Consider the following 72,089-nt stretch of genomic DNA (forward strand, 5'->3'; position numbering starts at 1 on the left):
TGCGGAATGTGTGTTTGTGCGAGCCTGAAGCCTGCGTAGATTGAAATCACTGCCATCTGTGCGGAACTGGATTGGAATGCCCATGTCGCAGTCCTTAAACGCCACGGACAGAATCATGGAAAAGAAGATGCTGAATAACAATGGGGTGAGCACACAGTCCTGTTTGGTGCCATTGGAGATGCCAAATGGGTCAGACAGCTCGCCATCACCCAGCACCTGACCAACAATGCCATCATGAAATGAACGGACAATGTTCACAAATTTCTCTGGGCATCCAGTCTTACGCAGAATAAGCCAGAGCCTGGTGTGGGAAACTGAGTCAAAGGCTTTGTGAGGTCAATAAAGATCATATAAAGATCACGTGTTGTTCTCGGCACTTCCCCTGAATCTGCCTAGCGGTAAACACCAAGTCCATAGTACCACGGCCTGCACAAAATCCACACTGACTTTCCGGGATGATGTCGCTGTCATAAACGTGTAGTTGAATCCTAATAGTATTGTGGGGGACACTTTAATTGTAATTGAGCATAAATACAGTATTTTTATTTGATCTTATATGTATTTATTTAATTTATGTTTCAGATTACTCCAAATGTGAGCTGATTTTCATTTAAATTTACTGATAGCAAAAGAGGATTGGTTTAATTTATGAAATCAGAAAACAGATAAGAACAACTGACTCAAATTAACCTCTTTGTCGAACAAAACATTTTTAACATTACCTTTAGTGGCTGATATCTTAGACATGATATAAAGGCCTTTTGGACCATGGAAAAGGTTTACACAACTACTTGATATAAATGTATATAGATCTATAAATGGTGTACAAATGGAAGAAACCAAGCACAGTTGTAAGTCTTCACAGGACTTGAAATTAGTGCAAGAGGAAGAAATATAGCCAATACATCAGGAGGTCACAAATAACCCCAGGCTTGCCGCCATGACTATTTGTCAAAGACCACCTGGATGATCCACGACAGCTATTCGAAGAATGCACTATGGACAGATGAGATGAAAGTTAAACTTATGGCATAAATTAGGATTGAAAGGTTGATGAAGACAAAATGCATCACTGCAGGAAAGTATCTCATTCCAGCCATTATATGGTGATGAGGTTATCATTCGGCATCTGGACTGTACAAATGGGCTAAAATTCTTCACAAACTGATCTGCTACGACAATTGTTTTGTACGTTATAGTGGACTACTATACTATAATTCTATCAACACCCTAAATCCATATTTAATTTTTTCGTATTCATTTATTTACTTGGAAAGTGGTATGTCTCATTACCGTGTCTGTCATTATCGTAAACTTCCTTACATATACTTGGATGTTTGAAATTGATTTGAGTGATAACTTCTCTTTTTGGTCAGTGCATCACCAGTTGCATAATGAACCAAAAAGTGCAGTAAAAATTGTACACAAAAAACACTACTGTTTATAAGGCTAACAGACAATTCATACTTCAAGTAGGGATAGCAATTGGAACATTCTGTGCTCACATGCAAAACCAAAACTATGTCCTTAAATGGGTATCTATCCCTCTGACATTATCATATACACATCTCTTTGGATCCCAGATTAACCTTTGAATTCTTTTAAAGTCTGTTTCCTCTGAGAACAGGAAATACAATGAAGACCAGTATTAAACTAATGTGAACTGCTGGGCAAGTGAGCTTTATTAAACACTGTTTACGTGTCAAAAATAAAAGTCTTAAAGTGCAAACCTAAAAGTCAGGGTCATGTGGGATCGAATTGGATCCTTGAGACATTCCTATGAATGAAACCATCATTTCTTCTCATCCCGTAGGCTTTGTTGGATAGGAACGTGGTGCTTATTAATGGCCATGGTTAAGGATGACCACAGAAATCCTGCCAGTGTTAGACGATGTGCTGTGGCTGTGTCCGAGGTCATTCACTAATTCATTGCCGTTTCTGGCAGTTTTAGAGATATAAAGGGGGAATAGATCTGTTGAGAGGCTGACCCATCCATTAAGAAGAAATTGGGGTCAGATATAGCATGAAGCTTATAACCGAAATAAATCTATTTCTTTTTATAGAAAAATGTAAGACTCAATAAACAGCATGAAGTGACAACAAAGAATTTACACTTTCAAAATAGTCCAGGAAAGCCAAACTTTGCCTGGAATTCCACTCTGTAATTTTCCTTTCGGAGTGATGGATTCCCAAATACTATAATGAGCATTTCAGTGCACACTTTTTTTGGGGGGGGGGGGGGGGGGGGGGGCAAATGTGGTCCATTTTAGAGCAAAAAGATCTTTGGAATCTGATCAATAATTATCATTCCGGCAGCAGAGTCTCTCATCTAAGTTTGGATTTTAGAGCTTAAAGTAGTTAACAGTTTTATTATATATTATGACACTACTGGTAGTATATTAGTCTAGTTCCATTCTGTGTAACTGTTTAAAATATATCCCAAAAAATTGTGTGAACTTCAAGTAATAAAAACCCTGAATGAATACTATCGTCGCATGCACTGATGTGGTGCATGGATGTATACAACATGATTACAAACAGCAGGTCCACATTATAAGAAATGTTGACCGGGCTGAAAGGTTAATAAACACAACAGTGAGAAAAAGGACGTCTAAAACAGCTGCTGCTAAAAATATTTTCACGCCAGATCAGATCATGCATGAAAATACAACATCGGATCAGCCTACATAATAAAAAGCTGCTCAAAATAAGATTAGTTTGTAGCCCATTTCATCTCTGAAATATTTATCTAGGAGCCCTTTGCAAGAATGTTTTCCCGGATTTCTGCAAGAACTGCGTGTTTGTTTTACAGTATTACATAAGCTTTAAGCATTACTCTCTAATAAGGATGAAATTACTTACACCTTAGTTGGCCTTAGGACGTCCTGGCAGCTGGCCAAGTTACTGGCACACTGCTGGATCTGAAAACACAAGAAACACATTTCTGAAGGCCAGACATTGCATTCTGTTTAATAGCCTGTCTTGCTTGCACTTATAGTTAATTGCAAATACCTGTAGTATTATATAAAAGTTATGAAGGTCTATAAAGTTTATAAAAAATGTAAAGCTGTCAAATGAAGGCTACAAAGTTTGGAATTTATTGGAAAGTACTGTGGAAATAACTGATCCCATATTTTGAACGCCTACCTTTTGTAGCCAATTATATACTGACATTGTTAAGGATTTATTTTTATTTTCTTCAAGTTTGTGTTTTTACAGTTTTGGGAAAAGATCGTGATATTATTAAGTAATGTTACTAAATCTTGAAAAGGCCATTTTTATGATTACGACTTTGACTTGTCACTTCGGTCATATCGGAGTTTTACTGCCCTCAAGTGTTTATTAGTCAGAACTGCAATTTTTCTTTCACCTTATAAAGAAGCACTTATCTAAAATGTCAAGTAGCCTATTTAAATAAGTAAAAAAATATTTTAAAAAAACTGACAAACGGTTAATGGAACTAGAGGCTATTGCAATTTTCAGTGATTCAATAACATTGCTGTTTCTCAAGGAAAAATGTCAAAGGAAATGAAATAGACTTCTCCATCAGAGGGACAAGAATCATTTCTGGCTATTCATGGAGACACCATGCACACCACGGAAAATCAAGAGCAGTAGTTGCAAACAGTCTGAAATTAGTGTGTTCAGTTCAGTGAGTCTCAGAATCATTTCAGCTAGTCGTTAGGCGTGTCCCCACTCCCCAGCTTAAGATTCCAATATCTAAGATTCACCCATGCTTTTTCAAGGAAAGAAAATATTGTTCATCAAAACTAACTGCAAAACTGTAGGCTAGGCTACTGTAGAACGCCAAAGTGCGCATTAAGATATGATCAAATGTGGTAGGCTAGGCCTATAGCTACTACAACAAATGGTGCAATTTCAAAGTATTATGACTGAATACATTTTTTTTGAATGAGTAAAACTATAAATTTCCATTAGATAAAATATTATGCAAGAAATAATGGGAGGTATTTGTAAGGCAACATTTCCAGTCTTATAACATTAATAATCTTAAATAGGAAAACAATATTTTGTACATGTAGGCCAACATGTAGGCCTAAGTTACGTATTGGCATAAAGTTGGGAAATAACGTTACACCATTATTACAACGGATTTTAACAGTAATTAAACTTACCTCTGAATTTCTGTGATTCTTCATCTTCAGTGACCAGCTTATTTTATCTTTTATCTCCGTCGTCAAGGTCTGAACCGAGAAAGCCATCATGTCATAACCTTCCTTGTTCATGCGGGCTAAAGGTTAAAGGGGTGGTTCGTGGTTGATTATGATATCACTTTTCTAACTTTAGTTAGTGTGTAATGTTGTTGTTTGAGCATAAACAGCATCTGCAAAGTTACAACGCTCAAAGTTCAAAGCAAAGGGAGATATTTTCTTTTAAAGAAATTGCTTTTTAAGGACTACAACAAACGGCTGGTAGGAACTACACGACATTCCTCCCGGGTTAGTGACATCACTAACTCTAAAATGTACATAAACCCCGCCCCCGGGAACGCGATTTATAGATTATCATGATGACAAAATATGCTAATCAATGACTAGAAGATAACTACACATAAGTTACATTAAATTCATCAACTAACCAATCAGAAATGTCCTGTTGCTTCTACGTCACTTTTTCTTGAGTCTCTCCATCATTGTCTGACTCCAGTTTGAACATAAAAGGCTAAAATTTTAGAAATTTTCAGTGCATGTGTGTGTGAGGTAAAAGGACACAAGTTGTTCAGCAGCGTTTTTTTTTTTTTTTTTTTTTGCATTTAAAGGAACAGACACAAAAACGGTGCGTTTTTGCTCACCCTCAAAAAGTGACAATTTCAACATGCTATATAAAAATATCTGTGGGGTATTTTGAGCTAAAACTTCACATACACACTCTGGGGACATCAAAGACTTATTTTACATCTTGTGAAAAGGGCATTATACCACCCCTGGTGGAATCATGAAAGACATTTGTAGGATAACTTATTAGTTCCTTGAGGTGTAAATATGAACCGTTAGGGTACAACCACAGCATTTGTACCCAAAGCGTTCACAAATGGACCCTAACGGTACACTTTTTTCAGACAATGCACAACGATTTGCATGCAGAAAGTACCTCAGACTTTCAAAATGTTATCAATGAGAGTGTGCAAAAGATATTTTACACAAATACACTTGTGTAAGCCTATAATGATTTAGCTGTGGTGGGGACACATTTTGTTGGAAATTGCATACATACATCATTCCCCTGTGTCGCTGTCACGTCATATCTGTACACAAAGAAAAGTATCTCTTTCAGAGTGAAACTAAAAGCTTGTAGTCAGAACGGCTTGTGGCCACTTTTGTTTACCGTTTATGACTGTTATTTTAGTTATACCTTTCAGGGAGTAAGGCTATTTTCTGCATACATTTTTCATAACAAATAATTTCTTACTGCACCTAAAACCTCTACTCTTAACTTTTTCTCCTTTTGTCTTTCATGTGTTGTTTATATGGAATATTATTGTCTTTCATAAACATGTTGTTGTTCACCTTCAGTGTCCAATTTTTCATTACCTACAAGTCACTTGTAACACAGTTATTAATTACTAACTGTTCTCTAACTGTTATCTTTCTTGATATTAAATTAGTTTATCTTGTGTAAGTCTGGTGCTGTGTAGTATTTTAAATTTCTTACAAAGTTTTCACAGTCACTTACATAGAAAATAAAAGAAAATGACAGTAGATGAGCCTTTGTGAGACTATAGCCTTACTGTAGGCCTGATATATTCTTATTCCACAGAGTAAAGTACACTGAAGAACAGTTGCTTGTTACAAGTGTGCAAATGAGACTGTAGGAAAGAAAATGGCAACATATTGTACATACTATAACAGTCACATGCATTCACAGCTAAAACAGATTTCACATGATGGATTGATAGTGCCTCTTAAACCAACCTTTTGAAACAGTACAAAAACATACCATACACAGAGACTGAGCTCACACTTATGTTTCACCTAAATTTTCTTGTGTTTCTTTACTTTCGTTACAAGTTTCCCCTTCTCCTCATTTCTTTCTTTCTTTCTTTCTTTTTTAAATTTTTTCAGCCAACATGGTCAGCTGATCTAAATAAACCCTTTCCTTTCCACCCCAGTCCTCTGTTCGAAGGCGTTTGCACAGGGGATGTTGTCTCAGTGGACGTAGATGTGTTATTATCCGGGGAAGATTGGCGGACAAGAAGCTCCTTAAACACTGAGTGCATCATGTGATGCACTTCCTGCAAGATATGGTAGACAAAAGCACACTTTAGTAGGGGGAGGGAGGAGATCTCATTGGTATTATAACTGGGATTTAAACATCCTGACCTTATCCACTTCTACTCCGAGTTCCTCTCTGCTTCCCCCCTCGTTAGTGGATCGTCTCATTTGAGGGCTGTCAAAGTTATAAATTGACTGATTTAGTCATTATTCCATGACATCATCTGTGACATTAAAATCTCCATAATGCCAAACAAACCAATTACACACTCTAATGTTTTCCGCAGAGCCCCTGGAGAAGTTCCTGTCTGTATATATTGTCCTGTGGGTATTTGTAACGAAACCTTTCCAGAAGTGACATGGCTGGGTCCGACCCCGGCTTTGTCACTTGTGACCTTGAGCCTAGAAAACGAATACAGATAAAATGATTCTCATAGTTTATCTAGTTACTGAATCATTAGTCATCATTATGCAATAAGAATGATGATTCATTCTTTGGTCATCATTATGTAGCAAGAATGAGGTTCACATACGTAGATAATATGCTTGTTTGATTTGCTGTATTTGTATAAACTCTGTACAAGTCACATACTAAACAGAATATAATAACAAAGCTATCCTCCACACATTACAATATGTGAGTGTTTTACCGTGTACTTTGCTCTGTTTTCATCTCTTCCTCTGTCTGCTGTCTACCACAGCTGGATTTCAGAGTTTCCTTCCCTTTCTGATCTTGGCCTCCATCCACACTGAGCAACATAGAGGGAGAGAATTGAGGAGTGTAATGACTCTCTGGACTGTGGTTTGTAGTAACTGATTGTGGCTTTGACTCAATAGTGATTCATGAGACACAAGTCAATTCTTCTAAATGCGTTCAATTTATATAACACCCAATAAAGTTCTACAACTCTAAAAGGCTCTAAAAACTCTAAAAGACATATTTATGTGGGCTTGAATGAAGTATAGAATATTGCAAAGGTTTTTTTTTATTAAAAAGTTATTAATGAGAGAGAATTTATGTCTTATATCTGTCTTTATATCTGTCGGGATGGATATTGGGGATAATTACCCAATAAAGTTATGCAACTCCAACAGGCGGTGACATAAATGGATGTAGAAATCCACTGACCATGGGAAATCAAGTATATAAAGAAGTGAAATCAGTAAGTAGTTTCTTCAGTTGACCATTTGCTTAGCTCCACCCCCTTGGTTACTGTTCTTCACGTCCCACGGGATTGAATTTCAGTATAATGTGCAAATATTTGTGAGGGCTAGAATGAAGTGTAGCATTGCAAAGCATCTTTATCCACATTTTTCTTTAAATTGTTAAAAGCGGCCATGCATTTAGAGATAAAAAAAAACCTACCTTTGCACACTAATATATTTATTTGGGATGAGCCCCTTTGTCCCATTCACCTCCCCTCTCCACCAATCAGAGGAGGCTTTGCTGTATAGGATGAAGCGGTCCCCGTGTTTAAAGGACAGCTCTGCTGAAGAACGGCCTGTGTAGTCAAACAAGGCCACTCCACGCAGCTCTGCACATCAAAAACAAGACAGAGAAATTAGTTTAGTTCTACTCACCCAATGTTGAGAGTAAACTATGTCAAACTTACCGTCTTTTCCTTCTTTTGTTTCGCCATCACCTTCCTCTGTTACAGTCTCACTGTAGGCATAAGAAATATTAAGTCAAGTCAATTTTATTTGTATAGTGCTTTTCATAATACACATTGTTTCAAAGCATATTAATAGAAAATCATGATGTCAATGTTTCTAATATTTTAATATCTTCAATTTATAGTCACATTTAGCGGATTAGAGCTGGGCGATAATCTAGTTTTACATTTTACGATCATGTAAACAATCAAGTAGATAAGATTTGTTATATAGTACATATTGCTTATTGTGATACCGTATGTATGCAGGGTAAAATTGCGGGATATATCCAGCTCTATAGAGCTGTGCCTGGTCCTGCAGATTTGCTTTATCAGGAAGATCAGGCCCTTCCAATCAGAGCATGCTACACAAATTCTTGCCCAAGCTCTTGTTCTATCCAGACTGGACTATTGTAATGCTCTTTTGGCAGGCCTTCCAGCATGTACTGTCAAACCTCTGCAACTGATCCAGAATGCAGCAGCGAGAGTGGTGTTTAACGAGCCGAACAGAGCGTACATCACACCTCTCTTTATCAATTTGCCAATAGCCAATAGCCGCTCGTAGGAACAACCACTGGCTCTGTACCCCTATACCTAAACTCACTACTTAAGACTTATGTGCCCTTCAGAAGCTTGCGTTCTGCAAGTAAAAGAGGCAACATCCCAAAGACGCACAAAATCACTTTAACGGCCCTTTACCTTGACTGTTCCATGCTGTTGGAATGACCTGCCTAACTCAACCCGTCTTTAGCCATTTTCAAGAAGCCTTTTTCGTCTGCACTTGACCAGTTAAATTTAACATTTACTATTCTATTATATTTCCATTCTATCTATTTTTTTTATTTATTTAAAAAAAAGTTGCTACATGTACTGTGCAATACAAACTGGGATTAGTCACAGCACATATTGTTGCTTCCAACAGCTTCTAACTACTAACACTAGTATTATTGAATTTTTAATAATGAAAATGCGTTTGAAATGTTTTGAATTGAAATATTCACAGCTTAAATATTCAACCATGCTGAATTTCAGCCCATAAAAATGCAAGCCCTAAAAATACAATGCATTAAAATGCAAGAATGGAAAATACAAGGTATATTTTTACAAGTAGTGCAATTCAACAGGCTTTTTTTGTTTCAAGAACATTTGGCATTATTTTACATCCATATATATCACTTTACGTGAGTAAACTGTACGTATGTAAATAAAGTTGGATATGCTTATATTTTAAATATCAAGCATGCTTAAAAGATTTTTGCCTTATGCTGTTAGCACATATGTGTTTGTGTGTGTGTGCGCACTAAAGGGATGGAGCTTAATTCTCACCAGTCTTCTTCTTCCAATGCCATGCACTTTTCATACACTGGCCCGGGTAATTCATTCTGGCTAGGGAAGATACTCTCATGTTGGATAATGATACTCTTGACCAGGGCATTGATGCGCTGAAGCTCTGATGCATCACCATTATCTGGCCCCCTCACTAGACTTGGCCCAAAGCACACTGCCAGGTTATAGGGCTGCATCATGTTCTCATCACTGTACTGGGAGACACTTTACACACACACATACAAACATTAAGATGCGTTGATTTCATGACAGAAAAAAGGCCAACACCCAGTGACACCCTGTGATACTCACTGGTGAAGAAATGCAAAAATATATCTCATGACAATGATGAGCGTGGAAGGATATGTGGAGATGACGCACTTCAGCTGTGTTACTTTTTTTGTTTCGTCATCTATTTCTGAAAGAGAGGGAAAGTTAAAGACACCATGAAATTTATTCATTATTCATTGCTGCAATTAAATGCAGAAATGCATTTAAAACGGACAGGTTTCCTTTTGTATCAATTTATTAACTAATAAAATAAATTGTTCACTAAAATAATAATTGACTGCCAATAACCAGAAGCAAATCAATAGTAGCAGCATTTTTATATATATATATATATATATATATATATATATATATATATATATATATATATATACAGTATATATATATATTAAGGACAATATATATTGGACAATATATAGTTTTTTTTAATTGAAAATAAAAAAATGGCCAAAAATATATATAGGAAATATAACTACACTAGCAATGTGTATTTATAATAAATTTTGGCCTTTTTTTAATATATATAAAAATATATTTATATATATATATATATATATATATATAGAGAGAGAGAGAGAGATAATTTCTTTCTTTTCTTTTTTCTTTTTTTAAAGTAATGTACTAATCGTAGTGTAAAGCAATTTTCTGGATTTTTAATTAGGCACTGTTTTAATTAGGAACTATTAAAAGTTCTTAAAAAATGGAACAGCACCATGTAAACTGAAGGCTACTCGCTAACTATAAAATGAGATCTTCAATTTGTCCCTGCCCAAATTTCAACAGGAAACCTTATAACTAGAAAGAAAAGCACATTCAAAACATTTCATTGAATGTTTAAACAGTCATGTCTGAACTCACATACATTATACAAAACAAACAAGCACGTAATAGTGTGGTAAAGTCCTCTTACGCCCGCATTCCATCAGTTGGTCATAACTGTCCTCAGGAAAGAGGGGTTTCTCTAGTCCTCTAAAATAAAGTTTCAGCACTCCAGCCACAGAGTCCATGTCACATCCCCCATCAGCAAGGGGGTCATCGCCTATGAATAATTACGAAAAAATCACAGCCTATTACTAATGCTCAGTGAAAGGAAGGAGAATATCATCACTCAGTGCACATACCTTTCTCAAACGCATCCTTCAATTGATTCACCACCATCTGAGATCCCGGCACTCTGAACAATCCCTCATGATGTAAGCCTTACCAGAGAAAAGGGTGAATGGGTTAGAAAACCAGTGATTAAGATGGAAAGAATTGTAGAAAAAAAAAGAATTATCTACTGATTTACCATTGAGGTTGATGAACCGAATGCAGTTTTCCACCACTGCAGGAATGAGCTGTCCTGATGCCTAATAGGGACGAAACACTGAGTGAGTCAGATGCCTTGAACTGTTCTGAGTAAATCCAGAGCACTTCTGAGAGATTTACTTGGATGTATGATATTAGATCCCCACTGAAGAGCTTCTGGTTGATCTGGGCACCGGGGTTAGTCTTTTTATGACGCACAGATCTTTTGGAGCATGTTCTAATTAAACAGAAATGTTTAATTTAATCAACACTAAAACTAAAAACAGACCATTTTACTTTCACTATAACCAATTAAAATGCAGGAATTTTACCATTTGCCAATTTTGCCATATATATCTTTATAAATTATGTGACATACATATATATATATATATATATATATATATATATACACACACACACATATATATATATTTCCAGCCATTACCTCTTGTAGGATGTCAGTTAAAGAAAGCCTTGTTTCCTTACCTGGAATGAGCTACATCAACACTTTCAGCTGATAACAAAAAAGAACAAAAATCAATGGTCTTCGCTTTACAACAATTTCTGTATAGATAGGAAACATTATTCTACCTTTTTGAATGGCAACCTTTAGCAGGTCATGTTTGGCCTCCAATTTTGATATTAAAGAGCTGCTGCATAGATGGTCTCTGACTTTCTGCAACATCATAAAGTCATAGTAAATAAAAATATTACTATAAAGTCATAGTATTAGAAAAAGTCAGACAAAAACAGTAATGAAGACAAATAGAGTAATAGTAATAATTGTATGAAATAATACATATTTAAATTTCTAAACGTGATAGAAATGTATTATTTAAATTATATTATAGTAAATATATTAAATATTTACCATAATCATATTTTTATAATAATTATAATATTTTATATTTAATATTATAAATATATATATAAAAACAGCATTACAAATATTGAATATATATATATATATATTTACATTTATTTATATATATATATATATATATATATATATATATATATATAATTGAATTATGTTTAATATATTAAATATTCAATAATATTCAATAAGTGTTCAATAATGGATTTCTATTTTAATATATTTAAAATTCTGTGAAAGCAAAGCTGAATTAAAGGAATCACTCCAGTCTTCAGTGTCACATGATCCATCAGAACAGGAATGTTGAAAACAGTTGTGCTGCTACTTTTTTTGTTGAAACCGTGATAATTTTTTATTATCTTTGGTGAACAGAAAGTTCTAAATAACTAAATCATAATTTGTTTTGATTACCGTGAAATAGAAACTCTCAGTGTCCGGAAGGCTGGCTCTGCGCTTCATCTGATAGTTCTTACTGATTGATGTATCACTGTTCCCCTCTGGTGATAACGGGCTGCTGGGAAAGTCTGGGATGGATCCAAAGGTGTCCTCAACAATACCATCCAGCATGGAATTTTGGGCCGACTGAAGTAATTTGCCGGACTGCAATATTTTTTATGTATATTCATGTTTAGATGAACCAGAACCAAAGAGTACTCATAAATACAGAATCTATTCATCCAAATATCACTACATCTATCCTGTCATTTGACAGTAGTGCTACATACATAATAATCATTTGTGTGATTCAGTGGGGTTTGTGTACCTCCTCAACCTCCGTGGTGACTGAAGACAGCCTAGACTGCAGCTGCTGGAAGCGAGTCACCAGCTCGCTCATCATCTCACACTTTGCAGACACCTCAACCACCTGGAAGAGGACACATATAAGCAACTGCACATTTTTACACTTATGTACATAGACGTTTTATCACGCAGTACCTGGTCGCCTTCATAGGGTTGGTACTGAAAGCGCAGGGGCAGGCAAAAGGCTGAGATGTTGGCCTGCATGAGAGTGTCTCTGTCCTGGTTCTGGTTCAGCTCTGAGACAGTTGTGTCCAGCTGCTGCAGCCCGGAGCTCAAGTTCTGCTGGCCCCATTGGCGACTGGTCAGGTAAAAACGGAACACCTTGGATATGGACTGGTGGTAACCCAGATCACAGCACTGAGAGGGCATGCAATGAGAGGTTGAATTATACCTGCTCAGTACAAAAACCTGATCATATAGAGGTAATACAAAGAAACTCACATCTACGAGAGTGGAGAGATCCTGAAGGTAGTATTTGTTCATGCATGCATTTGCTGCAGCCAAGTTGAGCAGGTAGTCATTGCGTGCTTTTGTGCTCTTAAGCTGAATTTCTTGAACTTTACTTTGCCTCTATGCACACATAAAGGTGAAATGTAACCTCAGAAGTTACTGGAACAATAATTTATCCACACACAAACAGGGTTGCACTACTTAACCACAACAACCAAACACTCTGCTTTGCAATCTGCCGCAATCACATGCAAAGAACACTTGCCCCACATCACTGCACAGAGGAAAATGCTGCCCATGTGCATGCAGGCAAAGCACTGTAATATGCGATTGTTTCCTTGATTTTGTACTATATTCAATACAAGTTAAGCTAAAGTCAACATGGCATTACGCTGATTAACACAAAAAAATAATTCAACTCATGCGTTAATTTTCTTTAAAGTCACATTAAAATCGGCGGGGGGGGGGGGGGGGATTTTGCGGGGGATTTTGCAGGGGATTTTGCAGTATTTATTATAAATGATTTATCCATGAACATCATTATTTGTTTTGTTTTTTAAATTCATGTTAAATTCAAGCATTCTTATGTTAAAACTTGTGCATTATTTGATCTGTATAAAGTTCTCCTCATATCTACGATTGGTTAAGGGTTTTAGGCATTATGTTGTAATGGCAACAAAGTTGTTGGGTTGTTGGACATACATTTACAGAGTAAGTAACTTTTATGGTCACTCCCCTTTTAAACCGGTTAGATTACATTGATTCAGTAGTAATTTAGTTACTAAACAAGGGAACTAATTTTTCATTTGTGGCCACAATATCTTCCCCCTCCGTTTTGTTTACAATGTTGGCGCTATACAAATTCGCCACATTCACTTCCATGAAAAGTGCTTCACTGTAACCCAGATTTGTCCATCATTTTTTTAAGAAGGAAGGACAAGTGGAAATTCTTCTTTTTTTTGGGTAATCAACATTATGCCACAAGTGCAGTAGATTGAGTTTAACTTGTATAGAACCTTAAATATATCTTTAATTTTAACCATTTCATTCACAACCATTTTATATTTTGGTATTAAAAAGGAAGTATACTTTCTCTATTTGTCGTTCCATCTTTTTAGAAGCACTTTGTTTTTGCTTTTCCTCCAGTCTGACTGCTTCCTTTAGTTTGCCTTCTGCGGACAGGAACTCAGAATAGTACTGGTAATATGTCTTCAAGGTCTGATTTCCACAAACATAGGAATGAGATTTGCAATCCATTAACTGTAAATGCATGTTTACAATCGATTCTGAAAGAAACGTGGCTTGATGAGAGGAATGAGGGGTTAAACTGACCGTTTGAAGTTCTGTGGTGACCTTCAGAAGTCCATCCTGTAACTGGGTGTAAATGTCCCTGCTCTGAAACATATAAATAATGAAAAAAGAGACATGATTGGTAAATGATTGTCTTAGTAACACTGTATTACAACGTCAGGAGGGTGGCCGGTGACTGTGCTAAAGGTGTTATGTTTCTGTGCACTGTCTGCAAAGTGTCTGTGCAAAGGAAGCCACGTGTACAGTTAGAACGGGGCATGCATGTGTGGGTGTTCATGTCTGCAAATGTGTAAGGATGTAAAAATGTATGTGTGTACCCGTTTGGCCAGGCGTTGGGCATGTTCAACACAGTGTGAAAGCTGCTGAGGCAGAATGTTGATGTAGCTGTCACTCAAGTAACTGTGATCTCTGCTCTCCTGACGTGTTTGTGTCAACAGCACCTGCCAGCAGTTAACCACTGACTGATGGCTGGGCTCCTTCCTGAGAGTGATAGGAACAAAGAGCTATCAAGTTCCTGATACACAGCAATCTATGTATGTACATCAGTTTAGAAACCTTTGCCATTTCAAAATTTGAGGTCAACAAGTTTTTTTAGTTTTTTTAATTAAATTAATGTTTTTGATCAGTAAGGATCAAAAGTAAAGATTTTTACATTGATACAAAGAATTCTCTCTCGAATAAATGCCGTTCTTTTAACCGTACTATTCGTTAAAGAAACCTGAAAAAATGTAAGATGGTTTCCACAAAAATATTAAGCAGTACAACTGTTTTCAACATTGATAAGAAATCTTGTTTAAGTGACAAATCAGCATATTAGAATGATTTCTGAAGGATCATGTGACACTGAACACTGGAGTAATGGTTACTGAAAGTTAAGTTTGCCATCACAGCAATAAATTACATTTTAAAAGATGTTCAAACAGAGTTAAAGAGACACTTTCAATTATAATCTTATTTAACAGTATTACTGTTTTACTGTATTAATGATCAAATAAATGCAGCCTCGGTGAGCATAAAATGATTTTTCACCGAGCCCAAACTTTTGATCGTGTGCGTATGTGTTTTGTGAAAGTTCTTAAACATAAATTGCCCTTACAAGCTTTTTAAGCCATTTTTGGGCCACTGTTTGTACAGAATTCATTTATAAGTTGATAACAATTTTATGTAATAATGGTGATCTGTTCTTTGTATATTCTCACTTCTTGGTTCTAGAGGAGAACCTGTCACACAGCTTGTCCAGTGAGCGGGCGTACTCTCCCTCGATCTCGCCCCGTCTGCGCAAATAATCAATCAGATCTTGAAACACCTGAGTCTTCTGCTCCACCTGACCGTCAAATATCCTCAACTGCTCCGCCAGCTGCAAACGCACCTCTAGAGAAGAGAAAGAGAGAACAATTATATTGGTATAGTTCCTCTTTATCAATCTGTTTCATATGACATTGTGTCAAAAAACAATTAACTATTAACATGTTGATTTCACAAAGATGGGAGGCAATAAGGATTGGTTATCTTTGTCAAATCTGTCTTGTGATGGTGGAAGTACATGCAAAAACTTGCAGCAGATTTCATCTCATTGGAAAGCAGTCAGTTGGGTTCCATTTTCTATTCCTCAGAACGTTTATTGAGTATTTAGTGTTTGAACATCCATTACCTTTAATCTGTGTGTCGTAGTCCGCTGTCACCACTCTGTCCCTCCTCAGCTTGACGTGGGATGACATTGTAGCTCCAACTAGGTGAGATTCTGCTTCGAACATGTCATATAGAAGTAAGTTTGAAGATATACACTTGAAACATATTTTCATTGGCAATGTATGCTTTTAGTTCAATCATGACAACTCTCGGGATAGTTTGTAAAACATTTTCTTAATGTAAATAGAATGTGTTTGGTCTTGGCAGACTAGATCTGCTACGCTGCTGCTGGTGCAGAGGAAGTACGACTTGCTTCTGCTAAATTCTCGGACCGTTAAATTAATGGAAACAACTAGAGAGAGGGAGACCCCTGTTGCAGATCTAGACATGTGGTGCTGAGGCGGCGGAGGCCTAGAATAAGAATTACCATGAGATCTTGGTCATAAAGGGAAATGATAATGGATGTGAAATCGCTGATTAACTGAGAATGTTACATTGAATGAACCAATTAGAACATGAATAGAGTTTCATGACTGAACTATCTATACAACTGAATTTTAATGTGGACAAAAAGGCATTATTCATATTTTCCTTTAATCCATTTAAGCTCCAAGATCAATCACAAAATCAAATCCATATTCAGATATCTTTGGCTTTAAGATAATATGGACTATGATAATCACTCAAATTTAATTGTCCACAATTAACACAAGACAACTTACCTTTGTATACAATAAGTATATAAAGAAGTCCTGAGAATCTATCCAATCAATTCACAATAGGATTCTCAGCATTTATTGTCATAGTAAAATGTCTTGGATAACACCTCTCTTCAAAAACTTGCACTGGTTGCACATAAACTTGCACAAATTGCCGGTCGCATCAAATTTAGGCACTGATATTTTCGCACCGAACAACCACTGGCTCTGCACCCCTATACCTAAACTCACTACTTAAGACTTATGTGCCCTTCAGAAGCTTGCGTTCTGCATGTGGAAAAGGCAACATCCCAAAGACGCACAAAATCACTTTCACGGGCCTTTACCTTGACTGTTCGCTGGTGGAATGACCTGCCTAACTCATTTTCATTTTCAAGAAATGGCTGAAGATGCATCTTTTTCGTCGTAATAATAACACTTACTATTATATAATATCTATAAGAACACCTTGATATGTGTACTGTGCCAGACTAACTGGGACTAGTCACAGCACATGCATATGCTCTATTGTTGATTTGATTGCTTCCATTGTTTTCCTCATTTGTAAGTCATTTGGATAAAAATTGCTAAATGATTCAATTAAATGTATATTCTGATTTAAAACAAACAGACACATTTAGATCTATAATATGCTATATCTAGTCATTTCTACATTTAAGACACTGCACTCATTCATGCTTGTCTGCTCATTGTAATCTCCAGCAAAAGTGTCCTCATTCAGCATGTGACAGGGGTCATTGGCCTGCCATGACCTACAGTACAGTAAATGTCCAGTCAGTGTACTGTTCAGTTTAGTGAACAAATTGCACTTCTAAAGTGTCAAAATGGGGAAGATAGTAGACTTCCTGTGTTAAGAGCAAATCAGACAGCAGCGGTAAACTCTCACCATGAGTCAAGACGACAGCACCCCCCTCCCCTCTCTCCTTCTATCATTCTTCACAGAAACTTCCTCATTTACATCTCTTGAAAATAGCCAAATGTCCACCAAAATATTTCGCTTTCATATCTTCAAATTTAATGTTAAATTTTCTTAACATAAGATGTATCTTTATTTACCCTTGCTGCCTTAGTTTAAAACTGTCTGTCTTTAAGAATACATATTATTTAAAAAATTTGTGGGAGTTACTTTTTAGAAATAAAACGGTTTGTAATATGCATTGCTAAAATTATATTGTCATATATTTTTAACCAAAAGTAATGTATGATAAAAATAACAACTACAAAAGCACAATCAAATGTTACAGAAAAAAGCATCTGTGCAATATCATGTTATTTTATAAGAAAAACCACAACACTTACCTTAGTAATACCTGCTGGTATTCACATTAGCATTCTCAGTATATCCACTTAAACAACTTCCACACAGTTATATTATCACTTGTCCAAACGGAAACACTGATAAACTCTTGTTTCCCTTTCACATAAACACAGTGAGATACAGAGAAAGACCAGACAGTTCTTCTCCTTCCTCACTCGGTCACTGTGTGCTGACAGTGAGTGTACTGAATGCGGAGTAAAACCTCACCTTATTGGCCCCTCCTCTCTAGTGCCTTCTCACTTTCACAAACACTATCTTTTCACTAAGGTTTCAAACAACTATTTTACTGTATTTGACAGGCTTTATTTGGGGTGGCACGTTTCATTTAAAGCTATTTATGCCTGCGTGTTTGGACATCTTAAAGATTAATGTCATTCTGAAAGTAAACGGCAGTTTCCAAGATCTGCCCACACAGGTTGATGATAGCAACTGAGGTTGGTAAGACAAACAAAAAAAGCTGGAAACTACTTGATTCTGATGCCTCTAAAGTGGCTACTATGCCCCTAAAACAAGCATTATGACCTTTCAGTTTTCCTCCTACAGAAGGAGAAGCAGCTTGCATGGGTCAGATTGTCCTTTTTGTTCACTCATGCTGACGGGTTGTTCCTATTTATTTAATCTATCCATAAAGCACAAAAGGAAATAACAGGTATGTTCTGTTTTTGCAACAGATGGAGCCTATTAATAAGTTAATAACACAAGTCTTAGTAATATCTCTAATCACTTTCTTGTTCTCAGAAACAAAGTCACAGCTCATTGCTATCATCTGTGTTTTTTTGGTGTTAGTGTGTGAGGACCTATTCATTTCCTTCCTCTCCTCAATGCCTCATCTATTTATTTTGAGAAACCTAAAAAGTCTGTTAGTTTCAGTTGTATTAGCTTCATTACTGAAACTATAATTTTAATTTCATATTTCTATTTTTCTGATATTTGTTTTATTTCAAAAGATGCACAGTATGTAATCGGGTATTTCTTGAGAACATGGTGAGACAGTTAACCACTTTCCACTTAAAGTCTATTGTCCTCCTCCTGCTGCACACAAAGTAGAAAAATAATAAAAATTGCACTTATAAAAATAACAATAATAGTTACAAGGTATTAATGGTTTGATTGCTTGCTAATTATAAAATTGTTAAAAACAAGAACTCCAGTCAAATGTTCTGATCACATGGTTCAGTTTATGACGTAAAAAACAACAAATGTGTTTTTTTATCACATCACAAATACATCATATTCTAACGGAATAGTGTACATAGATTTCTAATGGAAGGCGGCATTCAAAAACATACTACAGGTCTTCAAGCCATTATGACTGTGAAGACTGAAAGTAGAGAAGTTTTCGGAGGAAGTTGAAAGATCCAGGCATTTGTTTATACAGGCCTTTGGCAGATATTTGGGAGACCGCAGCATTTACCTAAAGAAAACAGATATTTCATTTTATTTATTAATTATAACTATTATCACAATATAGTTATTTTAGCTGGACAGTCAAACACAATTTTGTACTGCATGTGATGCATTTTGAAGAGTAGTATATAGTTCGTACATAGTGTTGAACCCTTTAAAAATGATATATTCTAGATATTCTGCTATGAAATGGTACATATTGCCATGCTGCTCTACAGTAATTGGTAGCATTATTATGGAGTTTTTTTTCTTCTTTTTTTTTCTATTTTTGAGGACATATTTGCATCTATCAGTGGCTGCCTCTATCACATGAATCTTAAAAGTTTTAAGAAGCTTTACGGGACAAAGACGTACCATCATCAGCATGGTCACCAGATCATCTGTGGCAACATTCTCCTCAAGCACAAGATCAAGATTCTCCACATACCAGGAGCCGGCTTGCGTGTCCCTCCAAGAGACATAGCCTTCAAATACATTAGCATGTAGATCAGTCATTTGTATTTGGCAATCAAAAGGTTTGACTTCCTGAACTATTACTCAACCAAACAACGTGTTTATGGCACAATATGACCAAAACACAGACCTGGAAAAGTTGAGTAGGACACCAGGATGTCGCTGGGTGTGGGCAAAGTGGCCCGAGCATCAAGTTCATCAGACGTGCTGAGAGAGTCGCTGCTGGAGGACATGGGAATGGCGTCCATCTGGTCATCCATCCCACCCAAAGAGGGTTCAGCCTCATCTGGAGAAACCTCAAAACCTGTGTCCTTCTCACCTACAGGTGCACACAAAAGAAGTTAAACCTTGGGTTGTCTTTGGGTGTGATCACATTAGCAAAATTTTGGTGAAATGTTATGGGGAAAAAGGTGCAGTGTCTATTGTTAATTGTGTAGCAATGTATGAAGCACTTTCAAACCAGGCCACTTCATTGTGGCCAAGACGGCGAAGTTCACGTGACCAACTCATTGCGAAATTCCCAATCGTGTGGATTTCCAGTGAAATGACTGGATCTTGAACATGAAAATTCACAGCACAACGGTAGATGGCTATGAGACTTGTGAAGAATTTCTGAGATGCCCACCTCCTCCACAGGCCTGGATGAAGAACAGCTTGGGCTTGCTCTGCAGAGAAGGACAGTTCTGGCCATTGAGGTAGTTTGTGATTAACTGAACTGGGACAGCTGGTCCATCAACACCATGAACTGCTCCAGGGAAACGATTGTGGTTTGCCTAAACATTAGAGAAATGTCAAGAAAATAGATCTCATGCATGAGGGTGTTCTACAAAATGAGGAAGCACATAAAATTGCTCATGCAAACAAAAGTGAGGTTGTACTTCTATGTTGTGAAACTAATAGTCTTCATAACTGTAAAAGCAAATATAGCATATTATTCTCTTTAAAATTAAAAAAAAATACTTATATGTATATACCGTACATATATACTGCATATACGACTTGTTTTACCTCAGTTCCATGTGAAAGGATGATCACCACACAGCAGTCATATGCAGAATGATCCCTCTTCGCTAAAGATGACATCTCATGTCTTATATGCTAAAGAAGGGAGCACATTTTTTTCTAAAATGTATAAAGGACAGGCGGACATTTGTCTTACAGCTATGTTTACAGTAAGAAGAAGAGGAAATACTGTGCTTACTTTGTATTTCAAGTTCCTTTTCACAATAACCTCAAAGTTGAGAGCTTTAAATCTTTTCTCCATCTTGTCACAGTCAATGTTTGAGCCCTTTCGATCTTTTAGTCCAGAGGCTGGTTGAAAATCTACATTGTTTATAATCAGGCACATCCCACACGGACTGGCATCCATCTTGTAAGTCTGTAAAAAAAATAATAATAATTTTTAGAGTTTGGGTGCAACTCATGTCTGTCTTTAAAGGGATACTCCACTTTTTTCGGAAATAAGCTCATTTTACATCTCCCCCAGAGTTAAACAGTTGAGTTTTACCGTTTTAGAATCCATTCAGCCGAACTCCGGGTCTGACGGTACCACTTTTAGCATAGCTTAGCACAGATCATTGATTCTGATGAGTCCAGTAGCATTTCTTTCAAAATGACCAAAGAGTTTCAATATTTTTCCTATTTAAAACTTGACTCTTCTGTAGTTAAACCGTGTACTAAGATCGACGGAAAATGAAAAGTTGCGATTTTCTAAGCCTATATGACTAGGAACTACTCTCATTCCAGCGTAATAATCAAGGAACTGTGCGGCTGTACCATGGGTGCAGCAGGCGTAATGATATGACGCAGCGCCTGAAAATAGTCCCCAGCTCGGTAACTTCTTCCAACGTGACCGGGACTAAGTTTGTCTAACCTATTAGACCTATTTTCAGGCGCTGCGTCATATCATTACGCCTGCTGCACTCATGGTACAGCCGCACAGTTCCTTGATTATTACGCTGGAATGAGAGTAGTTCCTAGTCATATAGGCTTAGAAAATCGCAACTTTTCATTTCCCGTCGATCTTAGTACACGGTTTAACTACAGAAGAGTCAAGTTTTAAATAGGAAAAATATTGAAACTCTTTGGTCATTTTGAAAGAAATGCTACTGGACTCATCAGAATCAATGATCTATGCTAAGCTATGCTAAAAGTGGTACCGTCAGACCCGGAGTTCGGCTGAATGGATTCTAAAACGGTAAAACTCAACTGTTTAACTCTGGGGGAGATGTAAAATGAGCATATTTCCGAAAAAAGTGGAGTATCCCTTTAAGTCTCAACTCAAGAATTTGATTCAGCTTGTGTACGGAACTATTTCCATGTTATTCCACAAGGATGTTCCCCGTGTTCCCTGCCAGTTGCTTAGGATGAAAAATCTTTTTCACACAAAACTGAAAACACTAAAAACTTGTGTGAACACAGATATAATATAATAATTAATCAATAAATTTGCACTTCATTTTTTACAATTTAAGATGAACATTTAGAACCAACTCAAATGCATGATAATCAGTTTGTTACATTAATTATTAAGTCTTATTTCAGAGTAACAAAAATGGTTCATGTGTCATAGGCTAATATAAAATTTTAATATACACCATCGATCAAAAGTTTGGGGTCGGTAATATTTTTAATATTTTTTAAAGAAGCCTGTTATGCTCACCAAGCTGCATTTATTTGATAAAAATACAGTAAAATATTATTATTATAATAAAAAACGATATTTTAACTAAATATCTTTAACTATATTTAATTTCTGTGATGGTAAAGCTGAATTTTCAGCAGTCATTACTCCAGACTTACTGACCCCATACTATTGAACAATAGTGTATATTGTAGTAATATATATATATATATAAAGTCTATATATATATTAAAATAAAATTTATATTATTATTAAAAATGTATAAACTATTAATAAAATTATACATTTCTATTAAAAATATGTGTGTGGAAACCGTGATACATTTTGTTTGAAAAGTAAGAACACTTGTACTCAATTATTAGTGAGCAATGCCAATGAGTGAACACGATTACCTGTATACTGTCACGTCTCGGCCTGGTTGGTCTCACCCTTAGTGTTTCAGAAGCTGTGGACATGCATATATCCAAAGTTAAAGCAGCCATGAAGCAGAAGTTGCAATAGTGAAACAGCTTCTTAAACAAGAAAAAGAAATTGAGTGCAGGACTTGATCATGTACATCGGGAATTAATTGGATCATAGGTTCATTGAGGTCAACAGTGCCTGCACACTTTGGTTCTGGAAGTATTCAGGGGCTCAGGGGCTTTGGTTCTGGAAGTATTTTTTCCATTCATTTTACCCATAGGGATTTTAAAAAGTCTGTTAACATGCATTATCAAAGACTTATTTAAATCCCTATGATTCCCTATGATATAAGCCATGGACCAAGCCAACTAGCTACAAGAAGAATCAAGACTGTATATTTACCGGTTTTACTGAGAGAAAGAACTACAATCCTATGAAGCATTGCGAACAGCATAATCAAATGAAAAACAATGGAGGAATATAAAATTACTCATTTAAAAATGTTGAGTATATATATAAACAACATATTTTAAGTTTATTGCAAAACATTCATGTATATATATGTATATATACTAAAATATTTAAGTATTTTGAGAGAGTAGGGAGACCGACTCAATTACGTAATTCACAGTGCCTCATGAGAGTGGGTGGAGCTAAAGATCTCTTTTGGCACATTTTGCTTGTGGCGACTCTGATTGGTGAAATTTTCTGTACAGCATCATGCATTTAATTTTTTCACCATGAATTTTGCTGTTAAATACTAAATACTAAAATAATGCAGGTTGACAACTTCACCAGAAGCAAATGACATTGATAAACAACCTCCCAGCTCACAATAGAACTGTGTTTTAAAGGTTTATAAGTAATGATTAAAAATCTATTTTCCTAAGGAGAAAATTATATATATTTTTTTACTTCTAAAACCCGACTGTTGCACTCAATTGCTGTGATCTCATGTAAGTGATAAGTTGTCCTGCCCTCATGAATCGTAAAAAGAAGAAGAAGAAGATGTGCCAAGATAAATCATTTATAATAAATAAAGCAATATTCCATAAAAAATAAGACTTGTCAATGCTGATTTCATGGTGACTAAGTAATTTTAGTAGTAGCCTATTAAACAGATGAAAATTAACTTTTTATTGAGAATTAAAACTACAATGTAGGGAGCTGTTTTACATGACAGTGACTTACGTGGGCTAAGAGGCTTGAGCAGAGGCAGGCTTTCTGGTCTTGATGGTAGGACTACTAATCGAGGAGTGAGATCAGGCATGTCTGGCTTTTCAGGACATTTTGGATTCTCTGCATTGAATCACAAGATCAGACAAGATATTTCTATATAACTTGTACTTTCTTTTAATATACTATGAAAAATCATAGTGGCAGTTACAGACACATCTCAAGAGGATCATGGTTAGGGTAGGGTGTTTTATGTTCCACTGTATTATGGAAGTAACACTTACGGACTGGCAGAGGGATCAGTGAAGGCTGTACTGGGACGGGAGGAGGCCGATGAGCACCATCTCCACTTTGAAGGAGCTCTGCGAGATCATGATGGCCAGTCTCACGCAGACACTCCAGGAAGGCTGGGAAAGCCTGACTCCCTCTCGTCTCCAAGTCTGTCACCAGTTGCCTGGCTTGGTCTCGTCTGATCGCTTTGCTCTGTTAGGAGAAAATTAATGTGTCACATTCGCAGATTGGCAACGGAACTACCCGCACATGAATGGACAGTGGTCACATCGCATTACCTTCATAATTGGAAACTAAACAATGCACATTATTAACAAGTGAACATCCTGTCTGAAGCACGGCAGTTTGAATTAAATGTTAAAATCAGTAATGAAAGTGGGACTGGGACTGTCATTCTTTACATATTCTTTTGTTTCACAGAAGAACAAAAGTCATACTGGTTTAATGAGGGTGAGTAAACAAATAACATAAATGGTCATTTATTGGTGTACTGTTCCTTTAAGCGTGTAAACTTTCACAATCCCATCCCAGTTTTCTCTATGAGAACAAAGACATCACTATTACCTGTATTTCATCGATCATGTCCTGGGTGAAGACACCTTTTGACAAAAGCCCATCAAAGATATCTGCAGGATTTAATGCCGTGACTAGATTAAGCCTGTGCCGCTGAAGAATCTGTCTGTGCTTAGGGTCCATTCTGGCAACAATTCGGTATTTAAAGTGTTTATGACTATAGACTATGAGTTTTCAATATAACAGATTTTTTTGTTGAAGTAATATACAGTAAACGCGTAAAAAAAGAATGCTAGAACTGAACTGAATAGGCTTTTAATCAACACAAAACAAACGTCTCCTCGCTCGACGCTTTAATTCTCTTCCTTGTTTACATCACGCTGGCGATGACGTCATTGACTCCGGGTTGGGCAGGTGTTTCTAAAAGTAGACCGTGAAACTGAAACCTTTTAACTCGAAAATAAATTACTCATATAATTTCTATAGAAATGAAAATTTCATTAGTAGGAAACTAAATGTAGTTGTATAACTGGATGCAGGGAATAACAGTTTCAATGTCTGTGGAATAGAAAAAGAAACAGCTCTTACATATTAGTGGGGAAGTTCCACATAGCCTATGTAAAATGTAATTCACACATAACATTAAACAATACTGGAGTGCTTTGAGTAATCGTTAAAGCATTAAGGCTTTAAGAGTATGCAACATCATTATATCGATAGGGAAGCATATAGCAACTATTCCAACATTCTGGCGTATATTTTTTTCCTTCTATTATTTCTCTTTTCTGTCTGTGTGTGTGTGTACTGCTTTGCCAATATTATATGTAAAACAATCATGCCAGTAAATAGTGGTTACAGAAAGTGAACATTGCAGAATTGTATTGCCACCTACTGGTAAAGGCAGTGAATGTTAATTCAAGTAAGTAATTTTGGCTCTTCAACCTCCAATTAAATACATGATTTAAGCAGCAAAAGAAGTCCAGTGTAGTCTATGTGCTCATATCTAATGCAGATGTGAATAAATGCACATCAAGGTTAACTGAGGCATCTTGCAATCAAGTGTGTTGGCTCTCAACAAACATGCAAGAGCCAACAAGATGACATCAAAATAAGTTGCACTAAAATAACTTAATAGTATAACAACTTAACAGATAAAACCAAGCAGTTGTGTAATTACAGCAGTAATTGGAGAATTGTGTCCTGATCTATTCATTCCTCAATGTAATTTTTGATTTTTGCAAATGACAATGAACAAGATTAATTTTGGCAAAAATGAAACCCACTTTAATATTTTACAGTCTGCATTATCTTGGTTTGGGAATGTAACTTGAGAAAAGAAAACAAAGACTCATGATATTTTTAAGAAGATATTGACAAACTGTAACAGTACAGCAAATCAAAACAAGTTTCCCATATAGATCTTAAACATGGAGCCATTCAACAAGAGATAAAGCAACAACATATGCACTCATACTTTTCTCCATAGTATACAGTTCCAAAAGCCAAGATTCTTGTGTAGATTTGTACATTCAATGGCAAATTTTACCTACATTTTTAGGCTATAAAACAAATACCAGGATACAAATGTCATTCACAGAAAGTAGAGTCCATACAGAAGAACTTAGTTATTTGACTTTATAAAACCAGGTCTTGTCAGTCCTTTGTAGATGTGAAGCTTTCCTGCCCCTTTGACTTCAAAGCTGTAGTCCGTGGTGACGTAAGGTAAATCTCCATCAACTCCAAGCTGGAACAAGAGAAAGAGAAGTTAAGTACAACTGACAACAAAGACCCATCAGGTTGATAACCTGTCAACATGACCATTTACCCAAATACACAAATGGTTTTATATAATCTGTACCCTTATATTCAGTGAGTAAAGTGTAAAATGTACCCCAGCGGTTTGTAAATGTCTAATGACACTTAACAATTACCCATTAAAAAAAACAATAACCCTTTAACCATTTTATGGATGTCAATGATCTACACTTTTGTTGAAAAGTTTGAGGTCAAAAGGATTTTTTTTTTTTTTTACATTAACACTTAGAAAAACAACACTTTTTTTTTTTTTTAATACAGCAAGGACACATGAAATTGATCAAAAGAGACTAAAGACATTGTTAAAAAATATGTATCAACTACTGAAAATTACGGAAGAGGATTAGGGCCAAGCAATAATAAAAAAAATGAAACCATCTCGAGATTAAAGTCATTATAATGCGAGATTAAACTCGTTAAATTTCAAGAAAAAAGTCGAAATACAATCTTGAGAATAAACTCATTACATTTCGAGAATAAAGTCGTTGTGTTTCGAGAAAAAACTCGTTCAATTTCGAGAAAAAAACTCGAAATACAATCTTGAGAATAAACTCATTAAATTTCGAGAATAAAGTCGTTGTGTTTCGAGAAAAAAACTCGTTAAATTTCGAGAAAAAAATAAAATAAATCGAAATAATCGTGAGAATAAACTCATTAAATTTCGAGAATAAAGTCGAAATGAAATGTAGAGAATAACGCATTCGATCAGTGTTTATTGCATAGCCTACTGATATCAACCTCATCGAGGTTTCATGATTTCCAGGATACCATAAGACGCATTATTAATCGTTGTTGGTTGTGTAGGCCTCCATCCACAGAATGTAACGACTGTAACCATCTATACAGCCATATAATGGCAATGCCGTACGGTTTTAATTTATCATAGCTGTCCATATGCCAGAGTGCATTTGGGCCAGTCTCCTTCGTCGAAATTCCACACCTTGAGGATCAACAAGTTTAATAATGCGTCTTATGGTATCCTGGGAAACGACGAAGAAAGAAAAGAAAAGTCTAAAATATAGCTTGACTAAATGATCCAACTCTGCCATGTCCTCTATCAGTAGGCTATGCAATGAACACTGATCGAATGCCTTATTCTGTACATTTCATTTCGACTTTTTTTCTCGAAACACAACGACTTTATTCTCGAAATTTAATGAGTTTATTCTCACGATTACTTCGACTTTTTTTCTCGAAATTTTACGAGTTTTTTCTCGAAACACAACGACTTTATTCTCGAAATTTAGTGAGTTTATTCTCAAGATTGTATTTCGAGTTTTTTTGTTTTGAAATTTAACGAGTTTTTTCTCGAAACACAATGACTTTATTCTCGATATTTAATGAGTTTCTCAAGATTGTATTTCGACTTTTTTTCTCGAAATTTAACGAGTTTAATCTCGCATTATAATGCCTTTAATCTCGAGATTGTTTTTTATTTTTTATTATTGCTTGGCCCTAATCCTCTTCCGTAGAAAATATATAATATTATGTAAAAAAAAAAGAAAAAAAAAAGTAATAATATATATATATATTAAGCAGCACAACTGTTTTCAACATGGTTAACACCAAGAAGTGTTTCTTGAGCACAAAATCAGCATATTAGAATGATCTCTGAAGGATCATGTGACACTGAAGACTGGAGTAATGATGCTGAAAATTCAGCTTTCCCATCACAGGAATAAACTACATTTTAAAATATATTCTATACAGTACTCCTATTTCACAATATTACTGTTTCTACTGAATTGTTAATCAAATAAATATAGCCTTGGTGAGCAGAAGAGGCTTATTTAAAAGAAAACTTGACCAACCCCAAGCTTTAAAATGGTAGTGTATATTGCTGATTCACATACCTGCTTGGTGAGCAATACTTTAGGCAGAGTGATCTCTCCCAGCAGAAGACAGTTCACGTGCCTCAGGACGGAGGGAGATACTGGAGTAACCAGAAAGTACAGACCTCGTGCCATGTCTACCCCTCTCAGAACACCTTAAAACACAACAGCAGGTAAACAATTACAGCTTTATATCTTTATTTTTATATAAGCTTCATATCTTTATACTTAAGTCTGCATGATGTATATTAAATATTGTTAATGCAACAACATATGCAATGCAATTTCACAGAACAATTCCATCTCAAATCCACATATTAAAGGCCTTGAATACACACCTAGGCCCACACACTGACAGATAGGAGTTTGGGAGAGTACAACAGGACCTCCTCTGCCCACAACCTTCTCACTCAGACAGCATAACCCTACTATACTGGCATTGGCCGCATAAAGGATGTTGTTGGGTGCGACCTCACAGTGTGTTACCCCTATAGCCACTGATGAGTGTGGGACCTGCAATAACAGAGCACAAAAAGGTGTTCACATAAAACATGATCAGAATTTAATACACATACATACATACATTAAATAATGTTTTTAAAAAAATGAACAAAATTCAAAATAATATATATTAAAAAAACCAAAAAAAACCTGGTAGGGTATGAAGCAGTGAAGCGGGCGGATGGGACCAGGTTCTGAGGACTGAAGCTTACTGAAGTAGCTGAGCAGAGCCAGGTCTCGCAGCTCATTACTGCGCTGATGTTGCCTAAGACGAAAGCAGGATGGAAATTTACTTTGGTTTGTTAAGTAGAACTAACCAAAAATGACCTAGTTAAATCTTCACCACAAGAACTGCCAACAGATCATAGGTACAGTTACAATCGAAAAGGTGCAGCTGGCTGCCTTACATTTCTCCAGATGTCCCAGCACCTTCAAATTCTGACTGGACACTGAGAAATACATGAGATCGCATGGTGAGGTGACTGGCTGGCTCCTCTGTCAAGGTGGATGTCGGAGGGTGCGTCTGCCAGCCGTGGGCAGTTCTGAGGAACTCTGGGGTGAGAAGCTGACACTGTGGAGCATTTCCGTAACTCAGCTGCACTACATGCGTGACGGATAAAAGACGAATGAGGTCTACCAGTATCTGAAAGCCATGGCCTGTGAAAGAGAGAAAGACATTTGTTAGCAAATTAGTACCAGAAACTCAAATGAAAACAATTCATATATTACAAAAAGATAAATATATTTACTAGGGCTACCAATTAAAAACAAACAAACAAACAATTATATTACGTCATTAAATAGCTTGACAGCCCTAATATTTGCAAAAATATTCAAGATCCATTTTTCTGCAGGTCAAATCAATATTCCCATTTTATTGCCTTTCATGTGCAATTATTTTAGCTGACCTCTGATCCAGCCCATAGTATTGATGATGACAGGACTCTCTCCACTGACATGGCGCCAGAGGGATTTGAGAGACTCCAGATACCGATCAATGTCAGCGTGACAATCTGCCTGACCATAATACACCATGTGCTTTGGGTCACGCATGTGTGTGAAAGGAGGCCCTGAAAAAAAAGAAAAAAAACGTGTTCATTTGTTTGGGGGTGTAAAAATCAACACATGCTAAATGTAAGACAGTTGAATTTCTACAGTACAGTTCTGAATTAGCACTTAATTTGGCTATATAGAAATGGAGAGCTTAGTGTGCCACATACCCAGCAGTGGCTCTGTAACTGTGCATAAGGAAAGGCATCCAGGAGGGGTGAACTCAGTCTGGCCTAGATCACACTCCAAAAACTCTACACTTACAGTGCTGCACACATACAACAAGGCAGAGAGAAATATATCACCTTAAAATTACAATGCATGCAAATTTCTTACCATCAAAAACACAAGATTATTCTAAATTCATCCTTGAATAAGTAAACTGATATAATGAACTGTTTGAACTCACTGATTGAGCAGGCTGTTAAGAAGGTGCCGATTGAAGGTGGACTTGCCAACGGATTTCCCCCCACACACAAGAATTACAGGACAGCGGTCAAATTCCCCTGTGGACAAAAAACATTTTACATTACTTAAGACAGAACACATTTCCCTGCACGGGGGGAAAAAAATAGTTAATCGAATTAGTAAATCGTGGGAACAAATTTTTTCTGGTCCATACATTTCACAGAGCACAAATAATTTATTTTCTCATACCCTTAAAGGGACAGTTCACCCCAAAATGAAAATTCTGTCATTTACACATATGATTACATATGACACGATTCTGATTCACAAGCTCTTCATTTGATTTTGTGTGTGTATATATATATATATATATATATATATATATATATATACATATATATATATACATATATATATATATGAGTCCGAGTCATTTGATTTTGAGTATCTGCCGATACCGAGTCCCGATCCGATACTTCTATAATACATAAAAAAAGAATAAAGAAGAGCGAAAAACAGATCCAGGATGTTCCTTATTTTTTATTTAATTCACCTTATTTTAACATTCAGCAACTCTGTTAACAAACAGAGCACTTCTGTGAGGTAGCTTGAACAATCAAGTAATAAATAAATTCTTCACTTTTGGACTTAAGTGCAACAGTAAATATAAAAAAGTCTAATATATAAACAAATAGCACCTCAACTTAAAATACCCGGTAGGCATGTAAACAAATAAAAAATAAAAGTGCCACAGTGTTTGCAAAGCCAGTAATGTGCTTTTAGGAACTGCACTCCTAACTCTTACGTCGGTTTCACACTGCACTGTTAGCAGAGCGTGCAGCGCGTATTATTTTCGCCGCCCATGTTAACAGATTAAACCAGGCTTTAGAGCATTCACACTGCGCGCAGAGGTGGCGCGACAGTGCGTATAGCAGAGCAGAGCAGAAGTGCCGCGATCGTTTCGGCGCCGAGTCTAATTTTGCTGCGCCGCTTTTGCTGAATTAAAGTGACAATACATTGATCATGGCCAAAATACACCGCAGTTTTATCCAAAAAGTGCATTGATGATATCTATTGTGTTTTAAACAGTCAATCAAATGACCAACAGCAATGTAAAAAAAAAAAAAATGTCCAAAAACAAACTTGTTGCCATAACAATAAAAACAAAGATGAACCAAAAGTTATATAAATTAAATTATTAATAAAATAAGCTTCTTGATAAGTCTTTTCTCTTAAATGTATTTGAAAACTAAAAAAAGCAATGCCAACTTATCCATTATAGAGTAGGCTACTCTGTCTGTACACAACCCGCGGTTCAGCCGCGCGTGACAAACACTGCCAGTGTGAAAGCAAAACGCGCGTGTCCTGCTCCTGCTCACCATACGCACTGCTCCTGCGCTGCTTACGCGCGTGCAGTGTGAAACCGGCGTAACTCTGTGCCACTATAGATGTGTAAAAAAATAATGAGAATATATATACATATATATCCGAGTCCTGATCGGGAGGTAACGTCCGATTCCGATCGAGTCTGAAAACACGTGATCGGGCCCGATTTCCGATCACGTGATCGGATCGGGACATCCCTATAAATTACTATAATATTTAAGGTTAAAGATCCCCTGTGGTGAAAAACAAGTTTTTAATGTCGTTTATATATTTGTGTGGTGTTTTTAATATGCTTTAATTCATAGTATTTCTCCTTAAAACTACAGGGGTACCAGTAAGAGTTTCAAAAACGTGGTTTGAAACCGCCCCTGTTCTCTTCCGTCATAAACCTGTAACCAATCCCATCAATGTATCATTACTTCTAGGGATGCTGATTTCTTAGAAGGCAGCTGTCTGACTCCGAGATGGCGAACGGGAACATGGTTTGTGAAGCATTAGCAACACATTATTAGCTGTTTGATAACGTAGTCAAGTCAAATGCTAATAATACCAATTACCATTATGTGTCAACTTTTATTCAAATTCTGAATGGATTACAACATAGCCTTGAAAGTGAGCAAAGACAGCTCCCTTTATTAGCATTAAAAAGTTGTCACTTATCTCAGCTTGCGATCTCACAAAGTTTCGTTATAATCAATGAAGTTGTCTGTCTACACTGCTCAATGAATCTCTTATTTACATTGTGTCTTAATGAGAGGATTTGCGAGGATGCAGAACTAAGCACTGAACAAAAACCCAGCCGTTTTTTTGTGATTACATTTCCTTTAAAATATGGTTTGAACAACTATTAAAATTTACCTGCCCAGGCACTGAGCAAACTGCTTATAGCTTCTCTGTAGCTAGGTGACATCACCAGACCCTGTGCACAGGGTCCACGCAAAGCTGTTACACCCACAGCTGACAGAACGGGGTTATAGATGGCAGCCTGGGATTTTATCTCCTTCTGCAGAATGCATAAACAGATACACAAATATAACTGTTGCTATGCCAGGGTGCTCAAACAAACAATGTCGAAAGCGCCACAGTGTTTACATTCTTCAGAAAGACAACCTACAAATGGCTTACTTATACAGTAGTCAACATTTGAAGTGGATCAAAAAAGTTGTCCTAAGACAAGAACGGGTATTGTTCAAAATTCATGTATAACTTTGATGAAAGGTTTTGATCCACTTCAAATGTCGACTACTGTAGTTGCCTTTGCATATTAAACTGGGAATGCATTTTATCATAACAAACAATATACACATCTGCTATTTAAACATGAACATGCAAAATCTGAAAATGTCACCGACTTACAGAGTTAAGACCGAAGATCTCTGCGAGTTCTGAGAAGCTGGAGAGAAAGCGTGTGAGCGGCGTGTCCAGAGGTTCCAGAAGAACCACACAGGAGTCCGAGTCCACCTCACTCATGAGCTTTTTACTTGGCTCTAGACATAAAAAGACAAATTGCAACAGAATTTTAGAAAGTGGGTGCAAAAAAGAACTTCAGTGCAGGTAGAAATTAAAGGCAACACTATGGGCAAAAACTGTTTTTTCAGGCCCTTTCATTATGTGTTGTTCGGACTGGTGGGAAAAAAGCCATCCAAAACACACTTGTAAAAAAAAAAACTTGTAATACAAAAAATGTTTGCCATTCTTAATGTAATCAATCAACTGGATAAGTATGGTGATATCTATTAGTTAATTTTTTAACCCATTAACCTAGGATTCCTTGCCTAAAAGGGCGATACAAAAATGAGAAAATGGGTCATTAAAATGTATTAGGGAGGCAGGATACTCCTTGTGACGCTACCTGAAGAGAAATATTTGCGAATAATGGCTTTGGCTTCCAGCAGCCCCTCTTTCTTGTTTTTGCTGGAGCCCCCAAAGTTGTTTCCAAAGGCCTTGATGGTGAGAGGGCAGTGAGACGGTGGTGAGAACAGGGGGTAAGGTTGTTGTCCCTCCTCTATTGTGAAGCCCAGGACCTCTACATGACCATAGAGGCAAGTGAGCAGGCACTTTCCACGGAAACACAAGACCTGCGCAGACATCAGACACAAAATTTAGCCTACGTGCAGAAACTAATGATGGACTGATATATACTGGCCAGGATGATTAATTGGCCGACATTTGTGTTTTGCAAGTTTGCAGCAAATGTGCTGTATTGAGTCACAATATTAATACTAAAATAACGATAATAAAAATAAGTTAATACAACAACAGAAGACTTGGTAGTTTCCCCTTATGTCAGTTTAAAATATACTAGTCTTCATTTTTTAAGAGAATTTTTTTTACAAGTTGCATGCACAAATTGATCAAATAGAGCTAAATAAGTTTATTGAATTTTAGCATTTTTATGACCATCTCACACCGCACTGACAGAAGGCGAAAGACACATTTTCGGGTTTTGTCAGATCAGTGTGTCGAAATCTGTTGGCATCTGTCGGAGCTTCCGTCGATTGAACATGCTGAATTGGAATTATAATGTCTGATAAGTGTCTGCCTCTATCAGAGCAATGTGAATTGGCCTTTATGTGTAACTGTACATGCACACATAAACAAATAAATCACTGATTCAAGTCAACATCATAGTGGTTAAATATCTACCTGGTCTTGTTTCATGACTAAAACAGCACGGTTGTGGGTATGGTCAAGGTGGGCATGGAATTGAAGCTCGTCTTCCTTCCGCTGGTCTGTGTCTGATAAGGTTGAAGTTTCCATGCCGTTCTGAAGAACACTATTGGCATATTCACTCCACTCTTGAGAGTCAACAGATGCACTGCTGTCATCCAGTTCTGTGCCTCCATTTGTGTGGACATGAGCAAAAGTCACAGAAGTGGCCTCAACCTTTCCCTCCTTGGCACAACTGTTTTCAGGGAAAATAGTCACAGGCTTCGCATTCAACTTCTTCAACCGTTTTACTGTGGGTTTTTCCCTTTTGGCTATCTGTTGCTCCAACTTTGCAGTCCCAGAACTTGTGTTTAGCAGAGTTGAGTCCAGACTGCGTATTTTTTTGTGCCATTTATTCTTGCTGTGACGTTTGGTGGCATTTCGTTGCTCGTGTTGGGACCGGGAAGAAACCTTGTGTACTTTCATTGTCACACGATGAACTCCAACGAGCCTAAAAACAACATAAATCCAGGGCAGGGGGAACACCTGTGAATGAAGACAGTAATGATGGGATCAGCATACCTGGCATCACTAAAAAAGTTTTCTCTATAAGAAATGCATTTCCTTGCCTTCTAGATTTGAAAAAAAAGAAGAGAAAAACTAAAGAAAAAAGAATGAAAGAAACGAACAAATGACGGGGGGAAGAAAGACTGACAGATTATAAAAGTACGTACATACAGACAGAAACTTTAGTTAGTTGGTAAAATATGGTGTACAATTGTAGTATCATCATACATTATTAACAACCACTAGTAAGATGATCTGTTGTTAATATGAATACCGAAAGCCACTTTCGAGGTTGTTCACGAACCTGTTTGAAGTGAGAAACGGCTGTAACCGGCGATTCTCCTGTACAAACTATTTTAATCAAATCAGAAACGTGAAACACGTAAAACCAGAGTCTCTGTGAATATGCTGCTGTTTCTATGTAACTGGCAGTGGCTCCATGCAAACATCAAAATCACGCTGCACGATGCTGTTGTGGTTCCACTCCACTAATCGAAACGAAGCCGTTCATTGCCCCCTTTTGATCTACTTTAAGACCGCATTGTCACTGTTTGTTGAATACGTTTGAAAGCACAAATATAACAGAAACAAAGATGAAGCGTAAAACATGTTAAATACGACTCGGTGGCTAACAGGAGCGATTTTGTGCAGCACTGGCGCCTCACGGTTAGCGTTTGTGCCATGTGACGGACAGTAACAGATTTTCCGGAGTTTGACTGAACTTTGATTCCACACTACCATTCTGAATTAATACTCCGCTATAACATAATTCCCCATAACTATCAAAAAATGTATACATTTGAAGAATTAGTGTTCACTTTGGTTGCATGAGCTAAACAACGTAATCAGCTCACATGTGAAGAAAGTCGAACTCTGCGTAATACGTTGAATGGCCAGGTTCCACAGAGCTCAAACAATATTGCAACGTCACTTCCTGTTTCTGTTTCAACATGGCTTCTTGTTGTTAAGCCCAAATTAAGCATTTGATGCTATATAATATATAATTAACTCAGTAAATTACATTACGCATATATGTCGAGTTTCCGCATATGAAAAGAAACATGAGAGCAACGATCTAATTTACGTGGAAGGTGAGTCATACACAGTTGATTGTGCGGCGAGTGGTTTAGGGAGCGTCAGTAAAAGGCGGACATCGTGGTTAACGTTTAGGTAATATTAATTAATTAGATTATCGATTATCAGTCAAAGTTATCCGCATGGTATGGGGAAGCATTATTAAACATGGATGGATGAAAATGTGCTGAATTATTCTTTGCACTGTTTCAGAAAATGAATTGCGCCAAAATAAGTAAGATCTTGGAATAACCAACTGTGCTTGTAGAACAATAATTGCAGTATTTCATGATGTTCAAGAATTACTTAAAGTTGCATGACCTCTACAAACATTATGTCTTCATGAAACATTTATTAGTAAAGACAGTATAGTAATAAAACCAGAACAGCCAGATGTATACTGTATTTTACACACACATGTATCATTTATTCTGAGCATTAACATTTTTTATTTAAATATCCACGAATACAATTCAAATTAATTAATAATATTAAAAATGTTAATAAAATATTTACAATTTAAATGAAAATGTTAAAAATTATTCAGTGTACTGTTTCATAAAACGAATTACACCAAAATAAGCAAGAATGATTTTTGCATGACCTCTACTGACATTATATCTTCTTGAAACATTTATTAATAATGACAGTATAGAATAAAACCAGAACAGACACACTTTTTTGTATATTTTTAATTATTATAAATATCCATGAATTTGCAAAAACCATTTACATTTTTAATTATTTAAATTTAAATATCATATTTATAATTTAAATGTATACATTCAATGTATGCTGTCTTTATCTTTAATTTCATTCAGATCAAATATGAAATGAAACTGATGTGTCCTGCATGTCTAGATGGAGATACCTGCTCAATGGTCCTCTCATGCTCAGCGGGTGCTGTCCTTGCTCAACAAACAGAGGGGTCTTGGCCACTTCTGCGATGCCATGCTGAACACAGCAAGTGGGCAGGTGCATCTGGCCCATCGCAATGTTCTTGCCTGCTTCAGCCACTTGTTCCAGGAACCCAGTTCCTCACCGTGTATACAGGTCGACCTGCCATTAGAGTGCCCTGATGATGGACTTGAGCTACTGCTTCATTTTTTTTACACTGGCGAACTCCAGTTAGACGACAGCAATTTAGAAAAGATTCAGAATGCAGCTAGCGGACTGTCAGTGCCGGATTCTCTCATACCTTGCCAGGGTTTGCCAGGTGTAGAGACTTTGCAGTCACCTGCTGCCTTGAGTGAAGAGGATGAAGCCAAACCGCTATTCCCTCTCACATCTGCAGACCCTCAGTCTGATCCGACCCTGAAAGCAAAGACTAGATCTTGGCAGAGGACGAAAAATAAACCTGATGCATGCAGGTTCGGTTCACCGGTCACAGCTAGCAATGATGACACCCCTGCCTCGTCGTCTACTACCACCACCCGCTCTGGAAGGCGTGTAAAAGGGCCCAATCGACTAGTCGGGGAAAGTCCCATGTCTGCTGTTACGAGGCAGGGAGCAGGAAGGAGAAAACCATCATCTTTAGATGATAAAGAGCAGGACATCGCTTCCACTGAGGAAGGAGATCATCTCAAACATCAAGACATGAGTGAGGCTGAGGTACTCTGTACATTTATATTCAACCAGAAGATATTTATTTATTCAAATCTATTTCTACTAGGTAGAATGCATTGATCTGACTATGAAAATCGGATGCATTGATTATGAAAGATAATCTGATTTTCATTTCATACTACATCAAAATCCTTGATTTTACCTGTTATCTGTACTACATTTACTATTGTGTATCTATTAGCAGGTGGATGGATCTGTTGATGATCAAAATGACGATGATGACGACAATGACAATGACGATGTTGACTATGACGGAGGTGAGGGTATGGATATTCTTAATGAGGGAACCGATGAAGAGTATATGCCTCATGACTCACCTTGCTCAACCCCAAAGACTCCACGGGGAAAGCGCAAACTTAAAAGTACCAATAAAGAGAATGGTGAAGGAACATCTAAAAACAGCAAGAAAGGCTCTGTCCAGTGTCCAACATGCCACAAAACATTCCTCAGCAAGTACTACTTGAAAGTACACAACAGGTATGTGCACACTATCATTCAAAATTTTGGGTTTGGGGGATTTTTAAATGTTTTTGAAAGAAGTCTCTTATGCTAAGGGATTCTGTTTTAATACATTGTAAAATATAATTTATTCCTGTGATGTCAAAGCTGAATTTTCAGCATCATTACTCACATGTTCCTTCAGAAATCATTCTAATATGCTGATTTGCTGCTCAAGAAACATTTCTTACTATAAAAAAATTGGAAAATTGTGGAAATGATGATACATTTTCTTCAGGATTACTTGATGAACTGCATTTATTTGAAATGGGAATCATTTTTAACATTATAAATGTCTTTACTAAAATGTCACTTTTGGTCAATTTAATGGGACCCCAAATGTTTGAACGGTAGTGTAGATATGTAATTCATATTACATAGGCCTACATATATAAGATTAATGTTAAAGGCTGTCTGGTAATTGCAATTTAATTATTTATTTTTTTGTGATGAATTAATATGATTGATCTTTTCCTTCCATCTTGATGTCTGCTAGGAGACATACAGGGGAGAAGCCCTTTGAATGTGCTAAATGTGGGAAGTGCTACTATAGGAAGGAAAACCTGCTGGAGCATGAAGCCAGGAATTGTCTTAGCAGAACAGAGGTGGTGAGTTTGATAACGGGGGACGATTTAAAATACGCATACATGCAATAGGAATAACCATAATGTGTCATTTTTTTGGTGTTTACTGTTGCACAGTGGCAACTTACTTCCTGCTCCTTTTAAAAATTTGTGCCAGGTGTTTTCGTGTTCAAAATGTACCATGACCTTTAAAAAGCGACATGAGCTGCGTCTTCACACAGTCACGCACACAGGAGAGATGCCCAATAAGGTACATCATCCATTCTGGAGGTCAGATGTGACCTTTTGTCCAGGGACATTTCGGGAATGTAATTTTATTTGTCGTTTTAGTGCACATCATGCCCTGAGCAGTTCATGCAGAAGAAAGATCTCAGGATCCACATGATTAAAATTCACGGAGCTCCTAAACCACACGCAGTAAGTTACTCTAATGCTAAGAACTTGGTCTGCAATACCATAATGCCCTGTCATTGAAAACTAAACCAAATATCAGATAAAATGTTATGTATTACTAATAAAATGTGTCGTGTAGTGTTCATTGTGTACCAAGTGTTTCCTGTCCCGCACTGAGCTACGTCTGCATGAGGCAGCCAAACATCGTGGTGAGAAACTGTTTGTGTGTGAGGAGTGTGGCCACCGGGCCTCCAGCCGCAACGGCCTGCAAATGCACATCAAAGCCATTCACAGGCATGTGACTTATGACATCACTGAAACATGCTGTATTTGTTGTTTATACTATTATTAATAATTTCGGTCTGCCTTTCAAAGATGATATGAATCAAAGGTCAAATGCATGTGGTGAGCAGACAATAAAACAATGTGAAGAAATCTTTAAGTGTGTAATCAGTTTAGCATGTTTTGTGTTTACCGGTTGAATTAATGCTGAACCATATTTGTTGCGCTTCTCTTCAGAAATGAGCGTCCTTTTGTGTGTGAGTTCTGCAATCATGCTTTTACCCAGAAAGCCAATCTCAACATGCACCTTCGAACACATACGGGAGAGAAACCTTTCCAGTGCCACCTCTGTGGCAAGACGTTTCGCACGCAAGGTAACTTTTTCTTTCCGATTCATTTTTAAAACGGAATCCATGCAGTTTCTCTATTACTTTTGTATTATTAACCGAATGTTTTCTGATTGTGTGAGCAGCGAGTCTGGACAAACACCACCGCACACACACAGGAGAGCGGCCATTTAGTTGTGAGTTCTGTGAGCAACGCTTTACTGAGAAAGGTCCTCTATTACGCCATATAGCCAGCAAACACCAAGAAGGCCGACCACACTTTTGCCACATCTGCAACAAAACTTTTAAAGGTGAGATACACATAAAGAGTTATACAGTTACACTTTTGAGGCAATTTGGAGAATATTTTTTACTTGCATGATAGATAGACAGACAGATAGATAGATAGATAGATAGACACAGATAGAAAGACAGATAGACATATAGACAGATACATAGATAGATACAATACATATATTGATCATTTTTTAGATCATTATTATTTTTGACTTGAAATAAATTAACATTTACATTGTTAAAATGTAGATTATTTTTATTATACATGTATTTAATTATATAAAATGTATATATTACATTCAATAAATGTTATATAAATTATATAAAATGTTTAGTTTATATGACATTATAAATATTATTTTCATTAATGTCATTGCTTTAATTTTGTTAAAACATTTTTTTTTTTTTCCTATTATTTTTTACTTGAATTACATATTTGCATTGGTTATAATTGAAAAAAAAATAATTGTAGATATTTTATAAAATTTTTATATATATATATATATATATATATATATATATATATATATATAAACATTTATTTATCTAATTAAATAATATAAATACATTTTGTGTAAAATATATGAATTTTTTTTTTTTTTAAAACAAGAATATATGAAAGGCAGTGGTTTAAAGTAATCCGTACTGAATAACAATTTATATCCCATGATGCCCTATCAGCCATCGAGCAGCTCCGTGTTCATGTACGACGTCACAAAGGCATGAGAAAATTTGAGTGTTCTGAATGTGGTTACAAGTTCACCAGACAGGTACGAATTAGATGTATTCATGGATTAACATCAGAATTAAATTTTTTTTACCACATTTCCTACTTGAGGTCTTAAGAGCTCAGTGTCTCTATCTTGCTTTTGACAGGCACATTTGCGACGACACTCACAGATCCACAACCGCGTGGAGAACTACAACCCCAGACAAAGACGGTTACGTAACCTAATTGTGGAGGATGAGAATGCAGCTGCCTCATCCAGTCCTTCCAGCCAGACAGAGGTTCAGGCAGGACCAGCGGACATGGTTAACCTGGTTATCCAGCCAGAGACGGTTGTGGTGGAACAGGTCGTCTCAGCCTCTGCTGGAGGAACAGGAGGAGACCAGGCCACATATTCAGTGAATGGTGAACAGACTGGGTTTGCTCTGACTGGAAGGACTGATGGTGGAATCGAGCAGACTCCGTTCACTGTGGCAGATGTGATGGAGCAGACACTGCTGGTGACCGACGCGTACCCCATCCATCAGTCCAGTGTGGTGGTGGAACTGCCCAGCACTGGAGCTGATGGGAAAGTTTAAATGGAGACTTTTTGACTCCAAAGCAAAGACATGTAGGGGGGGTGTTCATGTTGGAACATGTATTAAAAGTCATTGAGACATGTCAAGCATTGTAGATAAACAGTATTCTTGCATGAAATACAGGTAAGAAACTTTTGATATAAATGTCTTTAAAGAAGTATCAAGCGTGATATGACACAAGATTTTCAATGAATTTGAAATCATGAGATTGTCTACTGTACTCAGTAAAAATCATTTGAGCTCAACTTCTGCAAAAATGCATCGCTGTTAATCAACGTTTCAGGTCAAACTATGTAAACAATTTTGCTTGAAAATGCTCTTTCTCTGTTTGGATGAACAGGCAAACCTTAAAAGCTTTTTATTCTATATGGAGAAAGTGAAATCTGATTTCTACTAGCTAATTGACTGGCACTTTAAGCCACAAGATGTTTGACAAATTTGGATTTAATAATGTACAACCAAAGTTCTTGTAAGAGAATGTCATGATTTATTCAGCATCTGGATTTCATAATGTAAATTAAAAGTCATAAGCTTCATGTATACTCTTGTTTTAATAGAATAAATCATTAAAACACAGAAATCCAAATCTGTGTCTGTTTTATTCATTTTTCTAGGCACTTGTTAAATCGTTTAAAGTACTTATTACTTAATTGCATTAGAAAAATACGTAAACCGTGATTAAAAAAAAAAGCTAAATTACACAATTCTTTTTTTTTGGAATAATGTGCACCGATAAATGGTTCACAATAAAACCAGGTTCATTTCTGATATTAAGTTGACTAGACCTAATCTTTTAGTTTTATCTTCATTATGGAGTTAAACTTGTGTGTGCTAGATCATCTACTGGATATTCATTGTGCCTCTATCTGCATCCTCATACTGTCTTCCACTAACTGATTCCAGAGGACAGGATGTACCAATCCCAGCTTGATGGAAAATTAGATGCGTCTAACACAAAGGGTGGCACAGAACATGGTCTCTCATGATCTTAAGTGTTACATATACATACATGAAAAGAGCAAAAGTAACAGTGCTTAAGTCATTTATTGGTTGACCACACATACAAACATTACACAAATCATATCCTTGTCCGTGTTGTACAAATAATTTCGGCCACAAAACAAACTGAACCTTCTGTAATAAAAAATAAAATGTCAAGTACCGCTTCAGCGTGTTGTAAATAATTAGTTTCATAATTACTGGTATTGTCAGACACATATATTGTCAAACACATACATTTACTCAAGAATAATGAGATACTGAATTACTACTTCCAGTTATTAGTACAGCTTCCTAAAACAATTTTGGCATAAAAAAAACAATACCTTCATTGATTCTTCATGTTTTCTTCATCAACGCAGACAGCTTAAGAAAAAAAACAAGCTGTTTCTCATAAACTGTAACATAGTTTTCTCTAAAATAAACAATGACTAGATAATCAAACTTAATTTAATATTAAAATATGAGTTTAAAAGCAAGTCTAATACAAATTCACAAAAAAATGTGACCACTGCATGCATGCTAGATTGTCTGACACGTAATTCTAATAAGAACATTAAAAAAATGGGTTACACTGAGGCCCAGATTTTAAGTTTGTCTGTCAAACTTAAATTGTTGTTTTTGGGAAGTCTTGGATTCTCCAAAATATTTCATTTAAACTCTTCTCTGCTTATATAAAATACTACACATTTCAGAATACAGTCAAATTATGCTATAAACAATCTACATATCTACAATCTAAGTGATCCAAACTTTAACCTATTGGAATGCTTGGGGGTCTCAAAATTATTTTTGAAAAGAACAAATGTACTTCTCATTATGTAATTATATATTATATAATATTTTGGGGGTTTGAAGTTGCAATGTTTTGAATAACTTTAGGTCCATGCTGAATTATAAAATAAATTAAAGAGAATAATGAGTGTAACCTCCATGCAATTTCCAAGGCATGGATTGCTTGAAATTTGCCAAACACGATAGGCACTATTTCATGAGTCACTTCACTTAAGTCTCTGTTCAAGGTAAACACAGCCAGCATTAGAAATGCATGCAACAATTAAAGCTGTAGTAACACTGGGTTACTTGGAGAAATTACGCAAACATTGACTGTCCATTCACCAGCTCCCTTTACTGCCCAGTTGAGGTGAATACGTGATAAAGTGCAAAACACTTAGTAGCGATGTCACATTGAATGACCTTCAGTCTCATGTTTCGAAAAGTTCTCAATGCACTTGATTGACATCTTGGTTGTGGTTCTGATTAACATTGTTGTTGTGGTTGTAAAGTGCCTGGTTGCGGTGGTGTCTGTGGAGGTGGATGGCGTTGGCCTCAGGTACGTCGATGGGTTCGAAGGTGCTTGGAACAAGGGGCATGAACTGTCGGAATATGCTAACACTTCCATGCCAGAAGGTGGGCTGGGGGAGCCGGCCAGCTGGCGTCCAAGATCGAGAAGAGGGGTCGTAGACCTCAACCACGTCAGATAGCTCAAAGGTGTTGTCATAGCCACCGGACACAAAGAGTCGACCACCCAAAACTGCTACACTGCCTCCAACATGAACCTGTAAGTGTGAGATGTTGTAACTAAGTGAAGACTTTTTACTTATCAGTGTGAAAATGCAAGTCATACATATAGTGACTTGAATACACTTCTTTTATGATTATTAGGTAGTTTGGTATCTTTTATCATTATTTCTTATAAAAAAATTATACAAAACTTTAATAATAACAAAACTGTTTTACTGCAGAGCCCCTAAGGACATGGTGAACACACGAGATGGGACAAAAAAATATATATTTCAATGCTTAGTTCATTTTTTATTTCATCAGATTATGAAATATTTTTTTATATATTTCATCATATTATGAAATTATGAAAATAAATATTGAAATATGTTCCAAAGTATTGTACTCCCCAAGAAACCTTGCGCTTGCTAGCTATAGCACTGCTATGTAGTTTATAATGACTGATCAAGGTCAATAAGTCACTCAAAATATCAGATATTTAAGACAAGGTCAGTTCCGGTTGTAAATGTGGTGTGAGACCCCAAACACTTTCAATTGATAATTCATGATATTTGTAAAAATACACTCTTTATTGTGGGAACTCTTAATGTGTCATTGATCCATGTACAGAATATGTAAAGGTGCGGTCACATACATACGGTCCATTGTTAACTCTCAATAGTGATGCATGACCAATTAGAATTTTATTAAAATCCTCATGGGAAAATATTTTGCACCAGTTCACATCTAAATGACTCAATTTTGATTGTGAAAATTTGAAGAACAGCGGTAAATGTGACCGCATCTTAATGGACTGAAACAAGGCAAAATTGACGTACTTGAGCCATGGGACTAATCTTGTCCCATTCGTGTTTCTGTGGGTTGTAGACATCAACTTCTGCCGAATCATCCCTGAAACACAACCGTTGTTATGAGAAACATATAAAAGTTAATTTTCTTCATCTTTCCTTTTTCTGCAAGGAACTGGACATTTCAAAATTTGTGGGAAAAAAGTGAGCACCTCACCTTACAAAGTAGATCAAGCCATTTAGAGTCACTGATTTGGGGGCAAAGGACCACGGAGGCAGTTCTCCACCGTTGATTAGTGACCAGCGGTTGGTTTCAGCATCGTAGCACTGAATTGCCATTGTGTCCTCTCCGGTTAAGGATCCAATGGCGTAGAGCCGCCCCCTACATGCTGTAGTAGAACAGTTATCCATGGGATGCAGCATGGGCGGAAGAGCCTCCCAGCAGTCTAGGGTATGGTCATAGCGCTCTGTGCTGTCAGAAGCTACCACATAGAGTTGACTCTTCATGACGCAGGAGCTGTGGTACTCTCTGGCTTTCAGCATGGGAGAGACCTCAGTCCACTCGTTCACACTGGAGTTGTATCGCCAAACGCAATCATAGAGACGTGATCCATCCGAGCCACCTGTCACAATGAATCAGGTTTGAGCGCTTAAACATACATGCAATACCAAACAGAATAGACGCTCTTTCCAATCATTTATCAACATTATTTTTCAAACTTGCCTACACTAATAGACTTTTTAGATTATGTGTCCCTCTTCAGAGTAGTTTTCTATAAATAGAGATGACAGAATTTGGGATTAAAAATGATAGTTAAAAAAAACAGAAGAGAATAAAGTTCGGCTCTCGCATGTGCTTTCTTCCACCAATGTGCTTTCCTGCATTACTTATTGAGCCAAAACAATGCTACTAAATCTACAGTGCAAAACAGACAGTAGGGCTTTTTACTTTTGAAATAGTTAACCCTGGGTCATTTTAAACCCTAGGTGAATGGAATCCTGGGTTATCTTAATTGGCGTTTGACACTACTCATAATTTTATAATAATAACAATTAAACCTGGGTATTTGTACGCTGCTGTTTCACACTGTACATTCCTAAACCCTGGGTTAACGTCATTATTTGCAAATGCTATTGGTTGTCGGTTGCTAAGCATCTAGTAGTAACATTCTAACACTGCATCGTTTCACACTGTACAAGTTTGGCACCGCAAAGCAGGGTTAAAGGGATAGTTCACCCAAAAATGAAAATTAGCCCATGATTTACTCACCATCAAGTCATCCTAGGTGTATATGACATTCTTCTTTCAGACGAAAACAATCGGAGTTATATTCAAAAAAATGTCCTGGCTCTTCCAATGGCAGTGAATTGCTGTTTCTGTTTTAAAGTCCATAAAAGTGCATCTATCCATCATAAAAGTGCTCCACACTGCTCCGGGGGGTTAATCAACGCCTTCTGAAGCAAAGTGATGCGTTTGTGGAAGAAAAATATCTATATTTAAAAACTTTATAAAGTAAAATAACTAGCTTCCGGCCAAACGAAAAAAAAATACAGAGATCACAATGTATGATTCTTTAACTATTTATTTGTATGATACAGCTGCAAATAAGTATTTGAACACCTGAGAAAATCAATGTTAATATTTGGTACAGTAGCCTTTGTTTGCAATTACAGAGGTCAAACGTTTCCTGTAGTTTTTCACCAGGTTTGCACACACTGCAGGAGGGATTTTGGCCCACTCCTCCACACAGATCTTCTCTAGATCAGTCAGGTTTCTGGGCTGTCGCTGAGAAACACAGAGTTTGAGCTCCCTCCAAAGATTCTCTATTGGGTTTAGGTCTGGAGACTGGCTAGGCCACGCCAGAACCTTGATATGCTTCTTACAGAGCCACTCCTTGGTTATCCTGGCTGTGTGCTTCGGGTCATTGTCATGTTGGAAGACCCAGCCTCGACCCATCTTCAATGCTCTAACTGAGGGAAGGAGGTTGTTCCCCAAAATCTCGCAATACATGGCCCCGATCATCCTCTCCTTAATACAGTGCAGTCGCCCTGTCCCATGTGCAGAAAAACTCCCCCAAAGCATGATGCTACCACCCCCATGCTTCACAGTAGGGATGGTGTTCTTGGGATGGTACTCATCATTCTTCTTCCTCCAAACACGTTTAGTGGAATTATGACCAAAAAGTTCTATTTTGGTCTCATCTGACCACATGACTTTCTCCCATGACTCCTCTGGATCATCCAAATGGTCATTGGCAAACTTAAGACGGGCCTTGACATGTGCTGGTTTAAGCAGGGGAACCTTCCGTGCCATGCATGATTTCAAACCATGACGTCTTAGTGTATTACCAACAGTAACCTTGGAAACGGTGGTCCCAGCTCTTTTCAGGTCATTGACCAGCTCCTCCTGTGTAGTTCTGGGCTGATTTCTCACCTTTCTTAGGATCATTGAGACCCCACGAGGTGAGATCTTGCATGGAGCCCCAGTCCGAGGGAGATTGACAGTCATGTTTAGCTTCTTCCATTTTCTAATGATTACTCCAACAGTGGACCTTTTTTCACCAAGCTGCTTGGCAATTTCCCCGTAGCCCTTTCCAGCCTTGTGGAGGTGTACAATTTTGTCTCTAGTGTCTTTGGACAGCTCTTTGGTCTTGGCCATGTTAGTAGTTGGATTCTTACTGATTGTATGGGGTGGACAGGTGTCTTTATGCAGCTAACGACCTCAAACAGGTGCATCTAATTTAGGATAATAAATGGAGTGGAGGTGGACATTTTAAAGGCAGACTAACAGGTCTTTGAGGGTCAGAATTCTAGCTGATAGACAGGTGTTCAAATACTTACTTGCAGCTGTATCATACAAATAAATAGTTAAAAAATCATATATTGTGATTTCTGGATTTTTTTTTTAGATTATGTCTCTCACAGTGGACATGCACCTACGATGACAATTTCAGACCCCTCCATGATTTCCAAGTGGGAGAACTTGCAAAATAGCAGGGTGTTCAAATACTTATTTTCCTCACTGTATATAACTCCGATTGTATTCGTCTGAAAGAAGAATGTCATACACCTAGGATGACTTGAAGTTGAGTAAATCATGGGCTAATTTTCATTTTTGGGTGAACCCTTTAACACCGCAAAAGGAACGCTAGTTCTTCTGGTTTTTCTTAGCGACTCAAAAGTATTTAAGGTTAGTATAGTCCAAGTTCCAAACAAGTGACTTTAAGGGGTCATACACATCATACATACAATTTACAATTAAAAGTACAGTCACATTATTCACTGAAATTTTGCAGGCAAAAAGGTCCATTGTCGATTGTAAAGAGTGATGGATTCTCTGCATTACATCTGATGGATGTAAATGACTCATAATGGTAAATGTGGCCACACCTTAACTGTGAGACTTAAATCAGTATAGTTATTGACTGGTTATTCATATAACGTAGTTAAAAATACACATTTTGTATTCTGTCAGTAATATATCATTTATAAAGATAAATAATTTAAATGTTTTTTAGCATTACTTTACAGGAAAGGCTATTATTAGATAATCTTATTAGATAAGGTTAATTAGATTGCATTAAAGTCATTCAAATGTCTGTAAATGTAGCCTACCTTTTGGAAGATTTGTTTTTATTATTATTTTTTTATAAATTATTGAAATTATCTCTTCATTTCTATTGTAATTGTATATCTTTTTACTAAATATTTATTCCTTAAAAGTACTAAAAGAATCGTTAATAAAACCATTAAGGAACCAGAATTGTTGACTGGAATCGGAACTGCTGAGTTCCACAGTCAGTGCTCAGTCACCTTTTTAAACACCAATTACATAACAGCAACGGACACTTAGAATAGAAGCAGCATGTCATCTGAGATGTTTTCTCAATTTAAACATTGTCCGTTCCTGAAGGTAACTAATGTCACCGGAAATCACGTTGACCACTGCTGATCTGGCATAACATTTTGTCCTATCACCACACTCTCGCATAGCCAAATATAAAGGGCTTTATTTATACATTGGCTGCCATGTTGTAAACAGTTTGAAAAGAAGGACACTCTGAACCTACTTCGGGATTTGTTGTTGAGTATGAGTTTGTCTTTCACAGGAAGTGTTTCAAGTCCTAAACAGGAAACAGCATTATTGTACTAACCTGTCACGTAAATGTCGTTGCCCAGGGCAGCTACGCTGTAGCCACCTCCAAGGTGGTCTGGGAATTCTGCTAAGTATCTCCACTGTCCGGTCTGTGGGTTGTAACAATCCACCGTAACAAGCTCATCACACTCTTGATCACATCCTCCCACCACCACCAGAATTTCGGCCAGGCCGGTGGATGGACGTGGGCGCATTCGATGACCAGGTCGATCATGGCGGTCGTATTCGTAGGACTGAAAGCTGCGTGCCTCACTGACTAACCGTAAACAGGCCGGTGACAAGTAGACCAGTGGATCACTCTCAACGTGGGCCAGAAGGTAGAAACGGCGAACAAACGGCAGACGTACTTGCTGCAACAACTCAGGCCAGTAATGCAACCGGTGCTGCAAGTCGGCTTTGACCCAGCGTACGGCAATCTGGTGTGCGGTTTCTTCCTTATCCACACACAGTCCGTCATCAGACACAAACTCCAGTAGTCGCTTCCACGACAATCGCTCAAAGTCAATGCTTTTCGCCAGCTCCACAATGTTTTTCAGCACAAAACGGCGGGCGCTAGCTGCTAGCTCATGGCAGGCATAAGCCTCTGCAAAGTCCTGGATCTCCAAGCAGTTGGAAACATCAAGTCTCTGCTCCAGGAACGCGCAGCACGCTTCTTTGACGGAAGGGAACTGAAAGAGGTCCGCCGTCTTGAGCAGAAGGTCCACGTTGTCATGTGTGACGGTCACGCGACCAGTGTAGCAAAAGTCCACCAGGAGGCCCAACAGTTCAGCTGATACTTCGTGTAGCACCACACGGTCCATGGCGCTCTCTCTCAGAGTACCGGCAAACATGGCACGGAAGTATGTGCTCGCAGCTGCCAGCACAGTTCGATGGCACTGGAACTCTTTGCCTTCAGCACACAATGTGACGTCGAAGAACTTGCGCTCTGCGCGGAGCTCGTGGATGCCTCGGAGCAAGTTGATGGCGTGGGCCGTGTCAAAGAAGGGCAGCATAGAGGGCTGCGTTTGTAAAACTGGTTTCTCCATAGCAGTTCCTTATTGCTTACAGTATTTCTCTTGGTGTACGTTTAGTCAGAACGCTGGATTCATCTTTAAACAGAGAACAGAAGTTTTATTAGTAGTTTGTAGTAGTAGTTTTTCATTCAACTTTGTGAAACTAAATAAAACAAGTCCTAAAAAAGAGAAAAGCCCAAATTGAAGTTTCAGCCTACCTGTGTATCTTCTCAAAGCGTTTAAATTTGTGAAAGGAAAGGGACACAGTAGCTTCTAGAATGAAATATCATGTGGTTATGACGAATGTGCGCAACCGTTGGTCTCTTAAGAAAGAGTGCTCATCGTGTCTGGTCTATAAATAAACCAGCAGGGTCCATTTTCACAGGATGGGAGGGGGTCTCCGCACACCGTTTAGCTTCTTTTACTGGAGATTATAGAAACTTCTCCTCTCTGAGTAACTCCTCATACAGCAACAAAGCTAAAGAAGGTTTAAAGGGGTAGTTCAGCCAAAAATAAAACCATGTCATCATTTACTCAACCTCATTCATTCCAACCATGTATTACTTCCTTCTTTCTGTGAAATGTAAAAGGGAGAATGTCAGAGCTGCTCTTTTCAATACCAGAATGGCAAAAAAGCACATAAAAGAATGCACTATAAAAATACCATAGAAATACTTTTGCACTATATTCAAAGTCTTCTGAAGATTTTATAGAAGTCTTATTGTGAGCTTTGTGTGAGAAACAAAGCTGTTGATCACTCACATAGTCCACTGGTGGATGATAATGTTCAATTTATTAAGCATGCGGTTACGTTGTCTGCCGCTTTAAATTCTTGAGCTTGTTAAAGTCAAGTGGATTCTAATTGGCTTTCTATGTTTATTATCATTCAACAGCGGGAATAAATTGTTCAGAAAGTGATTCCAACAATATTGTTCCCTTGTGTTGTTATCGTTATAGCTGTGTCGTGTGGACCTGACTATTCTCATAGAATTAGGACAGTTATTAAAACTTTATAGTTATCGTTCTTGGTATGAACTGGCATTAACAGCTCATTTGATATCATATGATTTCAGAAGACACGGAACATTTTATTGTTACTTTTATTGTTTTTTAAGGTTGTCAGTGTATTTCACCAATCACTTGTTGTGTGGAAAGAAAGTAGCTCAGACATTCTGCTTAACATCTACTGTTGTTTCACATAAAAAAGAAAGTAATGTGTGAACGACATGAGAGTGAATACATAATGTGTATTTTTGGGTGAACTACCCCTTTAAAAGTAAGATGAACAAAACAATGTCTAAATTTTACAATATACTGCTCAAAAGTTATTTCAAATGAAAAAGCATTTAGCAGTCAGCATAAATATGCTTTATACCGTTTCCCCTGAATATTCTGTTTATATTCTCAACAACAGTTACAAGGCAGGCTGCTAAAGAAAGGTTTTTTTTCAATGGCAGTGTGAGTTTAAAACAAAATGGCATTTCCATCTCCAGGATCAGGTATCAAAACAGAGTGGCAAACACATATGACTCCTTTAAGTCACAAAACAACCATAGCTTACTGAAGAGCAAATGCGACACGCAGAGATTTACCTTTGCAGCAGGCAGCTCTGAAGTTTTATGAAGGTTGACTCATCAAAATGAATGAGAGAGGGAGAGAGAGGCCCTAAAGGGTCAACAAACTGCAGAGAAATAGACCTGCTCTGAACAGCAAAGCTCTACAGTTTCCAGTGAGAGACCTACATTATGCGTAGCAGCGCTGAGGAGGAATTATGCATTCACTTTCTACTGGGCTCCCGTGAGACTGGGTATTTTTGGAATTTATTAGATGCCAATATATATATATATATCCATAATGCAGTTTCTCAGTTCTGAGTTTGTATCTGTAAGCGAAATTAATTACCTAAAAAACGGTCGACCGATAGTGGATATCACCGCTATGGATAAGTAGTTTGTCCCACGCTGGCCGATAACCAATTAATCAACCGATAGGTTTAAAAATGGATACTGAATGGAAACAAACGTAACGCATAAAATAGTGAACTTTATTACAACTACTGAAAAACACTACTGAACCATGAAAATGTACTGTACTTTTTAAAAATAAAAATATTTAGGCTATATATGAATTATACCTTGATCATTCATGTTAGTTCATAGTGCATTAACTACTGTTAAGAGAAACGACTTTAAAATGTCAAAATCTATTAGTAAATGTTGAAATTAACGATGAACAATACTTTTATTAATGTTACAAGTGGGGTCTTATTGTAAAGTGTTACCATTTCATATAAATCCAAACAGTCATGCTTAAAGATGGCCATCTTTCAATATCTTCACAAAGGCCACTGAAATTAGACACATCTGTAATTGTATATATATTACACACTTTATTTGCTTCTATTTTAGAACATCTAATATAAATAACAAAATATGTATTTAATGATAATAAATTTTATGTTTTCATTTCTAACAATCGTTGCTTTTCAAATCCAAATTTGATTGAATGACCGACTATAATGTTTTAGTAACAAAGCAGCACAGTACTGTATAAGTGAGTCCTGGTTTTTAAAAGGTCATGGTTTATGAAGCAACCATCTCGTTCCTCTCATACCTGTTGGGTATTAGGCAACTCGAATGCCAAAGTGCTTACTGGCAGTCTGTTTACCAGTCAGTCCAAGAATAGCATGGCTGACAGTGACCAACACTTCACTTCTCCTGACTTCTTGTCTTGTTATGTCAATAAGGTGTCATGATCTATAGTTAGGAGACATGATTATTGACAGGAAATGATACGGTCATTCTGTGCCGTATCATGAGCTGCTTTATCAACAGTAGGCCTTTCTAAAACATACAGATTACTCAAAAACGTATCTATCATTATTGAATATTTATATAGGAGTCGAGTGAACTTCAGATTTGTCCTTTTACTGGATCCACTAGATCTTGCAACCAGTGGACCATATAAAGTAACTTCTTTGTACAACTTCAGAATAACAAACCCCTTTACGAACCCCTCAGGGCCCCTCTTCCATCTGCACAGCCATTGTACACCCTTTATGATTCTCTAACCCACCAGTTGTCTGCAGTCTAATGTTGCACCTGGCTGAGAAATACCCATCATAACACAGCTGCCATGGCTCTGCATTCCATCAGCAAGATCCCAAAGTAGCCTAGCTGAGCATGTTTGGGCCTCAGGACATCCATGATCAGGCCCTGCTTCACTCTATATAGCCAATTAGACCAGTCCTCAATCCATCACATTTATGCTGAAGCCATCACTAGCCCTTGTAATAAGGATAGGATTTGTTCATTTTGTGTGAATCAATCAATGCTATTTACATATTTGCTCATTTGCATTTACATACATATTTACACACACTACTTGGTCAAAAGTTTGGAATAATTAGGATTCTTACACACACACATTTCTGCAATTTTACATAAAAAATAAATAAATTAAAATTCTAATTTATAAGCTTGTTTCCTTCAATTCAAGTCAAGAATACCCCACCGGGATAGAAAAACAAGCACACACACACACACACACACACACACACACACACACACACACACACACACACAAAAGTAATTAAGACTGTTTCATGTTTTTTTGTTTTTTTTTTGCTAACCAGGGCTGCATTTTAAACAAAAATCAAACATACAGTAATAGGCCTATATATAAAAAAAATTAAAATTGTGAAATATTATTCATATTTTAAATAACTGTTTTTCATTGTAATATATATGTAATTTTGTATCTGAATTTTCCACATCATTACTCATTCAGATTTGATGCTCAAGAAACATTTCTTAATATTATCAATGATTTCTTGTTATTAGCAACAGTTTTTGCTACTTATTGTTGTGAAAACAATGATACACCATTCAAAACTTTTTCAACACTGATAATAATAAGTAGTATTATTAATGAGCACCTAATCTGCATATTTAAATGATTTCTGAAGGATCATGTCACACTGAAGTCTGGAATAATGATGCTGAAAATTGAGCTTTGCATCACAGGAATAAATTACATTTTAAAATATATAAAAAAGAGAACATCTATTTTAAATTGAATAATTTTAACAATATTTGTGTTAAAGAGACTTTTTTCAAAAACATAAAAAATTTTATTTTCAAACTTTTGACTGGTAGTTCACATGTATTCAAACTGATGAACACAGATGAAAAAATATAAGACAGATGTTTGGCTCTACAAGTTAAAGGTAGGAAATCAATCTAACCCACAACACTGCATAAAAAAGCAAGTATGTTTAAGTTACAAATTTATGGATTACAAAAATATTATTAATAATGTCTAAGTTAGACGTTGTATTTTGGGATTAAAGAAGATCAGACCTTTTAACAATAGCCTACAGCCAGAAGACCTTCAAAAGACAGTCTATTTTAAGATTTGACCAGATGGTTATTATGTCATGCATTGCTCATCTTCACCTACTGCCAACTAACGTAACATAGCAAAGAGGCTTCACGTAACAACGGAAACGTTTCTTATAATAATTTCCAATCGAGTAAAGTAATTATAAAGACGTCTGAGCAAAATCCAGCGTGATGAATCACTACAGAAACATGCGTGAATAGGTTTCCGACACAATAACCGTCTGCTTCGTTTGAGAAAAACAACACGAGACGCGTCACATTTTCACCTTCATACACACAGGCTGTTTCTGACGCATTTCTACTCACCCAATCCAGCCGTTAACGATTTCGGTTGCTCTTCGCCTCGGATAGTTTGACAAATTGGTCAAATTTGTGCAATATCTCTATGTGTCGTTTTAACTTTGCTAGAGTGTCCGTTTTTTTCTTCGCTCATGTCAGCGCCATGACTCCGCATCATGAGAGACCCTCATTGGACACTCGTGCACCAGTTACACGGTGACGTGATCTCAAGTTTGAGTGTCCAAACCAAACTGTTGAACTGAAGCCGCACATGGACGCGCATCCATTACAGTCTGATTCTCTGTTTACTTTCTGCGTGATATATTTGAACAGACTCACTAAAATAGAATTAGGCTTTACATTTAATAAATGCTAAACATTAAAGACCGGGGTTAGTTGTCACGCGGGGTTTATCAGGTTTTGGAACAAATATGCTTGCTTTCTCTAGCAGTGGTTATCTATGTTCAGTAGCCTATATAAAATAAATCTACAAAAACAATATCATCTTTTTTTTGTAATAGTTTTTAGGTAAACGAGAGAAAGGAACATATTAGTGTAATATATTAGGTCAAGTAAAAAAAAAAATTGATAGGCCCATTTTTCAGATATCAATTTAGATTAATTCACCCTGCTGTATACAAACACTGTAAAAAATTTGTAACACTCCCAAATCAAAAATTTCAATTGACCGATAACATCAACATTTTTCAATTGGCCCAAGTGAAATTCTGTAAATTCTAAAATTAAATGTACAGATTTTCACTTGGGCCAATTGAAAATTTTTGATGTTATCGGTCAATTGAAATGTTTGATTTGGGAGTGTTACAAATTTTTTACAGTGAAGATATATATATAATGAATAAATAAATAAATTAGCGTGGTTGATAGGCCTATCTATTTCATATATGTTGTGGAAGACGGTATAACAAGTGTGTGTTTGTGAGAGAGAATATCTGTCAGTATACTGCAGGTTCCTGTGTGATAAAATGGCCCACTATGTTTTTTTTGTTTTGTTTTTTAACTGGGAAATTATGGTGGAAATATTCTTTTTATAAATTTTATAAATAACCACCCCACAATATTTGCTAGAAGAGTGAGAATTAGTCTTGGCCCTCCATAGCTATGTATTTACACACTTTCAAGTGATAAATCAAATTTTAAATCAGATTGAACAGTTTTGCTTTTTTACTGTTTGTTTGTATGTTTTCTTGTTTATTCTTGACTTCAAAGCAAAGGGATTATTTTATGCTTTTGTGCTTTTGATTTAAGATGCTGGGCCCCCTGGTGCTGCAAAATAATCTTTCTGCCAAGACTACGTCTTTGCATGCATAATCAGAGATAATTGTTTGAATGAATGAATGGTTACATGGAAAAATAGAAAGCTTGTCTTTTTGATAAGAACATTTCAGATAGGATTTTTAACATCATGATTAAGAAAAGCTACGATTATGTTTCTCAGCTTTTTTTAACCATGTTGGATTCTAAATCTGGATTTAGTGTGTGTGCTAACAGATTTGAAATATGAAATGAAATATGATATGTGACTAATTGAATTATATGAGATGCACTGAGCAAGTCTAATCCTGAAGCAGTTTCATGCCAGAAATGCAAATTACTGTACATTTAATCAAGTCAAGTCAGTATTCATCATCCTAAGGATATCCATTATTTTAATATTTTATTATTGTATTCATTAGAATGCACATTCGGATTACTTATTACATTATATTATTGTTTTAAAACAAGTGGTCTAACATGGACCTGAACTGTATGGAAAATCATCCGCTTCCATTAGCTCAGAAAGTGCTGACACTCCCGTCTGAGAGAAAAGGATTTGGCTCAGGCATCATGCTGCTGCTTCTCATTGATTAGCCATGACGTTGATTGCATTTTAACACGCTCACAATTGATGTGGTGAACAACGTGCCACATAACTTTGATGTATTCATCCTTGAGATGATTTTGTCTTGCAGTGCAGTAGTCAAGTCACCTTTATTTATATAGCGCTTTTTACAATACAGATTGTATCTAGCAGCTTCACAGTGATAACATGAAAATAATACAACAAAGTTTGTTTCTAGAAGAAAATTGTGTCATCGTCCAGCTTAAGTAAGGCAGATCAATAATATTGTTGAATATTAAATGTGCCCAACTAAGCAAGCCAAATGCCAAGGTGAGCTTTTGTGGGTTAGATTGTAGCGTCTGTCCATCCAGAGTGACTGTACTGGAACATACTACTCACAAGATGGAGCTATTTCACATATTGTATTTATTGTTCTTTAGTTAAGAAATGTTATATTTGTTTAATTTGTACTAGCCTACTGGTAAATTCATTATTGACAAAATTGCAAGTGATGATAATATTTATATTAAAATAGTATTATATATATTTATATAGTTTCTTTTTTATTATGTAAAAACAAGCAATATTAATTGACTGCACATCTGGACCTGGATACATAGGCTACATGTCTAGCAAAAATCCAGTCACTGCATGCTATGCATAACTGCTTGCCTCTCCTCATAAATCCAGTGTCTATTATATTCTCATTTCCACACTACCTGGCAATGTTTAGCCTGGATTTACAGCTTTGATTTAGAAATACACTACCAGGTTTGCACATTATTCATAAGAATTAATTTAAATGTCCTCACCATAAGGTTTGGTATTAGTCAATTTTATAGTTGGATGATGTAGACGTAAAGCTAGATTTAGGCACTGCAGCATAATGCATAATGTATACTGATCAACACTAAATGTGTGGATTATTTTGCTCTATTATCATTCTGCTGAGCAGAGCAGTTGGAAAAAATACCACTGTCAGATGGTCTGAGCATAAATTATTGATACAACTGTTAAATCAGAGTGTGGTCATAAATGCCAATAAACACTGCAGACAGGGAGAGCAGAGAGAAGGGATGATTTGTTCACAGTCCTCGGTACGTAGAAACAATCATAACACTGCATTCAGAATTCTGTGTGTAATACACAGGCAAAAATAACAATCAGGTTCAGGAAGTAGAAACTAACATCTATTATTACACGGGTCCTTGGATAATCGTGGAATTAGGCGGTCTGATATTTACGAATATTCACTGTTGTTCATGTCCCACTGACTCGCTCTTTTTTTCCTCTCTCTCTCTCTCTCATACAAACTTAACTTGCGTCTTTGTTTTTAAATTGTACTTAAAATGACCTCAGAGGACTTTTTATAACACTGTTTGTCTTGCTGCTAGGCTAATTGTAGTAGACTATTTGTCTTTGCAGAAGCTTAAAGATAATATAGGTAATAGGCTATTATAAAATAATTAATATATATATATTTAAGAACCAAATATTTAAATTTGAAGATAATTCATATTGTTGCAGTGTTTTTATTTATTTATTGAATTTTCAAAAAATGTCCCCCTGATTGTTGTGGTTTAATATAAAGAATATAATAATAATGAATGATAATGAAATTATGTCTGTACATTATTAATTGCATATATGTTAGTATAGCCTTAGCTAGAGGCCTGTGGTTGTCATTTCAAGCTGAAATCTGCTGTTCACTATGATCAGACTGTGTGCGCCCATGTCTACTCATCCATGTCTGATGGTAACACACGCTGAAGATCCTAGTGAAGGGGTTAATAGATTCTAACCTGTACTCATAAATCCCCAGTGAAACGTTTATCATCAGGTGATGCTCAAGGGTGTTGCTTAGAATTCATGAGGGCTTTCTGAGAGACTGCCTTAGTCGAGTCCCAAAATAGATAAATAGCCCTGGATAAGATGCAGTAGGCATTTTTGAGGAAAAGTACTTCAAGTGTTGTTTCTATATGATTTTTAGGTGCTGAATCCATTTCTGCCGTATAACAAGTTGTAAACATCACTGTTTTGGCATAAACAATAAAAACAAAATGGCTGCCAAAAAAAAAAAAAAAAACGTTTTAATGCATTTATTGCAGTTTAAACATTATAACTAAACTATGCATTCTCAGAATATTTAAACATGTAAACAATGAAAAAACAACATTAACATGAAAGGGACAGTTTTTAATGGCTGCTGGAATTATGCCAAGGTACCAAGGTACACTGGGAAGCATATATCAGTGGAAATATGCAATTATGCCCAGCCCAAAGGGGGGAACTTGGAATACACATGACCCCAGGGGGCTGCATATTGAGAATCACTGGGGTGTCCAGCCGCAGGTGGAATATTTCAAACCCAGGGGTGGCAAGGTGGCTTGCCGAGGGAAAGACACATGCTCAGAGAGGCTTACAGTGGACTACACACGTGGGGGTCGCCCAGAGGCCGTGTTAGGTGTCGCCCAGCCTGCAGCTCTACAGATGTCTGTTAGCGAGGCGCCATGCGCTAGAGCCCAAGAGGATGCCACACTCCGGGTGGAGTGGGCCGTCACACCAAGGGGGCATGGTCGACCTTGCTGCTGGTAAGCCAAAGCAATGGTGTCCACTATCCAGTGAGACAACCTTTGCTTGGAGAGAGCCTTTCCCTTCAGCTTCCCACCATGACAGACAAAGAGCTGGTCTGAAGTCCTGAAACACTGCGTTCTGTCTACGTAAGCATGGAGGGTGCGTACTGGACAGAGCAGTGCCAAGGCTGGGTCTGCCTCCTCCGAGGGCAGCACTTGCAGGTTCACCACCTGGTCTCGAAAGGGTGTGGTGAGAACCTTGGGCACATATCCAGGCCGGGGTCTCAGGATCACGTAAGAGTTAGCCGGACAAATTCCAGGCACGCTTCGTCAACCGAAAATGCCTGCAGGTCCCCTACCCTCTTGATGGAGGCCAATGCAACCAGGAGCACTGTCTTCATTGACAGGAACTTAAGCTCCACTGATTGCAGAGGCTCAAAGGGAGCACTCTGCAGAGCAGTTAAAACCACTGAGAGGTCCCAAGAGGGAACGAGAGGAGGGCTAGGAGGATTCAGTCTCCTCGCTCCTCTCAGGAAACTGATGATCAGGTCGTGCTTTCCAATGGACTTACCATCAACTGCATCATGATGTGTGGCAATGGCGGCACCATACACTTTCAGGGTGGAGGGAGACAGCCTTCGCTCCAACCCTTCTTGCAGGAAGGAAAGCACAACACTGATCGGGCCTTTCGTGGGTTCTTGAAGTTTAGAAGAACACCAGTTGACGAAGAGGTTCCACTTCAACGCATAGGCATGTCTCGTGGACGATGCTCTAGCGGAAGTGATGGTAGCCACCACCGCTGGTGGTAGGGTACTCAAACCTGCCTCGTCCCGTCCAAGAACCACACATGGAGATTTCAAAGATCGGGACGAGGGTGCCATAGGGTGCCCCGTCCCTGAGAAAGCAGGTTCTTTCTCAGAGGAATTGGCCAGGGAGGTGCTGTCGCGAGGAGTACTAGTTCTTGGAACCAGGTGCGGTTGTGCCAATACGGGGCAACCAAAATTACCTGCTCCTCGTCCTCCCTGATCTTGCGCAAAGTCTGCGCAAGAAGGCTCACTGGGGGAAACGCATACTTGCAGAGGCCCCGTGGACAGCTGTGCGCCAGTGCATCCGTGCCGAGCGTGCCCTCGGTCAGAGAATAAAACAGGTCGCAGTGGGACGAGTCGTGGGAGGCAAACAGATCTACCTGTGCTTCCCCAAACTGATCCCAAATCAGCTGAACCGACTGGGGATGGAGTCTCCATTCTCCAGCGAGAGGCCGAAACCGAGACAGATCGGCTGCACGGTTCAGGTCTCCCGGGATATAAATGGCTCGAAGCGACCTCAGATGCTTCTGACTCCATATGAGGAGGTGGCGGGCGAGTTGCGACATATGACGGGAGCGCAGACCACCTTGTCGGTTGATGTACGCTACTGTGGCGGTATTGTCTGATCGGACTAATACGTGCTGACCCCTGAGCAACGCACAGAAGTGGTGCAGGGAGAGACGTACAGCCTGCAACTCGAGGCAATTGACATGCCAAAGGCGCTGGGGTCTTGTCCAGGAGCCCGCAGCAGCATGTCCATTGCACATGGCGCCCCAGCCCATTGTGGAGGCATCTGTTGATACAACAACATGCCAGGAAACTCGTTCTATGGGCACTCCAGCCCATAGAAAACTGAGGTTCGTCCACGGGGTGAAGGTCTGACGGCAGTCCGATGTCACTGGAACTCGGAGCGTGCCGTGTTGCCATGCTCATCTCGGGACTTGATCGCGAAGCGGTCTCATATGAAGCAAACCGAGCGACGTTACTGCGGCTGCAGATGCCATATGCCCCAGGAGCCTCTGAAATAGTTTCAGTGGAACCGCACTCTTGCCCTCGAACTGAGTAAGGCAAGTTAGCAGTGACTGCGCGCGCTCGCTCGTAAGCTGCGCGCACATGGCGACCGAGTCGATTTCCATACCGAGAAAAGAGATCCTCTGCACGGAGCAGAGTTTGCTCTTCTCCCAGTTGACCCGAAGGCCCAGACAAGCTAGGTGCCGGAGCACTAGGTCCCTGTGTTCGCAAACCTTGTCTCGAGAGTGAGCTAGGATCAGCCAGTCGTCGAGAGGAACAAGGGCTGCCTTGACAACCTTCGTGAAGACGCGAGGAGACAGGGCTAGCCCGAAAGGGAGAACCGCGTACTGGTATGCCTGCCCCTCGAATTATATATATATATACTGGTATGCCTCATTTGCATATGTAAACATGACATTTCAGAAAACTTGTAATACAAAAAATGTCTATCTTTATGTAAGTGAAAAACTGGAAAGGTTTTATGGTGATATCTATAACGTAAAAATTTTACCCTATCCACCTGTAGTGTTTCGGCTGTGAATAATGCACCTATTGTTTCAATAACAATTACAAGAAAATGGGACCCTTATTTCAATGTTATACGGTGGATCCTTATTCAGGAGACATTGACCTTTCTAAAAATGTGGTATAACAACTTTTCCTCAAAAATGCCTACAGGGTTACACAATCTTGAAGATTCGGACCTGACTACCTTGACTGTCTGAGCAGAAAAAGAAAAGTGTTGTTGTATTTCTCATCCTTTCTTATTCTATCCCTGCATTTATATTATCTTTATATTTTCTGGTACAAATGTTTCTGTTCAGAGTGTTAATCGTGAAGGAAAGTTATAGCTCCAAATTATGCAATAAATACCTCAGTAATTATCATGCTGAGATCATGGAAAATCAAACAACAATACAGTTGTTGAAGCTTGTTTGTTTTCCTGGTACAAACCATTAGTGGCTAAACTTCTCATTATTCAGACAATTGGCTAATTTATTCTCACTTCCCAGAGTATGCTAAAGCTTTCCACATTTGCTATTATGCCATTTATTAGTGTTAATTCTTTTACATGATTAACTATTCGGCCCTGAGGTTTATTCTCCTACAAATACCGCTGCCTTTTTTAATTTGGAAAATTATTTAATTTAACTGGTGACCCAATGGAGGCTGAGCAGAATGATCATTTCCATGTGGATGTGCTGGCTTGGGGACATGGAGTTAGCTCCTATAAGGCTTCAACTTAAAGAGTGTGTAAGTTAAAAGAAGTGCTTTCATCCTTAGTTGGCAGCAAATTCAATTCACAGCTGCCCTTCTCCTTGAAGCTGAATGTCATGTACTTGTTTAGGCTGGTGTTTTGCCATTGCTTTAACCCTGGTTTAAAATGGTCTGTGCCCACAATAGGTCAGAAATTTTTCTTTCTCGCTTTCACTGAGACAAAGGATCATAAATTTGTCCTGTCTAGTTTCTGACACACTATTATCTTTCCTGTCTCATCATTTATAGACGAGAGTAGCAATAATTGTAGCATGGCTTATCATGCTCATTCATGTAGAAAATGTTTGTCTCAACCTAGTTCAAAGCTGAAAATAACGCAAACTTCTGAACAGTTTAAAATACTGTACATTATCATTCAAATGTTTGGGGTTGATAATTTATTTTACTGTTTTCTAATATACTTTTAAATGTAATAATGATATCTCTGCTCATTTGACATTGTTGAACCTGTTCCCCCCCCCCCCCCCCCCCCCCCTTTCTTGACAGTTTTTGCTCTGTTGTTCCAGGTTTCAGTTCTGTTTTTCTTGTAGATTATAGGTTGAAATAATTGATACTTGACAGGTATCAATTTTCTTTCTTTTATAATGAGGGGATTTCTCACAGCGTAAATAAAATGAAATGTTTTGATTGTATGATTACTTTGTAATTTGATGATATTTTCAATTGTAGTCTATTTAATTACAGCTCAGAAAGAGTTGTTGACCGAACATTATTCTTTATGTAACAATTTATCAAACACCTGACAGAAGTGTGATCCACAAACAACTATCACATTTTTTTTCAACTGATTCCAAGGATCTGCAGCCGACATTGTGGGTTCAGAGAGAGTTTCAGACAGAGAACAGTGCTGCAGGAGGAAAGTAATAAAGCGCAATACTCCCATTGGAGTCATTTTACAGAATTCTACATAAAAATGGGTTCTAGATATTGTCTAGTGTCTTGAGATGAATAAACCTCCTGTAATACTGTAATTAGTCTTTTATCATAGGCCATCTGGCATTGCCTCTTGCTCATTTGGTTGTTGTTTGTCATCAACCCCTTTGAGTCTTAAAATACCACAATGGATTCTCTGTGGGTACTATTCATCACCTAAATTCAATTATTTTCTGCACATTTAAAAACCTGATGTTGTGTCATCGCTCGTGATGATTATATGCATTTCTGAGACAGATAAAGGGTTTAAAGGAATAGTTCACCCAAAAATGAAAATTCTGTCATTTACTCACCCTCATGGCATTCTAAACCTGTAGGACTATAAGACTTTCTTCTGTAAAAAGCATAACAAAATATTTTGAGAAGATAAGATATGTCTCAAAATGTCTTCTTTTGCATTCCACAGAAAGAAATAAAGTAATAAGTAATGATCTTATTAAAATTTTCTGGTGAACTATGTAAATATTTCCCTGTTAACACCTGCAATTAAGATGCATTTTGGTCAATCAGATCACAAGTGGATTACGCTATATATACAGGTGTAACCAGGGTCTACGTTACGTTTACATGACAACGATGTACTAAAACCTGAAAAGGTTTTCCTTTGCGTTTTTCAAGTACAGACAACAACGTTGTCAAAACAATCCCCGTTCACGCGGATCCGCGAAAATGACTAAAAACCCTGTATTCTGCTGCCAGGCCAATAGTTGGCGATGTTACTTTGTAAAGAAACACCGCACTTATAGACTGAACATGTAATACGCATGACATCACCGTCTTCACAAATTCTCGTTTTTGTTGTTTACAGAGAGACTATAACGGTATCATTTTCAGAAACGTGCCCGTTTTCAAAGGTTTGTATTTTCAGCCCCACAAAACACTGTTGTCTTGTAAATGAACGGCCAAAATGACTAAAAAGTTTCCCGTTTTTAGTTGAAAACAGTGTCTTGTAAACGGCCCCTAAAACTTTTTGAGCTTGTCCACTTTCGACCACTTCCAGAGGAAGTCGAAAACGCATTTGACCGGATTGCTTTCATAGAGTAAACGCTCATGTGGTCGAATGCGTTCGAGCAGCTGCAAAAGACCGCCTACTCTCTGCCTGCTGACCTAGCACATAAACATTTTGGGAAGCGCGCTAGCCAGACGGGATTTAAACTTTGTTGACTGAAGACCCAAGTTTGGTTTGAAGTTAAAAAAAACATACCAAGCCCAATGTTCTCTCTCCATTCCTGATTTCTAACACATACAGCGTTCAAGCGTGGTCTTGCGGCTGTCAGAGCAGAAACGAAAGTTGCTGCTCTCCGTATCTCCGGTCACATTATGTAAATTGCATGAGACACCAATTAAAACACCAGGTGTAAATGGGAATGTGTCTCCTTCGTCTACTTGTGATCCGATCGACCAAAACGCATCTTACCTCTACCAGGTGTAAACAGGGCCTATAGATACCTGAAAGCCTTTCTAGGCACTTGACATGCTAACTTATGGTTTGTGAACTCAAGGTAATCTATATCTTGAGGGTGTTCTTTGTTCTGTTCAGTGAATGAATCAAGTCCACATTTACATTCATCACACATAGATGCCTGAAACTCTTGTCCTCTGGGACACATGTACTCGATTCGATAAATCTTAATCAGCTGATTTATGGGCTTCCTTCGGCTCTTTCTGTCAGCTCCTCTGTAGTTATGGCAGAGTAAGAAATAAACATCATTTGCAAGGCTCCACTGACTCTAAGTTCGGACTTTAGTTTTTCCAACTAAATTCCCCTTGTGTGTCCAATCATTTGTGAAATGGCACGGAAATGATTTCACATTAGGACCACTAGCACTTGCCTTCCCTTGCAGAAGAAAAGCATTTATTGCACACATCTTCATTTTGTCACAAATGCATTTGGTTTTATTAGGAAAAGGCTGTTTACTCCTGTTCCTTGGTTACATCAATCAGAATCTGTTCTTTTATTTACACAGTATAGAAGAGGGAACAATGGCCTCCACAGAGTGCCCAGAACTCGACAGACATTCATCCATCCATTTACCCTTTATCCGACGCAATCAATCATCTTGTCGGCAATAGAAGGAAAGGCCAGCACAGCATTACTCATTACTATAGAAAGTGACTCACAGCACTACATCGGCACAAAGTTCAAAAGTTAACTGAAATGTGAAAAAACTTCAGGAAGTGAGTTAACTTTCAACTGGGTCACGTTATTTGATTTCTATGCAATAGATGCAAATGCAGCAAGAAAGGGCAGTAGGATTATGAAATACTAGAGGAATAATTACATTTATAGCCAAATATATCATATGTCTTTCCAAATTCAAAATTTTCCATGGTTGGAAAATGCATTTTACAGGTGTTTCTTTGAAGCGCAATATACTAGTCAGTAAGATTTATAAATGAAAAAGAGGGAAACTAATACTTTTGTTTTATTCAGCAAGGACGCATTAAATTGATCAAAAAGTATATATACTGTATATATTGAAAAAAAATCTATTTAAAATAAACCTGTTCTTTTGATGTAAAATATTAAGCTGTACAAAAATATATCAAAATGGAAAACAGTTATTTTAAATGATTATTATATTTCACAATATGACTGTTTTTGCATTTATCAAATAAATGGAGCGTTGGTCAGCATAAGAGACAAAACCATTTAAAAAATATGGCTTTAGCCCATTGAAACCACAGATGGCGTGGTTTATTAACATATTAAACAAAACAGAAAAACAATATATTGCTCCAAAATGTTTAAAAGAGCTTCTCTCCATGCTAGTAGATATTAATGCAAATTAATTTCTCCATCCACTTGAATCGAGTGAAGCGCTTTCATTTCATCAACATTCTTCCCACAACAGAGTAACAGACTGAAAGTGCATCACAGCCTTTCATCTAAACAGCATGAAAGAATTGCTCTTTCAGAACTTTGTCAGTGACTCTTTATCAACAGACGTCTTATGAAAGAACATCCTAACATGTTAAAACTGCTCATCGTATTGCTTTGTTCACATAGCATCATTACAGAACTTTGCTAGCATTTCAACAACAGGTCCTATTCACACATGACCTCTAAACAGAAGAAAATGCCATTCAATTTATGGAAAATGTTGTTTTGTGAAAGCAACTATTATCTAATGTGGTGGTTCTGTCTCCCGGCCTTTCTCAGACCTTCTATTTACCATGAACTATGACCTTATAAAGCTATAAGAGTGTGGAACTATGGGTCATACAGAAAATGCTATAACAAATATAATCAAACCACTGAGGTTGTACTACTGCTGCTATACTTTTTTGAAATGCACACCACCATTCAAAAGTGTTTTTTAATGGTTTTGAAAGAAGTCTTTTTTTGCTTGCCAAGGCTGCATTTATTTTTTATCAAAAAATACAGTAAAAACAGTAATATTGTGAAATGTTAGTACAATTTAAAATAATGGTTTTCTATTTTGATATGTTTTAAAATGTTGTTTATTCCTGTGTTATTAAAGCTGAATTTTCAGCATTATTACTCCAGTCTTCAGTGTCACATGATCCTTCAGAAATCATTCTCATTATGCTCAAGAGACATTTCCTATTATTATCATCGATGTTGCGCTATCAAAATAATTTTATGGTAACTGCTAAATGTTTCCAGGATTCTTTGATGAATAGAAAGTTCATTTATTTACAACCAAATTTGTTTGTAACAATGTAAATTAGGATACTATCTGTAGAATATATTCTGTTTAAAATGAAAGTCCATCATCTGTCTTTATTTTGCTCTTGGCTATAGAGACCAGGCTGGTCAACCTCTTATTTTCCATCACTTTTTGGCATTTTCTCAGCGTATCTGTGCACCCAGGGATGATACTCTCTTGTCAGGTTTTGAAATTCAGTACAACTCAATCCAAACCCTCTGAAATCAAAGCCTAAAAATGTATGAAACAAGAAAGGAGCTGAAACAGCAGGATGTGCCTTATCAGAACATATCTGAACAACTTTTGAGATAAGCCAATAGTGCTTCACTGTGCTTAATCTGGTTCTGCCATGGCAAAATTACAAGATATTACTCCCCAGGAGGCTTTGAGAACCACATGTCCCTCACAGTCAGTTTTGCCTCACCCTCTGGAGGACCCTTCAATTAGCTGTCCCATCACAAGGCAGCTAAGCAGCTGTGTCATTAAAATGGAGCCTCAGTGGGCAGAGAATGAAGTCAACTGGTCATTAACAGAAATAAAGTTCCAGCGCTGGGGCTTCACATGGACTAAACGCACTTTGAAGAGGCTTCTGACTTTAGAACAATTGCAGATAAAGCCACACCGCTTGAAAAGTTGTCCCAAATGTATTTTTATTCACTTTCAAACTGTCTCAAATTCAACTGCTGTCCCTTTATGAATCGATATGCATTTCAGACCAAATATGCTTTTCAAGAAATTGCTAAATGGATCTGTTTTTCAAAATGTTTTGATTATTACTGTATCTTAATGATACCTCAATGAATAGTACGTTGATTATATGATAGTGGTAACGCTACACTATATCTTTCCTGTCAGTGCAGCTCAAGTGAAGACATTCAATTACAACTCAACTCCTATAGCAGTCTTTTCCCACGTAATTCACTTTCATGATAAGGTTTCTCACCCTCACCCACAAAACTTCACACTCCATTTGAACTCTGACTCTGCTTTCGGTCTTTATTATATTTCTGCTCGCTCTCAAATCACCCTCTGCCTGCAGCTCTCTAGAACATAACGGGGAAAGAAGAAAGGAACAGCCTGGCTCGAAGTCAAAGGTGCACGTTATCAAGTCTTCATGTGTACAGGAAATAAAAACTGCTGAAATGCCTAACTATCCATTATATTTAACAGGTTTGGCAATTCCTATTATTTCTGTATGAACAAATCACAACGTGACACCATACAATGACATTCAAGAGAATTATGTGTTGTTAACAGTTATCGGGAGTCTTTTTTTATTTCCTGACATTATTTCCACCACAGTGTCATTTCCACCGCATCTCAAATTATGTCATTTGTTTGGTGGATTTCAAAGACGCTTTAAATAAAATGGACGACTTTTCAAAGGTTTGCATACATTTTTTTACTCTGCCCAAGGGACACAAGAGTGCCCAGAGTTGAAGAAACACCCATAAATATTTGCGTAGTATGATTTGTACAAAGGTTTAAATTAGGGATGCACGATATATCGGCCACCATATCGGTATCGGACGATACATGATCATTTTTAATGTTATCGTTATCGGACCGATAAGAAAATTTGGCCGATATATTAAAACCAATAAATAATGGATCATTTCCTTCAGCTGAGACACTTAAGATGTGCACTGATCTCCATGATGTTTTTGAATCGCTTGAAATATGATTGGAATCATTCAAAAAAGGAAAATACAGTTAAGTACAACATGCGCAGGGCAAGTCTGTTGTATAGGCTACATAAAATTATAATGAGAACATTATAATTCTGTGCTTAGGAGATGGCTTTTAATGGTGAGACTTTGTTTTTGTAATCAGGCTTTCAAAAATGTTATAAAATGTTATAAAAATTTTGATTTAGATTTATCTGCCAATATATCAGTTATCGGCTTTCAACTATAAAGAATCATTGGTTATCGGTATCGGCCAAAATTTTCATATCGGTGCATCTCAAGTTTAAATATGAACGTGAGTTATTTTTGAAAGCTGTTAGTGAATTTAATTGGCACAGGTAGGTTCAGTTTTCTGCATGACCTCTTTCCTCTGACATTTTCTTTCTGTTTCTGCTCTTTCTTTGCTCTGGCTGCTGGGAAACTGTATCTGGGGGTTATGACTCTCGGCTTCTCAGTCTATTTCTGTATGTGACTGCAGTTAGTTGTGTGACCTTTTGCTAGATGTCATCCGAGTGTTTTGGTTGTGCAGTTGGGGTAAATGGCAGCATCTAGAACTTTTGTCTGCCTGCCTTGCATTCATTTAGAAGATTTCCTCCCAAATTGTTTTTGTTGTTTAACGTTTGTAGAATGTCAGCCAAACTTAAGGATCTAATGTAAATTAAATTCAATGTGAGTATGGTCTCAGTATAGAAGACATTTATCAAAAGTGGAAGAATTGTGCTCCTAAGATATACAGATAATTGTACTTTAAAACTGGAAAAACTGGAAGAAATGAAAGCTTCAGCGTAAGTTCTGCCGGGAAGACTCAATCGTTACACCGATTACCTTCTCATTATCCAGTCGTGCTCTAAATACTTACAGTATAAAAGATCAAAACTTTTCGACACATGTCTGAGTTCACAGATGCTGACGCCTTCATTCACCTTCCTATACCTCCCTGGGGGTCGGCTGCGCCCCTGCCTTCGTCTTCAGGCAGGAAATGCAGATTCCGTACCCTCGGGACCTACGCCAAAGAACTTTATATCATAATTTGCTTGAGGAGCTGTTAATAACTGTATACTTATTACGGTATTTATTCTGTCTGTGTATTATTTACAAGTCTTTCTGGTAGAACTGGAAGAGAGGGCAACTCTCTGAGAAAACAAAGGAAATTAACATTTAAACTCTCTCTTGTGAAGTTAGCATCACCATTTGAGACACAAGTCTCACCTCAGAATCATCCTAATTTACATCTCTTTCCCTCTTCCCCCATTCCTTCTCTCTCTCATGCTGAGATCACCAAAATTCACCCAAAAATCTATATGGTTTAATGTGAATAATTCTCATACAGTATTATACATGTTTGGTATCATTTGAAATGTCTCAGTGCAACTGGTACAAATGTATCATTCCAATGTAGTAAACCAAAAGGTAAAAAAGTTCTTAAGAGTTTAGAGAACTTGCACACAGAGGAGGGTGTGTCTTCCAGGCAAATGGCATCCTGCCCAAAAGATGTAAACTCTGAATGCAAATTCCCATTGTTAGCAAATGTTTCTATGTTCCAAGTTTCTGTCTATATAAAGAAATGCAACGAGAGGCTCAGCATGATTTGTTGCTCAAATTAGCCCGTGATGTGGAGCGTGGGCAAGACACTCAGCATTATCTATTTTCTAATGTCAGGTTCGCATCTTTTCTACTTATTCCAGAGCATTTGATGTTTTGTATCTTTGAATTGATTATGAAATTGGCATGATACATTTACCTGACATAATGAATTGTAAACATTTGATTTTATTCTGACTGACTCTGAAAGTTTTCCCAAGTAGATTAAACGGATTCGTATGTTACCGCAAATCTGCGTCAGATTAGTGATGACCAATATTTGGCACTAATTCAAGTTTGCAAAGACAAGAAGGGAATTTCTGTTTAGAACAGCAAAAATGCTGCTTGACTAATCTAAATTTGGGTGTGTCTTACCTCTGTTTTAATTTAACGTGACTTTAGATAAGTGTACGTGGGAAACGACGGCATGGCCAATCCAAAGCTATTACAAGAGAAGTAATGTTGGTCTACGTATTTCTGTAGTAGTGGCTATACCTCTGCCTGAAGTAACCGTTACTTAAAATTCAAGTGTATGTAAAACTTTAAAGTCGGCATGAAAAAGTATTTTTCCTATTGTGATGTATCAGAGTGAAACGGTGTCTCTAACAAGAAAAAATGTAGGGCAAGACTTGAAGTTATTTTGATTAAAAATTACGAGGGCACCTGAATAAAAAAATAAAAAAGATGTGCATGGATATATAATTTATAATGAAAAATTATAATAAAAAAAAGAATTGTCCATTTTGATTTCATGGTGACTTTCAGTTGGCAGTGGTTTGGTCATGGTCACCATAACCATTTTGAAATTAAATCAAGCCGCTCTGGTGGGCCAGGAGATGGTGTTGAAAGTTGTATTTATCCACACAGAAATAAATCTCCCACCCCTCCATCACAGCCAAACATCACATCATTCCACCTGGCTGATTTCAAACATTGAGCGACTGCTATTAGACACAGCACAGCTGGAGAGAAAGCTGCAAAACGTAGCTCAGTGATACCTTTATTTAGTACACTGATCTGAGAGCAGCTGCACAGGCTCTCTTTCAATCATTACTTGTGGTATTTGAGAAAGGATGGCTGCTCCTAGGTCACTGTAAAGTCTTTGTCACTCTTGTTAAGAACTTTGCACTCTCTTGTCTACTGTGGTGCAGTCATACTCAGACAACTCTCGCTGGCTGACCGCACAGCACCCCATAATTTCCCTGTTCATAGGCTTTTAGATACCAGGGTGAATTGGTGCAATTACAGTCATGGGCCAAATTAGGCAGGAGACTTGGGAGAAAAGTTTTAGTTTTAAAGTTTTAGAACTTGTTTATGTTTGTATGGACATTAAATATTTCAACAACAAAAGCCAGGTTAACAAGTTTAGAATATTTTAAGGACTTTAAAAAAGGCTTAACATTAAAGGAGAACTCCGGTCAATTTTAACATTGAGCAAATTTTTTTGTATATTTGGAGTGCTGTCAGTACAGAGAACAACGACAAAAATCGGTGTTGCCTACACCGTGTTATCCTCCTTTTAAAATTTGCACCCTGTTGACTTCAATGGGGCAAGTTTTAAACCTGCTTTTAGGCTCTTAACATCCTTGATGTGTCATTACAAGTGCACAGGTCATGTGAGTGATTCCTTCGGGGTGAACGCGGGTTAATCTGACTGCAGTAGATGTGAAAGAAATATATAAAAAATGATGTTTATTCAGCCAGCGCACATACCTGTGTTTACATCCTGTTTTCGGTCGAAGTCCACAGTAATCGATTGTCGAGTTCACGCGCATAGGTTTAGTACCTATGATCACGTGCGCGAACTCGACAATCGACTACTGTGGACTTCGACCGAAAACAGGATGTAAATACAGGTATGTGCGCTGGCTGAATAAACATCATTTTATTAATATCTTTCACATCTACTGCAGTCAGATTCAGCCTACATTCAAAATGAATCGCTACATTTGTTAAAATGAATCGCTACATTTATTCAAAACGAATCGCTACATACAAAATAAATTTATTAATCATTACACATATGCACAAAATTAATTGATATATTTATTCAACATGAATTGCAACTTTCAAAACAAATCGCTACATTTATTAAAATTAATAGTTCATTTATTAAAAACGAATCGATACTTATTCAAAACGAATCGCTACATTCATTCAAATGAATCGCTACATTTATTCATAT

General features: G+C 37.3%; 5 protein-coding genes across 8 annotated transcripts; 1 reads left to right on the plus strand and 4 right to left on the minus strand.

Moving 5' to 3' along the window:
* Window positions 1-5,724: 5,724 nt before the first annotated feature.
* arhgap4a (Rho GTPase activating protein 4a) lies at window positions 5,725-18,074 on the minus strand. The gene is made up of 24 exons (XM_084427655.1): window positions 17,879-18,074; window positions 15,883-15,972; window positions 15,431-15,602; window positions 14,549-14,711; window positions 14,253-14,315; window positions 14,010-14,138; window positions 12,912-13,040; window positions 12,606-12,827; window positions 12,433-12,534; window positions 12,081-12,269; window positions 11,384-11,468; window positions 11,279-11,306; window positions 10,931-11,027; window positions 10,791-10,851; window positions 10,624-10,701; window positions 10,413-10,541; window positions 9,524-9,629; window positions 9,212-9,436; window positions 7,847-7,896; window positions 7,600-7,768; window positions 6,884-6,982; window positions 6,504-6,635; window positions 6,342-6,408; window positions 5,725-6,253 (listed from the first exon to the last, which is right to left on the minus strand). Exons 2-24 carry the CDS (start codon window positions 15,947-15,949, stop codon window positions 6,080-6,082), a joined length of 2,736 nt encoding a protein of 911 aa, XP_084283781.1. The 5' UTR covers window positions 15,950-15,972; window positions 17,879-18,074; the 3' UTR covers window positions 5,725-6,079.
* Window positions 18,075-19,055: 981 nt separating this feature from the next.
* On the minus strand, window positions 19,056-25,747 carry casp9 (caspase 9, apoptosis-related cysteine peptidase). The gene is made up of 10 exons (XM_084427661.1): window positions 24,835-25,747; window positions 24,264-24,462; window positions 23,995-24,102; window positions 22,794-22,846; window positions 20,959-21,135; window positions 20,766-20,855; window positions 20,383-20,530; window positions 19,888-20,076; window positions 19,659-19,768; window positions 19,056-19,311 (listed from the first exon to the last, which is right to left on the minus strand). Exons 1-10 carry the CDS (start codon window positions 24,964-24,966, stop codon window positions 19,204-19,206), a joined length of 1,314 nt encoding a protein of 437 aa, XP_084283787.1. The 5' UTR covers window positions 24,967-25,747; the 3' UTR covers window positions 19,056-19,203.
* Window positions 25,748-26,137: 390 nt separating this feature from the next.
* nol9 (nucleolar protein 9) lies at window positions 26,138-35,974 on the minus strand (the record flags this gene model as incomplete). 2 transcript variants are annotated; one of them, XM_084427660.1, is made up of 13 exons in its annotated part: window positions 26,138-26,527; window positions 28,452-28,585; window positions 28,769-28,943; window positions 29,082-29,196; window positions 29,339-29,588; window positions 29,840-30,001; window positions 30,152-30,249; window positions 30,391-30,487; window positions 32,634-32,778; window positions 33,132-33,262; window positions 33,628-33,853; window positions 34,422-34,970; window positions 35,846-35,974. In XM_084427660.1, 13 exons carry the CDS (start codon window positions 35,972-35,974, stop codon window positions 26,405-26,407), a joined length of 2,334 nt encoding a protein of 777 aa, XP_084283786.1. In that variant the 3' UTR covers window positions 26,138-26,404. The 2 variants fall into 2 exon arrangements, with proteins under 2 accessions (XP_084283786.1, XP_084283785.1); XM_084427659.1 differs by having other exon boundaries at window positions 35,296-35,924.
* On the plus strand, window positions 35,942-41,959 carry zbtb48 (zinc finger and BTB domain containing 48). 3 transcript variants are annotated; one of them, XM_084427656.1, is made up of 11 exons: window positions 35,942-36,082; window positions 36,927-37,676; window positions 37,873-38,168; window positions 38,686-38,797; window positions 38,931-39,023; window positions 39,104-39,190; window positions 39,306-39,460; window positions 39,686-39,822; window positions 39,921-40,085; window positions 40,753-40,841; window positions 40,948-41,959. In XM_084427656.1, the coding sequence occupies exons 2-11, from the start codon at window positions 36,927-36,929 to the stop codon at window positions 41,374-41,376; spliced, it is 2,313 nt and encodes a 770-aa protein (XP_084283782.1). In that variant the 5' UTR covers window positions 35,942-36,082; the 3' UTR covers window positions 41,377-41,959. The 3 variants fall into 3 exon arrangements, with proteins under 3 accessions (XP_084283782.1, XP_084283784.1, XP_084283783.1); XM_084427658.1 differs by having other exon boundaries at window positions 37,876-38,168; XM_084427657.1 differs by having other exon boundaries at window positions 35,946-36,082; window positions 36,887-37,676.
* A 442-nt stretch (window positions 41,960-42,401) lies between these two features.
* On the minus strand, window positions 42,402-54,693 carry klhl21 (kelch-like family member 21). Its single transcript, XM_084427841.1, has 5 exons — window positions 54,545-54,693; window positions 48,842-49,931; window positions 44,905-45,310; window positions 44,718-44,790; window positions 42,402-43,934 (listed from the first exon to the last, which is right to left on the minus strand). The coding sequence occupies exons 2-5, from the start codon at window positions 49,866-49,868 to the stop codon at window positions 43,599-43,601; spliced, it is 1,842 nt and encodes a 613-aa protein (XP_084283967.1). The 5' UTR covers window positions 49,869-49,931; window positions 54,545-54,693; the 3' UTR covers window positions 42,402-43,598.
* Window positions 54,694-72,089: the final 17,396 nt, after the last annotated feature.

This window comes from Rutilus rutilus (genome assembly GCF_951802725.1).
Source record: "Rutilus rutilus genome assembly, chromosome: 13".
NCBI lineage: Eukaryota > Metazoa > Chordata > Actinopteri > Cypriniformes > Leuciscidae > Rutilus > Rutilus rutilus.

Bases quoted from the DNA above. Each gene is read 5' to 3' on its own strand.
- arhgap4a (XM_084427655.1), bottom strand. From the start codon at position 15,949: ATGTCATCCCACGTCAAGCTGAGGAGGGACAGAGTGGTGACAGCGGAC. The intron at 11,469-12,080 runs GTAATCAAAACA...ATGATGTTGCAG, and splicing joins CTGAGAGTTTCTATTTCACG to AAAGTCAGAGACCATCTATG. The intron at 10,702-10,790 runs GTAAATCAGTAG...TTCTCTGGTAAG, and splicing joins TCGGTTCATCAACCTCAATG to GCTTACATCATGAGGGATTG.
- casp9 (XM_084427661.1), bottom strand. From the start codon at position 24,966: ATGGACCCTAAGCACAGACAGATTCTTCAGCGGCACAGGCTTAATCTA. The intron at 20,531-20,765 runs GTAAAACAAGTC...TCTAATGTTTAG, and splicing joins TCCTTTCACATGGAACTGAG to GCAAACCACAATCGTTTCCC. The intron at 19,312-19,658 runs GTACGTCTTTGT...TGTTTTCTTTAG, and splicing joins TGGTGACCATGCTGATGATG to GTAAATGCTGCGGTCTCCCA.
- zbtb48 (XM_084427656.1), top strand. From the start codon at position 36,927: ATGGAGATACCTGCTCAATGGTCCTCTCATGCTCAGCGGGTGCTGTCC. The intron at 38,798-38,930 runs GTGAGTTTGATA...AATTTGTGCCAG, and splicing joins GTCTTAGCAGAACAGAGGTG to GTGTTTTCGTGTTCAAAATG. The intron at 39,024-39,103 runs GTACATCATCCA...TTGTCGTTTTAG, and splicing joins CAGGAGAGATGCCCAATAAG to TGCACATCATGCCCTGAGCA.
- klhl21 (XM_084427841.1), bottom strand. From the start codon at position 49,868: ATGGAGAAACCAGTTTTACAAACGCAGCCCTCTATGCTGCCCTTCTTT. The intron at 45,311-48,841 runs GTTAGTACAATA...TCATTGTGACAG, and splicing joins CAACGACATTTACGTGACAG to GTGGCTCGGATGGATCACGT. The intron at 44,791-44,904 runs GTGAGGTGCTCA...GTTGTGTTTCAG, and splicing joins GGCTTGATCTACTTTGTAAG to GGATGATTCGGCAGAAGTTG.